General features: G+C 61.5%; 2 protein-coding genes across 3 annotated transcripts; both read left to right on the forward strand.

Moving 5' to 3' along the window:
• Positions 1 to 9,131: 9,131 nt before the first annotated feature.
• Positions 9,132 to 57,461, forward strand: FLT4 (fms related receptor tyrosine kinase 4; the record flags this gene model as incomplete). 2 transcript variants are annotated; one of them, XM_081093066.1, is made up of 30 exons in its annotated part: positions 9,132 to 9,198; positions 25,643 to 25,739; positions 26,293 to 26,537; positions 26,704 to 26,816; positions 26,935 to 27,097; positions 27,277 to 27,416; positions 27,692 to 27,860; positions 28,162 to 28,279; positions 30,852 to 31,006; positions 31,092 to 31,254; positions 33,059 to 33,185; positions 34,249 to 34,357; positions 35,304 to 35,666; positions 35,817 to 35,963; positions 36,062 to 36,193; positions 36,351 to 36,457; positions 36,730 to 36,865; positions 37,308 to 37,412; positions 37,703 to 37,816; positions 37,977 to 38,065; positions 38,187 to 38,340; positions 38,668 to 38,762; positions 39,142 to 39,264; positions 46,513 to 46,624; positions 48,088 to 48,187; positions 48,467 to 48,572; positions 49,594 to 49,736; positions 50,908 to 51,022; positions 53,920 to 54,005; positions 54,737 to 57,461. In XM_081093066.1, the coding sequence occupies 30 exons, from the start codon at positions 9,132 to 9,134 to the stop codon at positions 54,924 to 54,926; spliced, it is 4,083 nt and encodes a 1,360-aa protein (XP_080949192.1). In that variant the 3' UTR covers positions 54,927 to 57,461. The 2 variants fall into 2 exon arrangements, with proteins under 2 accessions (XP_080949192.1, XP_080949193.1); XM_081093067.1 differs by having other exon boundaries at positions 54,740 to 57,461.
• Positions 57,462 to 65,203: 7,742 nt separating this feature from the next.
• Positions 65,204 to 66,550, forward strand: SCGB3A1 (secretoglobin family 3A member 1). Its single transcript, XM_081093251.1, has 3 exons — positions 65,204 to 65,292; positions 65,815 to 66,179; positions 66,418 to 66,550. Exons 1-3 carry the CDS (start codon positions 65,238 to 65,240, stop codon positions 66,439 to 66,441), a joined length of 444 nt encoding a protein of 147 aa, XP_080949377.1. The 5' UTR covers positions 65,204 to 65,237; the 3' UTR covers positions 66,442 to 66,550.
• Positions 66,551 to 68,264: the final 1,714 nt, after the last annotated feature.

A 68,264-nucleotide genomic window follows, 5' to 3' on the forward strand; every position in this document is an offset into this window, starting at 1 on the left:
TGTCAGGATTGCGTGATGGCAAGAATTCTGGAGCTGAAAAAAAAAAAAAAAGAATTCTGGAGCTGGATGGCGGTGACGGCAGCACAACAATGTGAGTGTGCTCCATCCCACTGAACCGTGTTCTTAAAAATAGTTCAGATGGTAAAATTTCTGTTGCGTGCATATTATTACAGTTTTTTTTTTTAAAAAAAGATACGGCCCTAGCTGGTTTGGCTCAATGGATAGAGTGTTGGCCTGTGGACTGAAGGGTCCCAGGTTCAATTCCAGCCAAGGGCACATGCCTGGGTTGCAGGCTTGATCCCCAGGAGGGGGCACGTAGGAGGCAGCCAATCAATGATTCTCTCTCATCATTGATGTTTCTATCTCTCTCCCTCTCCCTTCCTCTCTAAAATCAATAAAATATATTTTTTTAAAAATAAAAAAGATACAAAGGTTAAAAATAATGAAGAGAGTCTCAGGAAACTCTGGGACAATATGGAGTGGTCTAATATTCTTGTAAACGGAGTCCCAGAAGGAGAGAGAAATAAAGACTTTCAGACACACAAAAGCTAAAAGAATTCATCACTAGCAGACCCACACTAAAAGAAATGTTAAAAGAAGTCATCCTCCAGCCCTGGCTGGTTTGGCTCAGTGGATAGAGCTTCGACTATGGACTGAAGGGTCCTAGATTCAATTCCGGTCAAGGGCACATGCCAGGGTTGCAGGCTTGATCCCTAGTAGGGGGCCTGCCGATCAATGATTCTCTCTGATCTTTGATGTTTCTTGCTCTATCTCCGTTTCCTTCCTCTCTGAAATCAATAAAAATATATTTTTAAAAAAGAAGTCCTCCAGGCTGCAGAAAAATGATATCTGATGAAAATATGAGATCATCTGCCCTAGCCGGTTTGGCTCAGTGGATAGAGCATCTGGCTGTGGACCGAGAGGTCCCAGGTTCGATTCCGGTCAAGGGCATGTACTTTGGTTGCGGGCACATCCCCAGTAGGGGGTGTCAGGAGGCAGCTGATTGATGTTTCTCTCTCATTGATGTTTCAAACTCTTTATTCCCGTGGTTGGCAAACTGCGGCTTGCGAGCCACACACGGCTCTTTGGCCCCTTGAGTGTGGCTCTTCCTAAGCCTTAGGAGTACCCTAATTAAGTTAATAACAATGTACCTTCCTATATAGTTTAAGTTTTAAAAATTTGGCTCTCACCGAAACCGGTTTGGCTCAGTGGATAGAGCGTCGGCCTGCGGACTGAAAGGTCCCAGGTTCGATTCCGGTCAAGGGCATGTACCTGGGTTGCGGGCACATCCCCAGTGGGGGATGTGCAGGAGGCGGCTGATCGATGTTTCTCTCTCATCGATGTTTCTGACTCTCTATCTCTCTCCCTTCCTCTCTGTAAAAAATCAATAAAATATATTTAAAAAAAAAATTTGGCTCTCAAAAGAAATTTCAATCATTGTACTGTTGATATTTGGCTCTGTTGACTAATGAGTTTGCCAACCACTGCTATATCCCCCTCCCTCTCCCTTTCTCTCTGTAAAAAATCAATAAAATATATTTTTTTAAAAAAGAAAATACGAGATCATCTATATAATGAAAGGGTAATATGCAAATTGACCCTAACAGCAGAACAGGTGGGAATGACTGGTCACTATGACACACACTGACCACCAGGGGGAAGATGCTCAATGCAGGAGCTGGCCCCTGGTGGTCAGTGAGCTCCCACAGGGGGAGCTCTGCTCAGCCACAAGCCAGGCTGCCAGCTGCCAGCACAGCGGTGGTGGCGGGAGCCTCTCCTGCTTCCTCAGCAGCACTAAGGATGTCTGACTGCAGCTTAGGCCTGCTCCCTGCTGGCAAGTGGACATCTCCTGAGGGCTGCCGGGCTGCCAGAGGGATGTCTGACTGCCAGCTTGGGCCGATCCCCCAGGGAGTATGCCTAAGCCAGCAGGTGGACATCCTCTGAGGGGTCCCAAACTGCAAGAGGGCATAGGCAGGGCTGAGGGACCCACCCCCCGAGTACACAAATTTTTGTGCACCGGGCCTCTAGTCTATATAATAAAAGCCTAAGCGACCATTATGGCAGAATGACCAGAATGACCAGTCACTATGATGCACACTGACCACCCAGTGGCAGATGCTCAATGCAGGAGCTGCCCCCTGGTGGTCATTGCGCTCCCACAGGGCGAGTGCTGCTTAGCCAGAAGCTGGGTTCATGGCTGGCGAGTGCAGCAATAGTGACAGGAGCCTCTCCTGCCTCCGCGGCAGCACTAAGGAGCAGTGAGCCGAGTGGTAAGGAGCCTGCCACTATGGAGCAGTGATCTGAGAGGTAAGGAGGGAGCAGGCAGGAGGTGAGGAGCAAGGGATCCTGGACTGTGAGAGGGATGTCTGACTTCCGGTTTAGGCCCGATCCAGAGATCGGGCCTAAGCTGTCAGTCGGATATCCCCTGAGGGGTCCCGGACTGTGAGGAGAAATGAAATTAATATCTGGGTGCATTAGAGGGAAACTACAGAAAAAAACAAAAGCAGAGAATATCTTAAAAGTAGAAGAAAAGTGGCAGTCAAACATTCCCTGAGGGGTCCCAGACTGCAAGAGGGCACAGGCCGGGCTGAGGGACCCCCCCCCTCCCAGTGCGCGAATTTCATGCACTGGGCCTCTAGTAAATGATAAATATACAATATTTTATTATTAAAAATGTAAATGACTGCTGAGACAAAAATAATGGCAATGTATTGTGTGGCTTATGATATGTACAAGTGAAATGAATGGCAACAATAATTTACAAGCTGAGAGGGGAGAATGGAGGTAAACTATTGTAAGAGTTTCATATTATGCATGAAGTGGTATATTATTACTTAAGGGTGGCTATTATGAGTTAAAGATGTATACCACAAATGATAAAGCAACCTCTAAAGTCAGAAAACAAAGAGTTTTAGCTAACAAGCCAACAAAGGAGATAAAATGAAGCCAATAAGAATACTAAAAAAAAAAAAGAAAGAAAGAAAAAAGAGGGAGAGGAAAAAGGGAACAAAAACAGGTGGGATGCCTGGCCTGTGTGGCTCAGTGGTTGAGCACCCACCTAGGAACCAAGAGGTCATGTTTGGATTCCTGGTCAGGGCAAATGCCCAGGCTGTGGGCTCCATCCCCAGCAGGGGGAGTGCAAGAGACAGTTCTCTCTCATCATTGATGTTTCTCTCTCTCCCTCTGAAATCAATAAAAATATATTTATAAAAAAGAACAGGTGGGATGTATATCCTAATTTAATGAACAAACTGAACTAACAAGCAAAACAGAGACAGCCTCATTGAGCAAAAAGGGAAAAAGAGAGAGAACCCATGGACGCGGACAACAGTGCAGTGATTGTGGGGGCGGAGGGGGAGGGGGGAAGGTTGGGTGGAGGTGGAAGAGGGCATAGGGAGGGTAAATGGCGATGAAAATAAATAAATAAATAGATTTTAAAAGACGGCAAATTTAAAACTGACCATGTCAATAATCACTTTGAGTGTAAGTGAATTAATCACCCAATTAAAAGGTAGAAATGGTCATGTTGAGTAAGCAAGCAAGACCCAACCAAATGCACACTTAAACACACTTAAAATATAAAAACACAAATAGGTTAAAAGTAAAAAGCTGTAAAAACTTTTTACGTCATGCTAACACTAATCTGTACTAATTCTGGACAAAGTACAATCCACAACTGAAAAGTTCATAAATTGGACTTCATTAAAATTAAGAATTTGCTGTTCAAAAGACTGCAAATGTGAAGAGAATGGAAAGACAACTCACAGCCTGGGAGAAAATACTGGCAAATATTTCTGATAAAATACGTGTATCTAACCCTAGCTGGTTTGGCTCAGTGGATAGAGCATCAGCCCAGGGACTGAAGGGTCCCGGGTTCGATTCCGGTCAAAGGAACACACCTTGGTTGCAGGCTCGATCCCCGGCTCTCGTTGGGCATGTGCAGGAGGCACCAACCCATGTGTCTCTCCCTGTCCCTTCCACTCTTTCTAAAAGCCCATGGAAAATAGTGAGGATTAACAACAAAAAATAATTTGTAAAAGAGGGAATGTTTCCAGCCCGGCCAGAGTAGTTCAGTGGTTGAGCATTGACCTATGAACCCAGCTGGAGGTCATGGTTCAATTCCTGGTCAGGGCACATGCCCGGATTGCAGCTTGATCCCCAGTGTGGGGCATGCAGGAGGCAGCTGATCAATGATTCTCTCTCATCATTGATGCTTCTATCTCTCTCTCCCTCCCTCTACCTTCCTCGCTGAAATCAATAAAAATATATTTTAAAAATAAATAAAGGAGCCGAAACCGGTTTGGCTCAGTGGATAGAGCATTGGCCTGCGGACTGAAAGGTCCCAGGTTCAATTCCGGTCAAGGGCATGTACCTGGATTGCGGGAATATCCCCAGTGGGAGATGTGCAGGAGGCAGCTGATCGATGATTCTCTCATCGATGTTTCTGACTCTCTATCTCTCTCCCTTCCTCTCTGTAAAAAATCAATAAAATATATTTAAAAAAAAAAAAAATAAATAAATAAAGGAACATTTTTTTAAAAAAAGACTGTATCTAGAATATATAAAGAATCCTAAAAACTCAGAATTAAGAAAACAAACTACCTCATTTTAAAAAATCAATTGTATTTTTATATACAAAGAGCAATCAATTAGAAAAACAAGGTGTCCGCACACAATTAATTTTACAGTAGCATAAGAATATTAAATACCTAGGAATTAATCTAACAAAAAAGGTCCAGGAACTCTACACAAAACACAATAAAACATTATAGATGGAGATTATAAGAATACCTAAAAATTGAGAGATATACCATGTCTATGGAAGGAAAGTCAGTTTTCCTCAAATTGGTCATATATTAATTATAACCCCAATCAAATCTCAGCATATCATGTGTGTATGGAAACTCATGAGGTGAGTTTAAAATTTAAATGGAAATGTCAGTTGTCAAGAATTGTAGTCACTTTTGCAGAATAAGTTGGAGAGACTTGAGCTTTAAGATAAGAAGATTTTTATAAAGCTAAAATTAAGACCTACATCAGTACAAAAAAAGACAATTAGCCCCATGGACAACTAAACAGGGCCCAGAAAATGACCCAAGCAATGTAGATTTATGGCCATAATTTATGACCAATGTGGAACTAGTGTGAAAGGTCTTTTCATAAAAAGTCATGGGACAATCAGATATCCTTATAGGAAAACACACACACACACACACACACACACACAACTACTCCGCTTCTTCACAGGACACCGAGAGCAATTACAGATGCCCGAGGATCTAAATGGGAGAGATGAAAGAACTAAATTTGTAAATGATAAAAAATATCTTCATGACATCAAGATAAAGATGTCTTTGAAAGGATACAAACAGCACCACCCACAAGGAAAATAACTCAGAAGGCTTCTGTATCGAAACTAAGATCTTCTGTCCACCCCTTCCCCCCCCAGAAAGGTTACTTTTAAGAGAATGGAAAGGAAGATTCTAAATTGGAGAGGCGATTTGTAGCACACGTGGTCAAGCGTGTCCTCCAAAGACGGCCTCAACAATACCTCCCATTTCACACGCTTTTCTGTGTGTGACTTTCCCTCTCCTGCTCCAAGAATTGGAGAGGATGCCCCCCAGGCAGGCTGTGACTACTATGAAATCATTTTCTACATGAGGCTTCCCTGGGGAAGCCAACTCAACTCCCTGAGATTGGCATCCTGGAAAGGCCATGGGTGGGCTTGCCCATTGACAGCCCCAGCTAAGCTCCATATAAGTTCAGCATCAACTGCTGGCCATGCCACCCAGCCCAGCCCTCCGAGGGCTGACAACTGTATAAGAGGCCCCAAGAGAGAATTACCCAGCCAAACTCGTCTCAAATTCCTGACTCTCACAAGTATAAGCAAAACCAAAAGCATTGCTGTTTTACACCACCACATTTTGGAGTAATTTGTTACACAGCAGTAATAATCAGAACTGGCAAGGACTCATATCTATACTAATAATAGAGGAATATGCAAATTGGCCGGGACACCATCATGTAATGACCAATCAGGACGGTGGCGGGACTGCTGTGGAGAGCTCTCAGCATGTCTGTGCCGGGGTTTGAAGGGCGCAGAGAGGAAGGGAGAGCAGATAGGCAGTTAAGGTGATCAGGCCAGGAGGGGAGAGCAGATAGGCAGTTAGGGCGATCAGGCTGGCAGGGGAGAGCAGTTGGGACCATCAGGCCGGCAGGGGAGCAGTTAGGGGCATCAGGCAAGCAGGCAGATGAGTGGTTAGGAGCCAGTGGTTCTGGATTGTGAGAGGGATCCCGGATTGGAGAGGGTGCAGGCTGGGCTGAAGGACCTCCCCTCCCCCATCCCCCTGCACAGAATTTCGTGCACCAGGTCTCTAGTCCAAAATATAAAACGAACTCCTACAAACCAATACAACAAAGACAATGGGTGGTAGTAAGAAGCAAAAGACTTGAAATCCAAATGGTCAATTATAAAAATGTGCTCAATCTCAGCAGTAATTAAGGAAAAACTAATGGAAACCACTAGAACGGCTAAATTTTAAAAATAAAAACGGACAGTGCTGTGTTAGTGACGATGGAGAGCACAGGGAACTAGTGGCTGCTATGGAGTGCAAAGTGGAACAATGAATGAAAAACAGTTGTCACCGCCTACGAAGTGGAAGGATTCTGTGACCTAGCAGTGTCACTCCTAGACACATACCCTGGAGCACAGGGCACAAGTGCACGAAGAAACCTATACAGGAGTGCTCGTGCCTGCCCGGGGCCGTCCGTGGTTAGAGCGTCCGCGTGTGCACCAAAGGGATCGCTTCCCGGTCAAGGGCACCACCTGGGCTGTGCAGGAGGCAACCAGTTGTGTCTCTCTCACATTGATGTTTCTCTCTCTCTCCCCTCCCCCCTCCCACTCTGAACAGCAATGGAAAAAATATCTTCAGGTGAGGTTAATGAAAAAAAAAAAAGGAGAAGAAGAAGAGTGTTCATAACAGTAAAAGTTGAAAACTGGTACAGCCCAAACTTCCATTACAGTTCAGTACATAGACAAATAGTTTTCACGCGGTGGAAAACTGCACCAATGAAAATGAGCAAAATAATGGCCAGCAGAGCAGTACACGTGAATTTCAGAAAAGAGGCTGAGCAAAAGAATATATATGAAAGGAACCCATTTAAATAAGATTTAAAAACAAACAAACGTGTACTTGGGTCATAAAATGACAAAGGAAAGCTGGGGGGTGGTAAAGTTAGGGTTTGAGGACTGGGGAGGGGTTTGTGGCCGCAAAGGGGGGCTTCTGATATTCTGGTGCCATTCTGTACCCCTTGATCTGGGGTGGGTGCATGGGTGTGTGCTTTAAATTGTATATTTGTAATACGTTAGTATGTACTTTCCATGTGTGTTACCTCTCACAAGAATATTTCTTAACTTGAAAACTAAAGAATATTGGGAGAAAATCAATATATGGGTGAAAAAAATCTAACTTCATTTACTATTTGATTGCCTAGTTTCCTCCACGTTGTTTATTAAATCAGCAAAACTAACCCCATGGATTTGCGATTCCAACTTCATAAAATATTCACTTCTTTTTAAAAATATATTTTTATTGATTTCAGAGAGGAAGGGAGAGGGAAAGAGAGATAGAAACATCAATGATCGTCCGCTGCTTCCTGCACGCCCCACACTGGGATTGAGCCTGCAACTGGGACAGCAAGTGCAGTGAGCTCTCCACCCTCCCGTGGGTGCGGCTGACCAGGATTCCAACCGTGACCTCCTGGTTCATGGGTCCATGCTCAACCACTGAGCCTATGCCGCAGGCAGGGCATGTATTCAATTCGTAGTTACACTTGTTATCAGCAGCCTGGTCTTGGTCTTTGGCTAGGATGAACAGATCAGGGGAGGGGTGGGGAAAGTGTGAATGAAGTAGAACAAAAGCACACGGAGATAGTCATCATCATTGGACATTTATTTATTTATGAGAGGCCCCGTGAACGGAATTTGTGCACAGTTCTGGCCAGCGATTAGGGATGATTTCTGGGGCAACCGGTGGGGTGATGGGGAGGTCCCTGCTGGCACCCACCTTGGCTGGCCTGGAGCCTGCAGGCTGGGGGCAGCCCCTGCATTGACCCCCTGTGGTCAGTGTGCGTCATAGCCACCAGTTGTTCTGCCAGTTCTGTCGATTTGCATATTAGCCTTTTATTATATACGATTTATTTATTGGTTAATCTTCACTGGAGGATATTTTTCCATTGATTTCCAGAGAGAGTGGGAGAGAAGTGGGGGGTGGGGGAAGAGAGAGAGAGAGAGAGAGAGAGAGAGAGAGAGAGAGAGAGAGAGAGATGAGAGACACATCGATTGGTTGCCTCCTGCTCATGCCAGCACCCAGGCGGGAATTGAGCCTGCAATGCGGGTACTACCCCTGACCAGGAATGGAACCCTCCACCCTTCTGTGTGCGGGCCAACGCTCTAACTAGTGAGCAACACCGGCCAGGGTGGGGCTTATTTTAAATAGGAAAATTCTAGAGACAACTGAAAAGAGAAAGGAAGTCATTGGGAGGGTTGCCAAGTCAGGGGGTTAAGTGTCACCTGATAAAAGGATGAGCTCAGAGCAAAACTATTTAGGGGAGACCTAGGAGCGGGCGGTGCCTGCAGGGTGGGGTGCACTACCCGGAACCGGCCGCGGTGCCCACAGCTGCCGTCCGCACCATGTAGGCGGCAAGATAAAGTCTGAGGAATTTTACATATAGCTATCTTTAAGTTATATTATTGCTTTTTTTCTTTCCTTAAATGTAGCATTTACTGATGGGAGAAAATTAAAGAAAAACGCCGCTGCCACATTTTGTCCTGCCCTGGCTGCTGGGCTCCATTCGGGCGGGAGCGCACAGCTCAGGCCGGTGGTACCTGCTCTCCGCCCGGGGCTGGGCCGCAGGGGCACCCGGCACCCGCCCGTCTCCCCTCGCGGCGCGAAGCGGGCACCCGCGGCCGAGGCGGGACCCCACCGGCCCGGGCGGCGCGGAGGTGCGGGGGGCGGTCCCGGGCGCCTGGCCCGCCCCGAGCCCCGCCCCGCCCCGCCCCGCCCGGCCAGGCCGCCTCACTCGCCGCTCGCCCCGCAGAGGCCGGCGGTCGGACCGCGCCGCAGCCGGAGATGCCGCGGGGCGCCGCGCTGTGCCTGCGCCTGTGGCTCTGCCTCGGACTCCTCGACGGCGAGCGCGGTGAGCTCTCCGCCGCCGCCCGCGTGCGCGCCCGGCCGCGCGGGGAGGCCCGCGAGGGGGACGCTCCTGGGGCGACTGGTGGGACCGCGCCGATGGGGGCGGGCGGGGAGCTGGGCACCCGCAGGCTCGGGCAGCAGGGGAGATGGGGCCGGGAGCCAGGGACACGGACACGGCCGGGGCGCTGCGGGGCGCGGGGGAGGAGAGGAAAGGGCGGGCCAGGGACCGGCTCCCGCGGCCCCGCAGCGCAGGGATGGTGCCGGGCTCCCGACCTCGCCCCGCCGTCCGCGGTCCGCTCCCCGCGGCCGGGCCCGCTCGCGCTGCGCTCTCACCTGCAGCCTTTGCGTTCCTCCCCGCTCCCCGAGGCTCCCCGGGCGCCTACCCGCGCGCCCAGCCCGTCCCAGGGCGACGAGGCGGCGGTGCCCGCCGGGCCGCCGACCGGGGTGCGCGCTTCCCGACCCCTCGGGTCCGCGCTCGAGGTCGGGCCCGCAGGGGGCGCCCCGGGCAGGCGCGCGCCTTCGCCAAAGGCAGGGTTTCGGGGGCGGCGGGGGTGACGGGGCTGCAGCCGCAGGGGCAGGGGTTCGGCGTCGCCGCGGCCCGGCGCCGTCGGGAAGACCGGGCTAGGTGCGCGCTGGAATTTGAGGCGAACCTGGAGGCTGCAACTTGTATGCAACGAGCGGGACGCGGGACGGAAGTGGCAGGAGGCTGGCCGCCCCGTCTGTGGAGGCGCAGGGCTTGACGGCCGAGCCTGGAGCGGGTCCCCAGCAAGGGGCCCGGGCGGGAGTCGGGCTTGTGATGGGAACGGGGCGGGAGGCTGCGCGTGGGGTCGGAGGGAAAGGGGAGCGGCGGCGAGGAGCGCAGAGGGTGGGCTTGGATAGAGTGTCAGGATCGGAGGAACTGGGATTCCACAGGAGACCTGGTGACCCTGGAAACCCGAGGGCACCCCTGGGTCCCAGAGGTTGGGGAGGAGTGCGGGAGGCCTGAAGGGAGAGACGGCGAGCTCACCTTTTTGGGAAACTGTGGGCAATAGATACTGGCTTGTATGCTTCGTCTCTTAAGCCTCACCAGGGAGTGTTAGACGCATTTCTTAGACGGGGGCGCTTAGACAAGGACATGTAACCTCTCTCCAGTCCCCAGGAAGCCATAGTAAAGGAGGGAGTCAGCCGGGCCTTTGGGAGCAGAGCCTGACGGGCTGAGGGTGGTGTGGGGGAGCCCCAGAGAGGCCGGAGGAGTGCGTCTGTCTGGGCCTCACGCTGCCCCAATCTGAGCTGGTCCCGCCTCGCCTGGGCTCTCCTCACCCCTGCACCCAGCCCAGGGCCAGGCTCTCACAGGGGCTCAGGTGTTTGTGGAGTGGCTGAGTGAGTGCAGGAGGAGAAGTGCACGGTCCCTGGTTCGACCGAGTGGGTGGGAGGCCGCCTTGAGGAGACATCTGGCAGGCAGCTGGGTGTGGTGAACGAGAGGCTGGGCTGGGAGCTAACGGGGAGCAGAGGAGAGGGCCCAGGATGGGCGCCCCCTCACAGGGGGCCCGAGAGGGAGAGGCATCCTGGGAGATGGGACGCTGAAGGGCGTGAGCACCAGGAGAGGCTGGTGTCCCGGCGCTGGCTCCGGAGGGAGGAGGGAGAGCGGTGAGGCTTGCCCTGCGGGGAGGACAGCCAGGCAGTTGTGCAGTGACTGGGAGGAGAGTGATGGTAGCTGCTGGAGGGGGTGCCCAGGCTGGATCGGGGCTTGGCTGGTGGGAAGACGCCCACGGAGAGTGGAGGGGACCATTGCTGGCTCCTGAGCCCGGCTGCTGCCCCAGCCGCTGCTGTGGGGAGGACTGGGCCTGATGGGGGGTGGAGAGTGGGGGCGCTGGAGCAGAAGCACAGACACTTGAGTTAGTGTCCGCCCAGCTGGCAGGTGAGAAGCCTCGGGACCCTGAAGCTGACCCCTCCAAGGTGTGCTCTGATCCTAGTGCCAAGCCCTGCCCTGCTCTCCCCCAAGCCAGTCGCTTATGGCCTGGGCGCCTCTCTCCCTCTCCCTGGGCCAGTGCGGCAGCGCAACAGGCTGGCGAGGCCTGTGGGCAGTGCGACGGGCTGGCGAGGCCTGTGGGCAGTGTGACGGGCTGGCGAGGCCTGTGGACAGTGTGACGGGCTGGCGAGGCCTGTGGGCAGCGCAACAGGCTGGCGAGGCCTGTGGGCAGTGTGACGGGCTGGTGAGGCCTGTGGACAGTGTGATGGGCTGGCGAGGCCTGTGGGCAGTGTGACGGGCTGGTGAGGCCTGTGGGCAGTGTGATGGGCTGGTGAGGCCTGTGGGCAGTGTGATGGGCTGGTGAGGCCTGTGGGCAGTGTGACGGGCTGGTGAGGCCTGTGGGCAGTGTGATGGGCTGGCGAGGCCTGTGGGCAGCGCAACAGGCTGGTGAGGCCTGTGGGCAGTGTGACGGGCAGGTGAGGCCTGTGGGCAGTGCGACGGGCTGGCGAGGCCTGTGGGCAGTGTGATGGGCTGGCGAGGCCTGTGGGCAGTGTGACGGGCTGGCGAGGCCTGTGGGCAGTGTGACGGGCTGGCGAGGCCTGTGGGCAGTGTGACGGGCTGGCGAGGCCTGTGGGCAGTGCGACGGGCTGGCGAGGCCTGTGGGCAGTGCGACGGGCTGGCGAGGCCTGTGGGCAGTGTGACGGGCTGGCGAGGCCTGTGGGCAGTGTGACGGGCTGGCGAGGCCTGTGGGCAGTGTGACGGGCTGGTGAGGCCTGTGGGCAGTGTGACGGGCTGGTGAGGCCTGTGGGCAGTGCGACGGGCTGGCGAGGCCTGTGGGCAGTGTGATGGGCTGGCGAGGCCTGTGGGCAGCGCAACAGGCTGGCGAGGCCTGTGGGCAGTGTGACGGGCTGGCGAGGCCTGTGGGCAGTGTGACGGGCTGGCGAGGCCTGTGGGCAGTGTGACGGGCTGGCGAGGCCTGTGGGCAGCGCAACAGGCTGGCGAGGCCTGTGGGCAGTGTGACGGGCTGGCGAGGCCTGTGGGCAGCGCAACAGGCTGGTGAGGCCTGTGGGCAGTGTGACGGGCTGGCGAGGCCTGTGGACAGTGTGATGGGCTGGCGAGGCCTGTGGGCAGTGTGATGGGCTGGTGAGGCCTGTGGGCAGTGCGATGGGCTGGTGAGGCCTGTGGGCAGTGTGATGGGCTGGTGAGGCCTGTGGGCAGTGTGACGGGCTGGCGAGGCCTGTGGGCAGTGTGACGGGCTGGCGAGGCCTGTGGGCAGTGTGACGGGCTGGCGAGGCCTGTGGGCAGTGTGACGGGCTGGTGAGGCCTGTGGGCAGTGTGACGGGCTGGCGAGGCCTGTGGGCAGTGTGATGGGCTGGCGAGGCCTGTGGGCAGTGTGACGGGCTGGTGAGGCCTGTGGGCAGTGTGACGGGCTGGCGAGGCCTGTGGGCAGTGTGACGGGCTGGTGAGGCCTGTGGGCAGTGTGACGGGCTGGCGAGGCCTGTGGACAGTGTGACGGGCTGGTGAGGCCCGAGGGCAGTGCGAAGGGCTGGATTTCACAGCCTGGCATCTCGGTCCAGTTTCCAAAACATTGCTCTGGCAGGGTCCCTGTTGGGGGGCAGGTGGCAGAGGTCGGCCCAAGAGGCTTGTCTCGGGGGCTCAGTCTAGAGAGGCTGTCTGCCCCTCTGGACAGTGGGCAGTCAGCTCGGGGACATGCAGAGGAAGCAGGTGACAACCGGGCAGCTGTGGTGGCCCCTGCTGTGAGCTGAGTGGCACTGGGCATCCCAGCTCTCCTCCGTCCCAGCTCCTCAGCCTGAGCCGGACCCATGTACTCGGGACAGAGGGTGGGATGGGGCAGGGGTGCACGCTGGTGCAGGCGGGGTGTGGCCTGGCCCCCTGGCCCCGCTCAGTGCTCCGGGACATGGATGTAGGATATAGGTGCTCCCGCTCAGGGACATGGATGTAGGATGTAGGTGCTCCCGCTCAGGGACATGGATGTAGGATGTAGGTGCTCCCGCTCAGGGACATGGATGTAGGATGTAGGTGCTCCCGCTCAGGGACATGGATGTAGGATGTAGGTGCTCCCGCTCAGGGACATGGATGTGGGGTGTAGGTGCGGCTCCCCAGCCTGGGGTCAGTGTGGCTGAAGGGTCCTGGCACCCAGAGCACAGTGGCCGTGAGGTGTCACAGGAGAGGGGCCAGCTCCTGGCTGTGCCGCCCACACCCCAGCCCCAGGCTGTGCCTTCCCGACCAGAGAAGGCAACTGTGGTTCTGTGTCACCAGCTGTGGCGCTCACGGGGACCCGGGGGGCCTTGGGCCTGGACCCGTCCTGCAGGGATTTCCTGGGAGCCAGACCGGCAGGATCACAGAGGTGGCATCAGACGTCTGGCACGGGGACCGAGGTGCTCAGTGGACCCACGGAGGCCCTGCTGGCAGCTGTGGCTACACAGGAAGGCAGCAGCACGTGCAGCCCAGAGCTTCCGGGAGGGTCTCCAAACTCAGGACGGGATTCCAGGCAGCGCAATGGAACCCCCTCAACCCAGAGCCGGGAAAGCCCAGCCGGTGTATGGGGTTGCATGGGTGGTTCGATGTGTCTGGGGTCTGGGGTTGGAGGGGAACAGGCCAGGTCGGGGTGACAGGAGCCAGCAGCACCTGTGGAGGGGGTGGTTCTGAGCAGGGAGCCACCTGGCCGGGGCCCATGGAGGCATCGCCAGAGGCACGGACCAGATGGAGCCCTAGCGAGGGGCTGCGTGAGAACCCAGGGGCGCCCCGGGAGCAGCCGCAGTGGCTGGGAGGGTGGGACGTGGGGCGAGGGCCAGTCTCTGGCTTCAGCAGCAGATGGGGGCCCCGGGAGGAGGATCGATGTGGGGAGAGGTGAGGTGCCCCCCTGGAGGCAGGTCCTCTGGGTGGAGGTGGCCAGCAGGACTTCCCGGGTCTGGGCAGGTGAGGAGAGAGGAAAGTTGGGAGCGCTTGAGGAGATGGGGCTGAGGGCAGTCAGGGGACCCAGGGTCCTGGCTCCCACCCCTCCTGCGTGTCTGGGTGTTTCCTCCACGTGGCGGATTCCTGTGCCCGCAGCCCTCTGAGATGCCCCTTGCAGAGGGGTGAGCAGGGCGAGGGTCTGGAAAGCCGCTCACACTCCCTGCACCGACCTCTGAGCAGGACCCTGCCAACGTGTCGGGGCTGGAGCCAGGGATTCCTGAGCTTCGATCCTTTTCAGACACTGGCTTCCTCTGGGATCTGGGTTTTCCGGTCAGGCCCGAGGCGGGCGTCTGGGAGAGGAAGGTGCGGGTCTACATCGCGTTGTGTCTGAGGCTGGGCGGCCGGACCACAGGCGCTCCCCGCCCAGGCCAGGCCGGGTGTGGGGGCCCCTCCGGCAGGCGCAGGTCGGGGTGGTGAGTGGGGGACCCGCCACGTGGCCAGCGAGGTCAGCAGGGGTTCATGGGAAAGGACTTGTCGGCCGCAGGAGAGGACATCCTGCCTGCATTTCCCTCTTCCTGCGGCAGAGCCCACAGCCCGATTTAGCAGGGCCACCTCGGAGGCAGCTGGGCAGCCTGATAACACCGCATGCCCTGACCCCAGGCAGGGCCACTGCCCGGCACAGCTGGCTGCACCCACAGCTGTGCTGAGCTGGGAGCCAGCATGTGCCAGGCCCCTCCTCCCTACACCCCTCTCCTGGGGTTCTCAGGCCGCCCCCACTCCCACTCGGCCTCACCGCCACTCCCTGCTTCCCGAACTTGCCTCCGCGCTGCCCCAGAGCTGCCTCTCCATTGATCGGAGCATCCTCCCCACACACCAGGGCTGTGAGTGGGATCCTCAGGCCACATACAAGAATCAACCAATGAATGCGCAAGCAAGCGGAACAGCAAAACCTCTCTCTCTCTCTCTCTCTCTCTCTCTCTCTCTCTCTCTCTCTCTCTCTCTCTCTCTCTCATCAGTAAATTTAAAAATTAATTTAAAGCAGAGCCCTGAGGCTTCAGTGGCCCCCAGTCCAGCTTCCGGGCGGGGGGGGGGGGCAGAGGTCCCCATGCTGGGTCCCCAGGGCGAACCTAGCCCCAGGCCCACCTAGCAGCGCGCTGCCCTTCACCCCGCCTTCCAGAGGCTTCGGAGGGAGAACTCCAGGCCTGCCCTGCCCGGGTGCTGCTTCGAGTGGGAGGGGCCTATGGAGGGGGGTGCTTCATCCCCACTGCTGGGCCCTGAGAGCCCAGAGCCCAGGCGCTCAGGCAGGCCTGGGGAAGCTCTTATTATCACTCAACCTAAAGCTCTATCCTCAGAGCCACCACTTAACCCGATGGAGATAGTTCGTATTAAGCAGGAGCGCAAGGGCGCTGGGCGCACCTTCACACTTGAACTCAGGTTAATCAGTTTGCTCTACACCAGTGGTTCTCCACCTTCTGGCCCTTTAAACACAGCTCCTCATGTTGTGACCCAACCATAAAATTATTTTCGTTGCTGCTTCATAACTGTAATGTTGCTACTGTGATGAATCGTCATGTAAATATCTGATCTGCAGGATGGTCTTAGGCGACCCCTGGGAAAGGGTCGTTCGACTGCCAGAGGGGTCGCGACCCACAGGTTGAGAACCGCTGCTCTACACGGTGGTGTGCGAAGGTTGTAACCTGTGACGTAGGCTTCTGTGCCCATTTTGGAGGTTGGAAATGAAGGCGGGAGGGTGACGTAGCCACTAGATGCTCGAGCAGCTTCAGGGAGGTGACAGGTGTCTGGCCCAGGTGGCAAGGGGGCCAAGGGGATAGAAGGGGCGGGTGGGCAGGCGGGCAGGCGGGTGCCCCGTTCCCCAGGGAAGGCTCCAGAGAGGAGCGTGTGTGGATCCTAAATGTCTGACCACCTTGGGGACATTTTCACCTCCTACCCCAGAGACCTCTCAAAAGGCCGCTCCGCACAGACACGTCTTCTCCCAGGTCCACGCCTGGCTGATGGGCCCACCTCAGAGCAGGACACCTCACCCCCACCCCTCAGCTCTACACCTGCCACTGTGCTGTCCCTTTGTCCCCGAGAGCCTCCAGCCGGTCAGGGCCATCACTGCTGGGCTGACACCATGGAAAGGCCCTCCTGGGAAGTGAGTGCAGTGAGCCGGTCCGGGGCTGGGGCTGGGGCTGGGGCTGTGGAGCTGTGCAGAGGGCCCCTGGGAGGCATCTCAGCTTGTGATTCTGGGGCTGGAGTGGGCACCAGGCAGCTGGCAGGTATCAGCGCTCGATGGAGGGTCACGGGAGGAGCTCAGATTCTGCCCCCAACACTGGGGAAGCAGGGAAAGGTCTTAGGCAGGAGAGGGACTTGTGTTCTAGAAAGATGCTCTGACCACTTAGGTCTCAAGCAGTGGGGCGACACTGGTGTGTTGAGTCAGGGGAGGGGCAGGGAGGCTGGCCAGAGGCGGGGGCTGGGGAGGGGCAGCCTGGAATGTCCTGAGCGGCTGGAAGGCGTCCCTCGTCCCTCGCAAGGCGTCAGCGCTGAGTGCAAAGCACTTTGCCAGGGTGGCAGGGAGGAGAGGGGAAGCCTGGTGTTCCCAGCCTCCGCCTTTGATGCTGGACCTGAGAATGGACGTGACTTGGCAACCAATGGCTGTGGGGGCGAATAGCGTCCGAGCGCCTGGCGGGTCACAGGAGGGAGCGCAGCGTTTCCCGGTGAGGACGAAGGCTGAGGACGAAGGATGAGCCCGTTGGGTGTCGGGTGAAGGCCTTTGCATTTCGGGTGAAGGCCTTTGCATTTCGGGTGAAGGCCAACTGCAGAAATGCAGACAGTGCAGCCCCGTGTGGAGGAAATAGTAGCTTCCGTTATCCTGTCCCCAAAGGTAATCTCTGACTAGCAACTTAACTAAGTTGGTGCCTTAGTTCTCTCATCTGCAACATGACGAGAATAGAATGCGCGCGGGGCGGGGCGGGGGGGGGGGGGGGTCGGGACGGGGGACGCGGGAGTAGAGATTAGAGGGCCGGGTGCTTGGCAGGCCAGCCCGCGGAAAGTGCTAACACGCGTTTGCTGTTATTGTCGTAACAGGATGTATTGGGGGTAAGCAGAATTAGGGGTCAGAGTGTGGAGCATTTTAAAGTTACTGTGAGGCCTGTTGGCTCACATCCTTGCCAGTGCTGGGAGTTCTCCGTCCTTTTAACACTTGCTCATGGTGGGCGGGGGGACGACGACGCGGGGAGCGAGGCGTGCACAGCGTGTGATCTGGTCAGCGTCTGAGGGCTGAGGGGCAACCAGCAGAAGACCTGTGAGGAGCAGGGGCCCCCAGGACTGGAGCTCAGCAGAGCTGCGGGGATAGTGGGGAGCTCAGAGGTGGCCTCGAAGCCCCGGGGGTGGGCTACCTCTAGAAGGAGGGAGCACAGGAGGGAGCACAGGGGGGAGCACATGAGTGAGAAGAGCAGAGCCCCGGGCGAAAGGATTGGCCCAGAGCCTGAGGCCGGCCCTGTGACCTGGGCCGCGTCTCTCCACTGTACGGCCCAGGCTCCTGCCCTCTGGCCTTCGCACTGGTCCCTCTGTCCTGTGTGTCCTTTTCCTGCGCCAGCAAACTCCTACTCAGTCTACAAAGCCCATTTAAGCCCTTTGAACACGCCTCCCACCAGCAAGGTGTTCTATGGCGCCCCCTCCCCAGATGCTGTGACCATGGCACAGGGTCCCAGTGCGATGCAAAGCTGTGACGGGCAAAGCGTTCAGCAGGCAGCAACGAAGAAGGGCTCCGTGTGCATGCGCCAGTGACTGTCCTTCCGATGGCTCTTACTGTGTATCATGTTATTGGTGGTCGGTGGTTCCCAATAATTCGATGAACCATTCGCATTTCACAAGTGAGAAGACTGGGGCTTGGAGGAAGTGACCTGTCCACGTCCACACAGCCAGAGAGTGGCTTTGTGGTGCACGCAGCCAGGTTCACGGGGTCCCTCCTAACCCAGCCATCGGCCCTGCAGGGTCAGGGGTAGAGGGACTAGTGGCCTCTTGGCCCTCACCCTTCATCTCCGAAGGCACAGAGGCTTCCAGCCAGGTGGGGGGACTCCAGACAGAACACCCCGCACCTTCCCCAGGTCCATACGCAGGCTCTGGAGCAGGTCTCCCCCACCTGCCCAGCCCTAGGGCCAAAGCATGGAGACCCCAAGCCCAGCCCCACATGGCCAGCTGTCCCCCAGTGCTTCTCGCTCAGCTCAGCTCCAGGCTGCAGTCGCTGGCCTGACCCTGCTGCCTCTGTCCTCCTGGGCACAGGTGCTGCGACTGGTGACGGCCACACAGCCCGTCACCCCCAGGGGACAAGGCCTGCAATAAGTGCTACCTCTACACTCTGCCAGGGCTGGAGAGGTACCTCTGAGGTCCCAGGCCATCCTGACCCCCAGGAGCAGCCCAGTGACACAGGTGCCCCCTGTGGCCGGGTCAGGGCCCAGTGGGGTGGTCTCGCAGCCTCGTCTCAGGCACCGCCGCCCCCATGGCCCTGAGCAGCAGTAGCAGTTCTGCAGGCACGGGGAGCAGGGAAGGACAGACACACAGCCGCAGCCCGCTGGGCAGTGGGCCGGGGCCTGGTGCGCTCTGCAGGTGGACAGTGGGTATGGCTGGTGGGTTGGGAGGTGAAACTGGCCAGGAGGGAGGGGCCTTTTGGGATCGGCCTCACCCTGGAGGCCAGGCCAAGGTCAAGGACAGCTCCAGAGGACCAGGAAGGGCCAGCGAAGGTGGTTAAGAGTCGCTCCTCTGGGCTGAGGAACAGATTGGAGGCCGGGAAGGAGGCTGCTGGCGCTCCGGTGGTGGTAGGAGAGAAGCAGGTGGAGAAGTGTGAGGGGGCCTGGGCGGGGAGAGGCCTGGATCAGCTCAGGCTCCACCACAGCGGCTGGCCGTCACTACTGGGGGCTTGGAGCGTCTGTTTCCTTGCTGTTGACTGGACCAGAGACCCCACCCTCCCTCCCAGGCTCAAATGTGTGAGGATCAAATGAGGCAGTGAATGCTGGGCCACGGTCAGCGCTAACTCACAGGACTTCCTGCCCCTCCTGCCCACCCCCCACCAGGACCCCGGTGTGCTGCTCCCAGTCAGCCTCCCTGCCCAAGGCTGCTGACAGCACGGAGAAGAGGTGTGCACTCTGGCCTCCCTGACCTCGGCGCGGTGCCGCCCCGATGCTCTGCGCCTGGGGGGCCAGGGCCACTGGCCAGGGGAAGGAAGGAGCCAGTTCCTGGGCCAGGAAGAGGAAGGCAGGGGGAGTGCGGCAGAGGCCAGGATGACAGTGCTTCCTGCTGCGGGAAGGGAAGGACAGCGGGACAGACAACAGCCCGGCAGGAAGGATGCTCCCTCTTCAGGGCTGCAGGTGGGGGCTGGGCAGCAGGGCGCCTCTGGGCCTGGCAGCCCTCAGGCCTGATCTGTCCAGCTGCTGAGCAACCTGGAGTACACGCGGTCCCCAGGGATCCTGGTCATTAAAACTGGAACATCTTTTCCAGAGGAACCACAGGGTCTGACACAGTTCTAACCCAAAGGAAGACTCAGAAGTTTATTTAACCAGCCAGCCATCCCTCTATCCTTCCATCCACCATCCACCCATTCATCCTGTGCATCTGTTGGTCCATGCATCCTTCTATCCATCTATCTGTCCTTCCATCTATCCATCCTTCCTTCCACCCATCCATCCATCCATCCATCCACCCCCCCATCCATCCACCTATCCATCCATCCATCCACTCATCCATCCATCCATCCACCCATCCATCCATCCACCCACCCATCCACTCATCCATCCATCCACTCATCCATCCATCCATCCATCCATCCATCCACCCATCCATCCATCCATCCACTCATCCATCCATCCATCCACCCATCCATCCATCCGCTCATCCATCCATCTGCCCATCCATCCATCTACTTATCCATCCATCCACTCATCCACTCAGCCATCCACTCATCCATCCATCCATCCATCCATCCATCCATCCATCCATTAAACAAGTATTTATGGAACCTTGACTCTGTGCCAGGTGCTGTGCTAGGCACAGGGTGTTGTAGAAAAGAGGCCCGTCCTTGTTCTTACCCCATTGAAACCTAACTGTCTAGTAGAGGAATTGGAAAAACACAACTTAGACAAATTGTGATAAGAAGGATGAAGTAAACAACCAGGAGGCTGAGATGAGGAGGTCATGTCTAAGCGGAAGGTGAGAAGCCGGCGGTGCAGGTCATGTGAGGAGGCAAACAGGAGAAGAGGTGTGTGCAATGGGCGGGGGTTTGCAAGGAGCACAACATATTGTGGAAGAGCCTCAGGCCGTGGTGGCTGGAGGGCATGAGCAGGAGAGGAAGTGGACCAGAAGGCATGGGGGGGGGGCGGGGGGGGGTGCCAGCCCAAGGTCAGGAGTTTGGATTTTCCTGAGTGCTTAGTGGGAAGGCACTGGCAGGAAAGCACAAACATGCCTTTAAACTATCACTGATGACTATGTGAGGAGTGGAGGACAGGAATGGCCGAGGAGCCATGAGGGCCGAGCGCAGCGGGCAGGCCCCAGGCCCCAGGAGAGCGGACCTGGCTCAGACGTGCTTGGTGGTGGACAGAAGGGCGGGCAGGAGAGATGGCCATCCACTCTGTCTGGGGCGACGGACGCTATCAAAGAGGAGCGTTTGGCCCTGGCTGGTTTGGCTCAGTGGATAGAGCATCAGCCTGTGGACTGAAGGGTCCCGGGTTCGATTCCAGTCAAGGGCACATGCCTGGGTTGTGGGCTCGATCCCCAGTGTGGAGTGTGCAGGAGGCAGCCGATCACTGATTCTCTCTCATCATTGATGTTTCTTTCTCCCTCTCCTTTCCTCTCTGAAATCAATAAAAATATATTTAAAAACTAACTAATCCATTAATTATTATTATTATTATTATTTTTTTTTTTTTTAAAGAGGAGCCTTTGGCAGGGTGGAGAGGTGTGAGTCTGGAGTTCAGCCTCAGACATGTGGAACTCGGGGGTCTGTGGGGCGGCCAAGCACAGTGGTAGCTGGATCCTTCAAGCTGGAGTTGAGAGAAGGGGTCTGGGCAGGAGATGGAGAACTGGAGGTATCTGGGCATTTAGGAGAGAGGACGGTGGAGAACAGAGAGTGAGGCGACAGCCTTTGGTGCTAGGCAGAGGGGAAGGGGAGGATGAGGGGAGAGTGGGATCACAGAAGGCAGCAGAGAAGGGACAGCTCTGCTCCCTGCCCACGAGGGCCCACTGTCCTGCAGCCTGGGGGTCCTGGGAGCCGTGAAGCAGGGGATGGGGCTGCACCCAGTGGGAGGATGAGCACTGTGAGAGGAGGGGAACAGGGAGAGAGCTTTGTATGGAGGGGAATGGAGGAGGACCAGTGGCTGGAAGGGCGTGTAGGACCAAGGAATTGGGGTTTTATTTTTTTTTATAAGACAGGAGATGATTCCACAGATAAATATTGGTGATCAGAAGAGAAAGAAGTAATCTGCAGGAGTCAGGTCCAGGGAGTTGGAGTGTCAGAGGGTTTCAGGGCCCCAGGCTGGGGGTGTGGGGTTTGAATGTGGAAACATGGGGTGTCTCCATCTAATGGCTTCACTTCATTAAGGCTGAGAGGGCAGGGACGGGGAGGAAAACCCTGGCCTGCAGCCCCAGGCCCGGTTAAGGTCGGCCACTGGGAAAGAAAGAGCGGAGGCCGCAGTGTGGGCTCCGTCTTTGCCGAAGCTCAGAGCCACTGAGGGGCACGTGCTGTCCCAGGGCTGGCGTGGAGGGTGAGAGGCAGTGATGGAACATGAGCCATGCTGTTCCAGGACAAGGGTGAGGCCGGAGGGTGGTGACAGTGGCGAGGGGTCCCTGGCCTGGAAGTGCGCATACGGGCACCCAGCAGGAGGCAGAGGAGAGAAACTCAGGAAGAGAGGTGCTTGGTGATGGCGCACTTTCTGGGGAGGACCGGGAACAGGGTGTACCCGGGAAGTGAGGGGCCTCGGGGGCCGGGGGAGGCGTAGAGATGATGACTGAAAAGGCACTGACTGGTGAGTCATCCGTGTGGATGTTGAAGTCATGGGGAATGGCCTGAGTTGAGGTGGAGGGGGCTGGAGAGCCGGGAGCAGAGAATGAGGGGAAGTGACCAAGACAACAGCTGATGACAGCTTTAGTGGGGAGTGGGTGGGCGTTGCCCTCGGAGAAGGGGAGGTGGCCACAAGGAGTTCTGCACGGAGAGCAGTCACCACCACAGGGCCGGTGGTGTCCTCAGAAAGCCAGGTTTCAGTGAAGGCCGGAAGGATGGAGGACAGTGATGTCCACAGCAAAGTCTGCTGATGGCACAGGCCCCCGTGGAAGTGAGGGAAGACAGAGTGGCACTGGGCAAGTCAGGGCCTAGGGCAGTGGTTCTCAACCTCTGGCCCTTTAAATACAGTTCCTCATGTTGTGACCCAACCATAACATTATTTTCGTTGCGCCCTGACCGGTTTGGCTCAGTGGATAGAGCGTCGGCCTGAGGACTCAAGGGTCCCAGGTTCGATTCCGGTCAAAGGCATGTGCCTTGGTTTTGGGCACATCCCCAGTAGGGGGTGTGCAGGAGGCAGCTGATCGATGTTTCTAGCTCTCTATCCCTCTCCCTTCCTCTCTGTAGAAATATCAATAAAATATTAAAAAAATTATTTTCGTTGCTACTTCATAACTGTAATGTTTCTACTGTTATGAATCGTAATGTAAATATCTGATATGCAGGATGGTTTTAGGCAACCCCTGTGAAAGGGTCATTCGACCACCAAAGGGGTCGCGACCCACAGGTTGAGAACCACTGGCCTATGGCAACAGAGAAGAAACTCACTTGGATGGGTAAAATGGTTGACAAGCACAATGGATGCTTCTCCTTTGATACAGCATTAGTACAGGAGGAAGATGCTTCCTTTGGTGGTATGGTGGCCTCTAGGGAGGAAGCTCCTACAAGCTCTATTCCCCTTTCCATGTATTCACCCCCATTCACTTGTCTATCCAGTGACCTACACATCTATCCATCCATTCACCCACACATCCAACCACCTCTCACCCATCCATCCACCCACCCACCCATCCACCCATCCATCCATCCATCCACTCACCATCCACCCACCCATCCATCCATCCATCCATCCACCCATCCACTCATCATCCATCCATCCATCCATCCACCCATCCACTCACCATCCATCCATCCACCCACCCACCCATCCACCCATCCATCCATCCATCCACTCACCATCCACCCACCCATCCATCCATCCATCCATCCATTCATCATCCATCCATCCATCCATCCATCCACTCATCATCCATCCATCCATCCATCCACCCATCCACTCATCATCCATCCATCCATCCATCCACCCATCCACCCATCCATCCATCCATCCATCCATCCACCCATCCACTCATCATCCACCCACCCATCCATCCATCCACCCACCCACCCATCCTCCTGTCCATCGAGCAGGAGCACCAAGGATGCTGACACTGTCTGAGTAGCTGTCTGCTCCATCGGAAGGGAAGCATGAGCCAGACCCGAACAAGTCAGCTTCTCGGGAAGGAGGAGCACAAATGTTCTGGGCGAAAGACTTCAGATATGAGAAGCCTGGCACCTGGGGATGATGGTGGGAGGTCCATGCTGCTCAGAGATGTGTCGGGAGATGAGGCTGGAGAGAAGGGCAGTGGGCAGAAGGGAATGGCTTGCTTTATCTTGGAAGCAAAGGGAAGCCTTTGACATCTGTGACATCTGCCACAGCTTCGTAGGTAGGGGTACCATGTGTGCCCTGGATGTGCACCCCAAAGAGGGGACCCTCAGCCTTTCTGGGGTCCCCAGGGCAACACTGCAGGCATCACTGGGGGATTCCTGTTCCCAGGCAGGGGGGTGCTGGCTGCTGAGGCTCTCCTCTGGTGACCACGTGCCAGCCATCGGGAGGCCAGGGCCTTCATTCCCCTGTGGTCCAAGCCTAAGCCCATCACGCCCCCCTCTCTGCAGCTCAGAGGCCGGCTGTCTGCCTGCTGTGGCTTTGTTCACTCTCCGCTGCCTGGGAAATCCTATTTGTCCTTTGAGGCGCAGGTCAGAGCCGCCTTCCCGATTCCTTCCCAGCCCCTCACAACGGCAGGAGGGCCTCCTCATGTGGGGTACCCTCTCCAGCAGCCCAGGGATGCAGTGGGGGGCTGGTGTGCATGGGAGGCCAGGCACCACCTGATGGCAGAGCCCACATGGAGAAGCCCCTGGGAGCGGAGCCCAGGCCACTTTTCCCCGTTGGGGCCTGAGGGCAGGAGGGAGCGTCCTGGCTTCAGGCTAAGGAGGGACTTCGCAGCGGTCACGGTGCTCTGAGGGGCCAGTGTGCTCCTGCTGGCGGGTCTCAGTTTCCCAGTCTGTACAGTGGGACTAGATGCCTGGGGAGGGCTTTCCAGCCCTGGCCATCCTGTCCGTTGGTGCTACACCAAGATCTTGGTGTATGGAGGGTGCCACCCAGGGCTCTTCCCAGGGAGGTTAGTGGTGTGCGGGGTCAGGGTGGTATAGAACCAACCAGGGGGGCCCTGGCCTCAGGGAGCTGGGTTGGGAGGGCAGAGGAGCTGGACCCATTGGGAGGGAAGGGGCAGGGGCAGGTAGTGGGCCCTGCCCCCCGGGAGGACAGGGACTTGCGGGGAGGGACAGGACACAGCCCTGGGCCTCCAGCCATGCAGTCCTCTCTTCCTGTTGTCCCAGGATGGTCCTGGCAGGATACATCTGCCAGAGTTCCAGACCCAGACCTCCCGGGGTCTGCCAGATCACACGCGTGCGCACACACACACTAACATGTCAGAGTCCATGTGTGCACATGCACTGACATGTCAAAGACATGTCACATATACACCCACCCCATAAAAACACAGATCCATGCCCACAGATAGACACATATTTACACACACACACACACACACACACATGCTCGCTCGCTCGCTCGCACGCACACGCAGGCCATCACGCTGGTAGGAGGGTGATGGGTGAGGAGCTGAGGGTCCATGCCAGGGTCCTGGGGGGCTGGGCGTGTGCTCAGCTGGGCCAGGCGAGTTATGTGTGTTTGGGGACAAGCCCTGTGGGAAGCATGCGGGGCTGAAGCAGGCAGAGTCGGAGGAGCTAGGGCAGCCAGTGGGGCCTGGAGGCTGGACAGAAGTTGGGGCTAAGGACACATGAGGTGGACTCCATGGGACCTGGCGGAGCACGAGGTCCTGGGAAGCCGAGGCTCAGTTCTGGGCATGCTCGGGGACAGTCTGCACTGCGAGGACCCCTCACAGGCAGAAGGGAGGGGCCTTCGGGCAGATATGTGGGGTGCACAAGGCCCAGGTGACCGGCAGGCCTCCCCAATGCAGGATGAGGTCTGAGTATCCCCCCAACCTCCTGCTGGCAGCTCAGCCCCGTGGGGCCAGGGGTCTGGGCTGGATCCCGGCCTCGGCCAGGGCTCACTTGGGTGGGTCCCGGGCAGGAGCCGTGGGCAGGGAGCGCCTAGTCCTGTTTCCCGGGGCCCCTGCCCTAGGGGGTCTGCGCCTGGTTGACATTGTCGCGTGAACTCGTGACTCGGCGCCACACTAACCCTGTCCCCTACCCCAGGCCTGGTGAGTGGCTACTCCATGAGCCCCCCGACCCTGAACATCACGGAGGAGACGCACGTCATTGACGCCAGCGACAGCCTGTCCATCTCCTGCAGGTACTCAGCCCCCAGCCAGCGGAGCAGGGGCCTGGGGCCCTCGTGTCCGTCAGGCAGAGGAGACTAAGAACTGAGGCTGGAGATGGTGGTGGGGAGCCCAGGAGGCAGCCCCTCCGGGCAGAGAGGCCTTGAGGCTTAGTGGGCCTCCCTGGGGGCCCGGGAGCTGGCAGACCCTGCAGACCCAGGCACCCTGCACCCACCTCCCCCACAGCCACCCCTGGTCATTTCACACGGACCACAGACCATCACCCTGCACCCACCCTTGGGTCACCCTGCACCCACGTCAGCAGCCGCTGTTCAGCCCAGGCCAGTTGCCAATTTCAAAGGCCAAGACATGTTAGCCCCCTGCAGCCCAGCTGTGACCGAGGCCGGACCCCTCGGAGGCCAGCCTGCCGCACAGAGGCCCGAGCCGGGCAGAGCCCGGGACTCAGTGCCCGCTGTGGGCTGGGTCCGTGGTGTGTGCCCCGGCACCCGCTGGCCTGACCTCCGGGTGGGCGAGCCTTGGCCCTGGGGCTGCAGGGGAGCCCCTCTTGACCTCTGCCTCCTCTGCCAGGGGGCAGCACCCCCTCCAGTGGGCCTGGCCAGGGGCTCAGGAAGCGCCAACCACGGGGGAAAAGGACAGTGAAGACCTGGGGTTCGTTCGCGACTGCGAAGGCTCGGATGCCCGGCCCTACTGCAAGGTGCTGCTGCTTCCCGAGGCCCACGCCAACGACACGGGCAGCTATGGCTGCTACTACAAGTACATTAAGGCCCGCATCGAGGGCACCACCGCGGCCAGCACCTATGTGTTCGTAAGAGGTGAGGGGCCCAGCCCCACGCGCTCCTGCAGCCCACGAGGTGACAGGCAGGGTCCTGGAGGCGCAGCAGGCCTCCAGACCTTGAGGGACTGCTCTGGAGCCCCCACCTGGGCAGAGACCTCCCCAAGCTCCACCTGCCCTTCCCACAAACTGCGCTCTCTCTGCAGACTCAGAGCAGCCGTTCATCAACAAGCCAGGCACACTCCTGGTCGACAGGAAGGACTCCGTGTGGGTGCCCTGCCTGGTGTCCATCCCCGGCCTCAACGTCACCCTGCGCCTGGTACAGCCCCCTCACTCCCCACGACCTAGCCCTCCTGTCCTCTCCCTGGGAAAGGCAGCCATTGACCTGGCCAGGAGGAAGGGGGCAGCGGGAGCTGATGGCCACCATATCCCAGCAGCCAAGCTCAGTGCTGCAGCCCGACGGGCAGGACGTGGTGTGGGATGACCGCCGGGGCATGCGGGTGCCCACGCCGCTGCTGCGGGAGACCCTGTATCTGCAGTGCGAGACCACCTGGGGCGGCCAGGCCTTCCTGTCCAACCCTTTCATCGTGCACATCACAGGTAGGGGCTGTCCTGGGCCACGGGGTCCCGGGAGGAAGACCGCAGGGGGAGATGGAGACCCCAGATTCTCAGTGATGGGGCTGTAGGTGCCACAGCGGGTCTTGGTGGGTGCCCTGCGCCCTGCACTCCGGGTGCTGTGCTGGTGAGGGGCTTGGGGGTCACTGCTCCTGTGTCGCCAGGCAACGAGCTCTACGACATCCAGCTCTTCCCCAAGAAGTCCATGGAGCTGCTCGTCGGGGAAAAGCTGGTCCTGAACTGCACCGTGTGGGCCGAGTTCAACTCGGGGGTCACCTTCGACTGGGACTACCCGGGGAAGCAGGTAAGGCCGCCGGCTCTGCCAGGGCTGTGCCCGAGCCACCTCCAGGCGTCCCATCCCTGCCTGGCCCACCCTGTGCCGCTCCTGCCTGGCCCGGCACTCTGCCTGCGTGTGGCGGAGGTGCAGACTGCTGGGTCTGATGGGACATTTTCCTCCCCCGGGGACACCTCTGGGTGCGTCCGGCTCCGCCGTCACTGCTGGCTGGGCTGGGGGTGCGCCTTTGGTGTCAGCTCTCCGGGCTGCCTGTTCTGACCCTGCCCTTCCCTGGGCACGGGCAGGCCGAGCGGGGCAAGTGGGTGCCCGAGCGGCGCTCCCAGCAGACCCACACAGAGCTCTCCAGCATCCTGACCGTCCACAACGTCAGCCAGCGCGACCTCGGCCCGTACACGTGCGAGGCCAACAATGGCATCCAGCGGTTCCGGGAGAGCACGGAGGTCATCGTACACGGTGCGTCTGAGTGGGGTCCGCGTGCCCGAGGGCCTAGGCGGTCACCGGGCCTGTGAACAGGCTCCTTGTGCAGCTTGGGCCAGGGTCAGAGGTCACAGTGCACCAAGCCGGATGAAGTCCAGCCCAGGGCAAGGGAGGGCTGAGGGTGGATGGCCTGTCTGGCCCCACACCCTGCTGGGCAGAGTGAGCCCCAGTCTGCAAGGGTCTGTCCTCGGGGCGCAGGGCCATGGCTGGGGCCCTGGGCAGTGGTGGGTGAGCGATGCCAGCCCCTGGATTTACACCGATGCCTCCCGTCTGGCAGAAAAACCCTTCATCAGCGTCGAGTGGCTCAAGGGCCCCGTCCTGGAAGCCACAGCAGGAGACAAGCTGGTGAAGCTGCCCGTGAAGCTAGCTGCGTACCCCCCACCGGAGTTCCAATGGTACAGTCCCGGCTCCTGCCCCTCATTACCTGCAGGCCTGGCTGACCTTGGGTGAGGAGGGCAGCATCCTCCCAGGCTGGGCCTGTGCGAGGGCCCCCTCTGAAGGTGCTAAGGAGCATGTGTAGAACGAGATAATCCAGCCTGGGTTGCTGCTAAACTGTGGAAACTGGTAAATGCCAGCCTCCAGGTGTGTGCGGGTGTGGTGGGCGCAGCAAGGGGCTCCCACTGCCTCCTGCACCTGGAGCGCATCACAGAGCCCTGCCTGCCCGCAGCAGCGGCTTCAGGTTTCCTAGGCCTCGTCCGACAGCGTGCCACCTCAGGGCCCTCCCATCTAGAACTCGGGGATGCCACAGGGGTTCACAGGCTGTCGGGGGGCCAGGCCTCTGCCAGGCCTGAGCTGCGTGGCAGTGAGCGAGGGCTTCGTGGACGCCCGCAGGCTGCTGGAGCCCCTAAAGCAAAGTCATGGGGTCAGGGAGGGGTCCCTCGGTGGTGGCTCTGCCCTGGCCAGCACTCCTGCGAGCTCCCCCAGAACTCGGGGATCCACAGTGCCCCCCAGCACCCTCAGGTTGCCTGAGCAGCCCACGTGGCCCAACCCTGGGGTGTCACACTCTCACCTGACCTCCATCACAGCGATGAGAAGAGGCCAGGAAAGGGAAGAGCATTCCTGCCTGAGCCCAGAGCCCCCGGGAGCCCATTCTGTGCTTTCCCAGCTGCCAGAGGAGCCGTGCCCTCCAGCCTGGGCACCTCCCTGCAGGCAGAGCCTCTCTGAAAGCGCGGACCTGCACTCGGCAGGAGCCCGGCCGTGGGGAGCAGGCTTCTCTTGGAGGGCCCAGCATCCCCTGGTCCTGGGCCCGGGGTGACCCTGCCTCTGAGGCCACAGACTTTGGGGTCCACTGGGGACACCTGGTGCAAGACCAGGGCCCATAAGGCAGGGTCTGAAGAGCAGGGATGCAGCCTGGAGGCTCCCTCACAGGCGTGGCCTCCTGAGCACCTGGGCCTGACCTGTCCTCCAAGGCCCTCAGGACTGGCCCAGCCCTGGCTGGACGGCTGGCTGTGCAGCACCTGGGATCTGGCCCAGGGCCGACCCTCACACAGCCGGCTGCGTAGCACCGTTCCCACCACAGCTGGTCTTTCTCTTCTCACTTGGCCAACATCTTCCTCCAACAAGTGCTCAGCTGTCAGCTGGCCCCCTTGTTGGCGGAGACATTTCCCAGGACACTAGTGGTCACCGTGGCCACCACAGCCCACGGGGGCCCACTGCTGGGTATGTGATGACTGAGTGAGTGAGTGGGTGGGTGGGAACCTAGTGGACATCCAGGCTGGTCCTCAGCTTCCGAAGCGCCAGACCTCAGCTAGCCCTCACGACCTCGCCAGAAGGGGCACTTCATTTCTTTTTAAAAATATATATTTTATTGATTTCAGAGAGGAAAGGAGAGGGAGGGAGAGAGAGAAACATCAATGAGAGAGAATCATTGATCTGCTGCCTCCTGCTCACCACCTACTGGGGATCGAGCCTGCAACCCAGGCATGTGCGCTTGACAGGAATCTAACCCAGGGCCCTTTAGTCCGCAGGCTGACGCTCTATCCACTGAGCCAAACCGGCCAGGGCCATTTCCCCAGTTTTCAGATGAGGACACGGGCTTGAGGCAGTGAAGGGTTTTGCTAGGATCGCAGAGGTGGCAGGTGGCAGACTCAGGACAGCACCAGAGCTGCCCACCCTGCCCTGTGGCCCCAGTCAGTCCCGTCCCTCCCGGTGGGGCTGTGGTGCCACAGTTGAGAAGGGCTCCTGCATCCCCCTCGCTGCTGGCTCTGCCCGAGGGCGGTGCCCCTCCTGGGCCTCCCGGGAAGGCGCCCGCCTGGCGAGGACCATGTGTTTCCAGGCAGAGTCCAGAACGGGGGTGCAGCTCAGGACCGGGGGTGCCCCTCCCAGTTCACACGTACAGCAACATGCCCTGGGCACCTCCTGGTGCCCGGCACCGCTTCTGTGCAGGGGCCGCAGCGGTGAGGGGACAGCCCAGCTCGGGGGGAGCATGGGAAGCAGAGTGTAGGAGAGCAGGCAGCAGAGCAGGGCGAGGGCCCGCTGGTTCCCAGGCTTGTCTGACCAGCGGGTGCTTGGTTACATGGAGGAGGGAGGGGGACGGTGAATTCGAGCTCCAGAGGGAGGCAGGGCCCAACAGGGCCAGGGTCCAGGCGGCACCGGGGACTGCACCTCCCTCCTTCACTGAAACCCGTGGGGAAGGGACAGGGCCTGTGGGGAAGGTGTCAGGACACTCCCGCGGGGCCTCGGAGCCTGGCGGCCGGAGAGGAGGCGCCTGTGGGAAGCCCTGTCCCGACCTAGGCGCTCCTGAGCCTGGGGGGCGTGCTCCTGCCTGGCGGCCACCCCCACAGCTTAGGCCATCTGCTCTCTGTGCAGGGTCCACTGCGCTCCCCTGCACCCAGCAGCCTCCTGGCCTGCAGGGGTCCTGCTCCCAACAGTGCATTCCAGTTGCAGGGGCTGGGGTGTGGCAGGGAAGGAGGGCAGGGGGGTGGAGGTGGGAGCCACGGAGCGCCCTGAACTCCCTTCCCGGGCCAGGTACAAGGACAGAAAGGCGGTGTCGGGGCGCCACAGTCCACATGCCCTGGTGCTCAAGGAGGTGACCGAGGCCAGCGCAGGCGTCTACACCCTCGCCCTGTGGAACTCCGTGGCCGGCCTGAAGCGCAACATCAGCCTGGAGCTGGTGGTGAACGGTAGGGGCCGGTGGGAGGGGAGGGGTGGGAGGGCGGGCGGGTGTGCCAGGGGGCCGGCTGACCAGCTGCCTGCCTGTGCCCCTAGTGCCCCCCAACATCCACGAGAAGGAGGCCTCCTCCCCCAGCATCTACTCCCGCCACAGTCGCCAGGCCCTCACCTGCACCGCCTACGGCGTGCCCCCTCCTCTCAGCGTCCAGTGGTACTGGCGGCCGTGGACGCCCTGCAAGACCTTCGCCCAGCGCAGCCTGTGAGTGTGGCTCCAGCCCTGCGCTCACCCTCAGCCCTGACCCCCACTCACTGCCCGCACCCCTCCCGAGAGCCCTGCTCTAAACGCAAACCCTGTCACCATGCACCGCAGCCAACCCCTGGCATCATCCCATCTGAGCCAGGCTCAGACGCCCCTGCAGCCGTCCGGCCCACCCCCCTGCCTGGAGAGCAAAGCCCCCAGAGCCGTATCATCAGAGACCCAAGGCTGTGCCTGTGGCGTCCAGGGGGACACTTCTGCCCGGCGGGCAGAGCTGGGCCGCTTTCAGGAGACTTGTGCCGAGCCCCATGGCACGCCACCATGCCCTCGCTCCTGAGCTCCTCTGTGCAGCGCTTACAGTCACCCTAAGAGGAGGAGCGGGATCTGAGAAGGGACGTGGCTTTGCCAAGGCCACAGCTGTAAGCAGCGAGCCTGCCCCTCTGCTGGCCATGCCCGCTTACTTGGGCGCCAACAGGGCAGACAGCTGGGGAGAACTCTCGGGGCAGAGACAACTTGGCCAAGCAGGGGACCGGAGGGGAGGGTGCAGAGGTGGCAGAGGTCTGGAAGGCACTAGAGCAGCCGTGGGCAAACTACGGCCCGCGGGCTGGATCCGGCCCGTTCGGCTGTTCTATCCGGCCCGCGGAGCCGAAAGAGCGAAGGGTTCTCTTGCTCTCCCCTCTGCTCCTTCACCAGCAGCAGTGTTAACATGTATTAGTTCACACAAACACTCTATCCATGCTTTTGTTCCGGCCCTCTGGTCCAGTTTAAGAACCCATTGTGGCCCTCGAGTCAAAAAGTTTGCCCACCCCTGCACTAGAACCAGGGAAGGGTGCTGAGCAGGGGTGTCAGGTCAGATTGGCCATTTAGCAGGAGATCCTTGTGAGGTGGGAGGGTCCAGGCTGGGGAGGGACAGGCACTGGGGGCCAAGGAGGAGACAGGGCAGCAGCCCCCGTAGGGGCTGTGAGCTCAGCGGGTCAGTGTGGGAGGCTCAAGGGGTGGCCTTTGGGCCTGAGCCACCCACAGCGTCCAAGGCTCATAGATTCTTCTAGAACACAGGCCGAGGGTCACTGCTGGCACCTCCAGATTTGCTTCCCTCTGATGCTTCACCATTTTGTTCTGTACCGACTGACAGGGCCCCAGGGCCACTCTGCTCTGCCAGGGCAGACAAGAGCCTCCCTTGGGGCCCAGGTCCTAGTGGGAGACCCAGTCCCACCTGGCCCCAGGAGGGGCTGCAGCTCTGAAAGAGGGGGTGAGGGGGGGTGCCTGGAGCAGGAGTGCTGACTGCCGCCCTTGGGGATCTGGGTGGGCTTTGCAGGAGGGGTGCGTGTGAGTGGGGGGCGGTGGGCACAGCATGCTGGAGGGCGAGCAGAGAGCTGCCAAAGGCTGTGTGGCAGTCCCCGCAGGGCCCTGAACATAGAGAGTGGGAGACAGCCCTGGCTGGTGTGCTCAGTGGATAGAGCGTCGGCCTGCAGACTGAAGGGTCCCAGGTTCGATTCTGGTCAAGGGCACAAGCCTGGTTGTGAGTTCGATCCCCAGTGGGGGGCGTGCAGGACAGGCAATCAGTGATTCTCATCATTGATGTTTCTATCTCTCCTCCCTTCCTCTGTGAAATCAATAAAAATAAAAGAGAGTGGGAGACAGTGTTCCAGCAGCAAACGCTCTTGCCCTCTTGCTCACCCAGCCAAAGGCCAGCCTCGCCCACGCAGTGTAGAAGGTGACCCTGAATATGACAGAGGCTCAACCTTACCCCCTTGGGGACCCTCCCCGCCCAGACCTCTGACTGGCCCTTGTCAACCCTCGTCCCCAGCAGCCGGCGGCAACAGCGGGACCGCATGCCACAGTGCCGGGACTGGAGGGAGGTGACCACGCAGGACGCTGTGAATCCCATCGAGAGCCTGGACACCTGGACGGAGTGTGTGGAGGGGAGGAATAAGGTAGGGGCCAGCCGCGCCACGGACTGGCCGAGAGGAGGAGGGAGGGGAGGCCCTCTCTGGCCTCTGGGTGCCCACCAGGCCTGCAGGGCTCTGGGGGCAGCGGCTGAGGGGTGACCTCTCTGCAGTGTCTGCGCCTCAGCTCCCTTGCCTGCATGTGGGGGGCGGGGAAAGGACCTCCGGCCACTTCCCGAACGAGAAAGATAAGATTCAGGCTGCCCGGCCAGGCCATGGGTCCAGCTGCCCACTGGCTCCAGGCTGGGGGCTGGCCTGGTCCCACCAAAGGCGGCTGAGCTGCTGGCCAGCCTGGGGGCAATGCTGAGAAACGGCCAGGCAGGGGAGGGGACTGAACAAAGGCACCCACTTCCTACGGTCACTTCCTGTTTTCCTACACACCTCCAGAGCCTCTTCCTGTTCCAGGCCTGGCCAGGAAGTGCCCAGCTTAAAGTAGGGGGGGTCTTTGGATGGTAGGCAGGGCTTGTGGCCTACCCTGCCTCCCAGCTTCCTACTCCCCAAGGCCAGCACCCTTCTGGGTGTCTAGGACCAGCCCCTCCCCTTGCCACTACCCCAGGGCGCTGGGAGAGGTGTGTGGGCAGCCCTGGGCAACGGTGCACTTGTCACGAGGATCTCACACCGTGACCTGCTGCTCATCTTAGGCCACAGCCTGACCCTTGACGTGACCCCAGTCTGAATCCTGGCCCTGGCCTGGCTTGGCCTGGCAGCACTAGGCCCCCATCCCCTCCTGAAATGGCACATCCACCGCCAGAAGCCTTTCTGGTCCTGCCTATGCCGCCCTCTGACCCCAACCACTGCTGATGCCAGCTTCCACAGCCCGGTCCCCTGACTTTCCCGAGGAGCCCCCCCCCTCCCCCTCCCCGCTGCTGCCTGAAGGCCTTACTTTCACTCGGGTGCCTCCCATCCCTGGTCTTGTCTCTGAGCTCTGTCACCTCAGCCCAGAGCCTCAGTTGCCCCCATTACTCTGGTGGCACAGCGGCCTCCTTGCAGAAAGGGAAGGTCGGTGGGGAACTCAGGCAGGAAACGGATCCTCTGCCTGTGCTTTGCGCAGACGGTGAGCAAGCTGGTGATCCAGGACGCCAGCGTGTCTGCCATGTACAAGTGCACGGTCTTCAACAAGGTGGGCCGGGACGAGCGGCTCATCTACTTCTACGTGACCAGTGAGTGACCTGGGTGGGCCTGGTGGTCAGGGACCAGGTGGGCAGGAGAGGAGAACAAGCCGGGAGAGGACGAGGGGACCAGGTTGGGGTCCCCTGAGGTCCTGGTGGAGCACCCCGGGGAGCTATCCAGGGCCCCAGGGCCCTGGGCCTGGGCAACAGGGCTAGATTTGGAGGACCATGCTGGTCCGCTGGACGGAGTAGCACCCTCTGCCCTCTGCCCCGGAGGCACCCCGACCAGGGGGCTCTCCTGCTCCCCGAAGCCCCACCTAACTGCCTCCCTCCAACCCCCTTCCCAAGCCCTGGATCTGAAGAGGTGGCTCAGGGGTGTGTTCCTCTCTGGGGAGAAGCTCCATAGCTCCCTCGGATTCTCAAACGTGTCAGTGACCTCAGGAACGCTGAGGACCCGTGAAAGGAAGTCCCTGGGCCCAGGGGTGTGTGTATGTGGGGGGACCTGGGAGAGAGATGGAGCCAGAGATAACACTTTGGGTGGCGGAGCCCTCAGGAGCCTGACAACGAGTGGCCAGAAGCAGTCGGAGCAAGAAAGCTACTGCTGACAGAGGTGGGGTGTGGCCAACAGCGAGGCAGGATGGGACTCCGGTCCCCACTGAGTCTGGGGACAAAGAACTCACTGATGATGGGGCTACGGGAGAGGGGGGACAGCAGCCAGGTTGGGGCACGACCAGGAGAGAGCTGGAAGGAGGCAGGAGGAGAGCCCGTGGGGCTGACTTCTGTGGATTGGCCCCAGGGGTCAGTGGTCAGTGGTCAGTGAGGGGGAGTGAAGTGGTGAAGAAGACTCCGGGGGTGTCCCTGGCCCAGACCTACCTGATGCATAACGTTGGCTGAGAGCTGAGTGAGTCCAGCGGCCAGTGGGCAAGGAAGAGCAAGCACCTGGCAGGTGAGTCAGTGTCACTGTGCAATGTCACAGCGGCTCTTGCTTCCGCTGCAGCCATCCCCGACGGCTTCAGCATTGAGTCCGAGCCCTCGGAGGAGCCCCTGGAGGGCCAGGCCGTGCGCCTGAGCTGCCAGGCTGACAACTACACTTACGAGCATCTGCGCTGGTACCGCCTCAACCTGTCCACGCTGCACGATGCCCACGGGAACCCGCTGCTGCTCGACTGCAAGAACGTGCACCTGTTCGCCACGCCGCTGGCCGCCACCTTGGAAGAGGCAGCGCCGGGGGCTCGCCACACCACGCTCAGCCTGACCATCCCCCACGTGACACCTGAGCACGAGGGCGACTACGTGTGCGAGGTGCAGGACCGGCACAGCCAGGACAAGCACTGCCACAAGAAGTACCTGTCAGTGCAAGGTGAGCGACAGGGCCTGAGTCTGCGGGCGTGCCCCCTCCCCGCCCGCCCCTCCTTCCAGCTTCCCGCCACCCTCTCCTCTCTGGAGAGCCCCTTCCCCATGCCCTGGGCTCCTGCCCTCCACTGTGCCCCTTCCTGACTCCTGCCCGCAGCCCTGGAAGCCCCCCGGCTTACGCAGAACTTGACCGACCTCCTGGTGAACGTGAGCGACTCCCTGGAGATGCGGTGCCCGGTGGCCGGGACGCACGTGCCCAGCATCATGTGGTACAAGGACGAGCGGCCGCTGGAGGAAAAATCCGGTAGGGAAGGGCCCGGGCGGGCGCAGAGCGGGTGTGGAGGCCCGGGAGGCCCAGGCCCCAGGCCCGTCTAGACCCGAACCTGCACCCGCCTCCTGCAGGGATCGATCTGGCCGACTCGAACCAGAAGCTGAGCATCCAGCGCGTGCGCGAGGAGGACGCTGGCCGCTACCTGTGCAGCGTGTGCAACGCCAAGGGCTGCGTCAACTCCTCGGCCAGCGTGGCCGTGGAAGGTCCGCCTCGTCTCACACCCTCCCACCCCCGCCCCCCACCCCCCCCGCCCCCCCGCCAGCCCCTGCCCCGCACCTGGCGGCTTCTCGCGGCCACCAGAAGGGGCGCTCTCGGGGCGCACCCTCTGCGCGCACGCACACAGCTGTTTCTGCTACGCAGGCTCCGAGGACCGGGGCAGCATGGAGATCGTGATCCTTGTTGGCACGGGGGTCATCGCCGTCTTCTTCTGGGTCCTCCTCATCATCATTTTCTGTAACATGAGGAGGGTGAGCGCTCCTCTCCCAGCTCCCGTGGGGTTCTCTCCACGTGGCCAGCCCCAACCATAAGGAATAGGGTCCCTGTCCAGCTGCATGGGAGCCTCGCCTCCCTGGAAATCTCCCCGACCCCTCCCGGCGGGCTCTGAGCGACCAGAGACTGCCCCACGCCCTCTCCTTAGCGGAGCCTCGAGGGAGACCCCGAACGTCTGGGCAGTTTTCCCGAGTCACATGCGCCCTGACCAACGCTGTCCACCCCCCCACCCCCACCCCGGTCCCCCCAGCCAGCCCACGCAGACATCAAGACCGGCTACCTGTCCATCATCATGGACCCCGGGGAGGTGCCCCTGGAGGAGCAGTGCGAATACCTGTCCTACGATGCCAGCCAGTGGGAGTTCCCCCGGGACCGGCTGCACCTCGGTGAGGCCAGCCCCCGGCCTGCCCCCTCCCGGTCGGACCTGGCAGAGGCGGCTTGGCGGCTGCAGAGCAGCAGGCTGGAGCCCCGAACCCATCCACTCTCAGAACCCATGCCAGGAAGTCCCGCCTGGCCCCCACCTGGCTGACCCGTGCATCTGGGGGCATCCCCAGGAGCCCGCCAGGCCTCCCCGTTCCCAGGCCCCGGGGTCACGGGCCGCCGCTCTGAGCAGGGTGGGCCCAGCACACCTGCTGGGAGAGGATGCAGGCCTTCCTGTCTGCCGCTCCTCTCCCTCTGCCCCTGCGCTCCGCTCTTCCTGTTTGGCAGGGGGCTCCCGACCTTCCTCCCGCTCCTGGGCCTGCCTTCCTGCCCTCCGCACGGGCTGCCCGGCGGCCGTCCCCTCCCCCTCACCTTCGCCAGCTCACCTGGAAGCCTGCTGCCCCACAGGGAGAGTCCTGGGCCACGGCGCCTTCGGGAAGGTGGTGGAAGCCTCGGCGTTCGGGATCCACAAGGGCAGCAGCTGTGACACGGTGGCCGTGAAGATGCTGAAAGGTGTGGGGTCGGCGGTGACGAGCGGCGGCTCTGGGCGGGCGGGTGGAGGTGGCGCAGGAGGAAGACACAGGCTCAGAGCCAGGGACTCACAAGGTTCCACAGGAGCCCGCGGGCGGCAGAGCCGGGCCTGGGCTCGGGGCCGAGGAACCCTCCTGCCCCAGAGGGCGGCTGGGCGGTGCCGGGGACCCTGCGCCCCGCGGGCCGGAGGCTGGAGGTGACTTCGCTAACGCAGGGGCTGGGGCCCTGGCGGGAGGACCCGGCACCGGGCCAAGACTCTGTGTCGCCTCCAGAGGGCGCCACAGCCAGCGAGCACCGCGCCCTGATGTCGGAGCTCAAGATCCTGATCCACATCGGTAACCATCTCAACGTGGTCAACCTCCTGGGGGCGTGCACCAAGCCTAACGGTACGCGCCCGGGAGCCCGGGGAGCGGGGGGCGGGCGCCGGGGTCTGGGGTGCGAGGGGCCAGCAGGTCGGGTGGGCGGAACCCTGCTGCAATGCTGGCTCTTCCGCGCGCTCTCGGCCCCCAACCCCCCGCCTCTGCCCTGCCCGCCCCCCCAACCCAGGTCCCCTCATGGTGATCGTGGAGTTCTGCAAATACGGCAACCTCTCCAACTTCCTGCGCGCCAAGCGGGAGGCCTTCAGCCCCTACGCAGTAAGTGGGCGCCCTGCCTGGGCCAGAGCTCGCGGTGAGCCCGCGGGGTGCCGAGGTGGGCCGGGCGTGATGCCTCTGCCTGGGGGGCCGGGGGCTTCGGACCTGCTTTGTGCATCCGCAGGAGAAGTCCCCGGAGCAGCGAAGGCGCTTCCAGGCCATGGTGGAGGGTGCCAGGGCCGACAGGAGGCGGAGGCCGGGGAGCAGTGACAGAGCCCTCCTGACAAGGCTCCTGATGGGCAAGGGCGAGGCGGCCCGGGCCACTCGGACCCAGGAAGGTACGGGCCTGGCTTCCTCGTGCCCAAAATGTGGCGGCACCAAAACACCTCATGACCCGGGGGCTGTGAGACAGGCCGGCCGGGGCCTCCTCCAGGAGCTGGTGGAAGAGGGCACATACACGGGAGAGCATGTGTGGGTTGTGCCTTAGGAAGGGAAGGGGGGCAGAGGGCTTCTTAGCTAATGCCAGGGGCCTCAGCACTAGACATGAGCCCGCGGGGTGCCGATGCAGCAAGGATTAGGCGAACAAACATGCCCCTTGGGGTGGCGTGGAAGACGGGGATCATGGAGGGGACCCCCTCTCAAGCCCGCCTTGCTCCTCTGTGCAGCCGAGGACCTGTGGCTGAGCCCGCTGACCATGGAAGACCTCCTCTGCTACAGCTTCCAGGTGGCCCGGGGGATGGAGTTCCTGGCCTCCCGAAAGGTGACTGCCTGCAGGCCCTTCAGAGGGGAGGGGCCGGGCCCACCGGCGCGCCCCGATGTGAGCAGCCCCGCTCACCCACAGCGACCCGAGGCCCAGGCCTCTCCCACTGGGCAGAGGACAAAACGGAGCCCCGAGTGTGGGACTAGCTTCCCAAGGTTCCCGCTGGTCAGTGGCAGAGCTGGATGTGGCGTCAGACTCTGTCCCACATCTTCACGAGCCCTCGCCATGGCCAGTCCAGGGTGCACAGGATCTGTGGCCGTGGCCATGGCCAGTCCGGGGTGCACAGGATTTGTGGCCGTGGCCATGGCCAGTCCGGGGTGCACAGGATCTGTGGCCGGGCTGGGCCGGGCGCCTTTGCTGACCCTCCTTGTGCCCCCAGTGCATCCACAGAGACCTGGCTGCGCGGAACATCCTGCTGTCGGAGAGCGACGTGGTGAAGATCTGCGACTTCGGCCTGGCCCGGGACGTCTACAAGGACCCCGACTACGTGCGCAAGGGCAGCGTGAGTGCGGCCTGGCCTCCTGCCCGCGGGGGCGGGACACTGCTGTGCACGCGGAAGGTCTGAGGGCTGCAGAGACCCGAGGGACCGCCTAGGCATACGGGGCAGGGAGTGCGGACAGGAGCTGAGATCAGGGGGCAGGGAGTGCGGACGGGAGCTGAGGTCAGGGGGCAGGGAATGTGGACGGGAGCTGAGGTCAGGGGGCAGGGAGTGCGGACCGGAGCTGAGGTCAGGGGGCAGGGAATGTGGACGGGAGCTGAGATCAGGGGGCAGGGAGTGCGGACGGGAGCTGAGGTCAGGGGGCAGGGAATGTGGACGGGAGCTGAGGTCAGGGGGCAGGGAGTGCGGACGGGAGCTGAGGTCAGGGGGCAGGGAGTGTGGACAGGAGCTGAGGGGGGGGGCAGGGAGTGCGGACGGGAGCTGAGGTCAGGGACCACGCTGCTCCAGTCGGGCTTGGGCCACGGGTTGGACGCTGACCCCTCTGCCCGCCGGGGGCTGCTCATGCAGAGGCGCACCCAGCCCGGGTCCGTCCTGGAGCTGGACAGCCAGCGCAGGGCAGCCACAGGCCCGTGGGTGACAGGTGCGTCCTGGTTGGTGGCACGCAGGTGGGCAGGCAGGCACCTGAAGGAGGGCCCACGGCTGATTAAAGGTTTGCTCCAGAGGAAGGAAGAGGGCTGGAGGGAGGCAGGGCCAGTGGGGGTCCCGTCTGTGACAGGCCACTGTGCAGAGGCTTTGTCTCGCACACTGACTCACAGGCAGAATGTAGGGCATGTGGCGGTGAGGGCAGGTGTGTGGAGGTGAGGGGAGGTGTGAGTGTGGAGGTGAGGGGAGGTGTGAGTGTGGAGGTGAGGGCAGGTGTGTGTGTGGAGGTGAGGGGCAGGTGTGTGTGTGGAGGTGAGGGGCAGGTGTGTGTGTGGAGGTGAGGGGCAGGTGTGTGTGTGGAGGTGAGGGCAGGTGTGTGTGTGGAGGTGAGGGCAGGTGTGTGTGTGGAGGTGAGGGGCAGGTGTGTGTGTGGAGGTGAGGGGCAGGTGTGTGTGTGGAGGTGAGGGGCAGGTGTGTGTGTGGAGGTGAGGGGCAGGTGTGTGTGTGGAGGTGAGGGGCAGGTGTGTGTGTGGAGGTGAGGGGCAGGTGTGTGTGTGGAGGTGAGGGGCAGGTGTGTGTGTGGAGGTGAGGGGCAGGTGTGTGTGTGGAGGTGAGGGGCAGGTGTGTGTGTGGAGGTGAGGGCAGGTGTGTGTGTGGAGGTGAGGGCAGGTGTGTGTGTGGAGGTGAGGGGCAGGTGTGTGTGTGGAGGTGAGGGGCAGGTGTGTGTGTGGAGGTGAGGGGCAGGTGTGTGTGTGGAGGTGAGGGGCAGGTGTGTGTGTGGAGGTGAGGGGCAGGTGTGTGTGTGGAGGTGAGGGGCAGGTGTGTGTGTGGAGGTGAGGGGCAGGTGTGTGGGTGAGGTGAGGGGCAGGTGTGAGTGTGGAGGTGAGGGGCAGGTGTGTGTGTGGAGGTGAGGGGCAGGTGTGTGGGTGAGGTGAGGGGAGGTGTGTGTGTGTGGAGGTAAGGGGAGGTGTGTGGAGGTGAGGGGCAGGTGTGTGTGTGGAGGTGAGGGGCAGGTGTGTGGGTGAGGTGAGGGCAGGTGTGTGGGTGAGGTGAGGGCAGGTGTGTGGGTGAGGTGAGGGGCAGGTGTGTGGGTGGAGGTGAGGGGCAGGTGTGTGTGTGGAGGTGAGGGGCAGGTGTGTGGGTGAGGTGAGGGCAGGTGTGTGGGTGAGGGGCAGGTGTGTGGGTGGAGGTGAGGGGCAGGTGTGTGGAGGTGAGGGGCAGGTGTGTGTGGAGGTGAGGGGCAGGTGTGTGGGTGAGGTGAGGGGCAGGTGTGTGGGTGGAGGCGAAGGGCAGGTGTGTGGGTGGAGGTGAAGGGCAGGTGTGTGGAGGTGAGGGGCAGGTGTGTGGGTGAGGTGAGGGGCAGGTGTGTGGGTGGAGGCGAAGGGCAGGTGTGTGGGTGAGGTGAGGGGCAGGTGTGTGGGTGGAGGTGAGGGTCAGGTGTGTGGGTGGAGGTGAGTGCAGGTGTGTGGGTGGAGGTGAGGGCAGGTGTGTGGGTGGAGGTGAGGGGCAGGTGTGTGGGGGTGAGGGCAGGTGTGTGGGTGGAGGTGAGGGCAGGTGTGTGGGTGGAGGTGAGAGCAGGTGTGTGGGTGGAGGTGAGGGGCAGGTGTGTGGGGGTGAGGGCAGGTGTGTGGGTGGGGTGAGAGCAGGTGTGTGGGTGGAGGCGAAGGGCAGGTGTGTGGGTGGAGGTGAAGGGCAGGTGTGTGGGTGAGGTGAGGGCAGGTGTGTGGGTGAGGTGAGTGCAGGTGTGTGGGTGGAGGTGAGGGCAGGTGTGTGGGTGGAGGTGAGGGGCAGGTGTGTGGGGGTGAGGGCAGGTGTGTGGGTGGAGGTGAGGGCAGGTGTGTGGGTGGAGGTGAGGGCAGGTGTGTGGGTGGAGGTGAGGGGCAGGTGTGTGGGGGTGAGGGCAGGTGTGTGGGTGAGGTGAGAGCAGGTGTGTGGGTGGAGGTGAGGGCAGGTGTGTGGGTGGAGGCGAAGGGCAGGTGTGTGGGTGGAGGTGAAGGGCAGGTGTGTGGGTGAGGTGAGGGCAGGTGTGTGGGTGAGGTGAGGGCAGGTGTGTGGGTGGAGGTGAGGGGCAGGTGTGTGGGTGGAGGTGAGGGGCAGGTGTGTGGGTGGAGGTGAGGGTCAGGTGTGTGGGTGGAGGTGAGGGCAGGTGTGTGGGTGAGGTGAGGGGCAGGTGTGTGGGTGGAGGTGAGGGGCAGGTGTGTGGGTGGAGGTGAGGGGCAGGTGTGTGGGTGGAGGTGAGGGTCAGGTGGGTGAGGTGAGGGGCAGGTGTGTGGGTGGAGGTGAGGGGCAGGTGTGTGGGTGGAGGTGAGGGCAGGTGTGTGTGTGGAGGTGAGGGGAGGTGTGTGGGTGGAGGTGAGGGCAGGTGTGTGGGTGAGGTGAGGGCAGGTGTGTGGGTGGAGGTGAGGGTCAGGTGGGTGAGGTGAGGGGCAGGTGTGTGGGTGGAGGTGAGGGTCAGGTGGGTGAGGTGAGGGGCAGGTGTGTGGGTGGAGGTGAGGGTCAGGTGGGTGAGGTGAGGGCAGGTGTGTGGGTGGAGGTGAGGGGCAGGTGTGTGGGTGAGGTGAGGGGCAGGTGTGAGTGTGGAGGTGAGGGGCAGGTGTGTGGGTGGAGGTGAGGGCAGGTGTGTGGGTGGAGGTGAGGGTCAGGTGGGTGAGGTGAGGGGCAGGTGTGTGGGTGGAGGTGAGGGCAGGTGTGTGTGTGGAGGTGAGGGCAGGTGTGTGGGTGAGGTGAGGGCAGGTGTGTGGGTGGAGGTGAGGGCAGGTGTGGGTGAGGTGAGTGCAGGTGTGTGGGTGGAGGTGAGGGTCAGGTGGGTGAGGTGAGAGGCAGGTGTGTGGGTGGAGGTGAGGGGCAGGTGTGTGGGTGAGGTGAGGGCAGGTGTGTGGGTGGAGGTGAGGGGCAGGTGTGTGGGTGAGGTGAGGGGCAGGTGTGTGGGTGAGGTGAGGGCAGGTGTGTGGGTGGAGGTGAGGGGCAGGTGTGTGGGTGAGGTGAGGGCAGGTGTGTGGGTGGAGGTGAGGGCAGGTGTGTGGGTGAGGTGAGGGGCAGGTGTGTGGGTGAGGTGAGGGCAGGTGTGTGGGTGGAGGTGAGGGCAGGTGTGTGGGTGGAGGTGAGGGCAGGTGTGTGGGTGGAGGTGAGGGCAGGTGTGTGTGTGGAGGTGAGGACAGGTGTGTGGGTGAGGTGAGGGGCAGGTGTGTGGGTGAGGTGAGGGGCAGGTGTGTGTGTGGAGGTGAGGGGCAGGTGTGTGTGTGGAGGTGAGGGGCAGGTGTGTGTGTGGAGGTGAGGGGCAGGTGTGTGTGTGGAGGTGAGGGGCAGGTGTGTGGGTGAGGTGAGGGCAGGTGTGTGGGTGGATGTGAGGGTCAGGTGTGTGTGTGGAGGTGAGGGCAGGTGTGTGGGTGAGGTGAGGGCAGGTGTGTGTGTGGAGGTGAGGGTCAGGTGTGTGGGTGAGGTGAGGACAGGTGTGTGGGTGAGGTGAGGGGCAGGTGTGTGGGTGTGGTGAGGACAGGTGTGTGGGTGAGGTGAAGGGCAGGTGTGTGGGTGAGGTGAGGGGCAGGTGTGTGTGTGGAGGTGAGGGGCAGGTGTGTGTGTGGAGGTGAGGGGCAGGTGTGTGGGTGAGGTGAGGGCAGGTGTGTGGGTGGATGTGAGGGTCAGGTGTGTGTGTGGAGGTGAGGGCAGGTGTGTGGGTGAGGTGAGGGCAGGTGTGTGTGTGGAGGTGAGGGTCAGGTGTGTGGGTGAGGTGAGGACAGGTGTGTGGGTGAGGTGAGGGTCAGGTGTGTGTGTGGAGGTGAGGGCAGGTGTGTGGGTGAGGTGAGGGCAGGTGTGTGTGTGGAGGTGAGGGGAGGTGTGTGGGTGGAGGTGAGGGCAGGTGTGTGGGTGGAGGTGAGGGCAGGTGTGTGTGTGGAGGTGAGGACAGGTGTGTGGGTGAGGTGAGGGGCAGGTGTGTGGGTGAGGTGAGGGGCAGGTGTGTGTGTGGAGGTGAGGGCAGGTGTGTGGGTGAGGTGAGGACAGGTGTGTGGGTGAGGTGAGGGCAGGTGTGTGTGTGGATGTGAGGGTCAGGTGTGTGTGTGGAGGTGAGGGTCAGGTGTGTGGGTGAGGTGAGGGCAGGTGTGTGTGTGGAGGTGAGGGGAGGTGTGTGGGTGGAGGTGAGGGCAGGTGTGTGGGTGGAGGTGAGGGCAGGTGTGTGTGTGGAGGTGAGGACAGGTGTGTGGGTGAGGTGAGGGGCAGGTGTGTGGGTGAGGTGAGGGGCAGGTGTGTGTGTGGAGGTGAGGGCAGGTGTGTGGGTGAGGTGAGGGCAGGTGTGTGGGTGAGGTGAGGGCAGGTGTGTGTGTGGATGTGAGGGTCAGGTGTGTGTGTGGAGGTGAGGGTCAGGTGTGTGGGTGAGGTGAGGGCAGGTGTGTGTGTGGAGGTGAGGGGAGGTGTGTGGGTGGAGGTGAGGGCAGGTGTGTGGGTGGAGGTGAGGGCAGGTGTGTGTGTGGAGGTGAGGACAGGTGTGTGGGTGAGGTGAGGGGCAGGTGTGTGGGTGAGGTGAGGGGCAGGTGTGTGTGTGGAGGTGAGGGGCAGGTGTGTGGGTGAGGTGAGGACAGGTGTGTGGGTGAGGTGAGGGTCAGGTGTGTGTGTGGAGGTGAGGGCAGGTGTGTGGGTGAGGTGAGGGCAGGTGTGTGTGTGGAGGTGAGGGTCAGGAGTGTGGGTGAGGTGAGGACAGGTGTGTGGGTGAGGTGAGGGTCAGGTGTGTGTGTGGAGGTGAGGGCAGGTGTGTGGGTGAGGTGAGGGCAGGTGTGTGTGTGGAGGTGAGGGTCAGGTGTGTGGGTGAGGTGAGGACAGGTGTGTGGGTGAGGTGAGGGGCAGGTGTGTGTGTGGAGGTGAGGGGCAGGTGTGTGTGTGGAGGTGAGGGTCAGGTGTGTGTGTGGAGGTGAGGGTCAGGTGTGTGGGTGAGGTGAGGGGCAGGTGTGTGGGTGAGGTGAGGGGCAGGTGTGTGTGTGGAGGTGAGGGCAGGTGTGTGTGTGGATGTGAGGGTCAGGTGTGTGTGTGGAGGTGAGGGTCAGGTGTGTGGGTGAGGTGAGGGCAGGTGTGTGTGTGGAGGTGAGGGGAGGTGTGTGGGTGGAGGTGAGGGCAGGTGTGTGTGTGGAGGTGAGGGGAGGTGTGTGGGTGAGGTGAGGGCAGGTGTGTGGGTGAGGTGAGGGCAGGTGTGTGGGTGAGGTGAGGGCAGGTGTGTGTGTGGAGGTGAGGGTCAGGTGTGTGGGTGAGGTGAGGACAGGTGTGTGGGTGAGGTGAGGGGCAGGTGTGTGTGTGGAGGTGAGGGGCAGGTGTGTGTGTGGAGGTGAGGGTCAGGTGTGTGTGTGGAGGTGAGGGTCAGGTGTGTGGGTGAGGTGAGGGCAGGTGTGTGTGTGGAGGTGAGGGGAGGTGTGTGGGTGGAGGTGAGGGCAGGTGTGTGTGTGGAGGTGAGGGGAGGTGTGTGGGTGGAGGTGAGGGCAGGTGTGTGTGTGGAGGTGAGGGCAGGTGTGTGGGTGAGGTGAGGGCAGGTGTGTGTGTGGAGGTGAGGGTCAGGTGTGTGGGTGAGGTGAGGACAGGTGTGTGGGTGAGGTGAGGGGCAGGTGTGTGTGTGGAGGTGAGGGGCAGGTGTGTGTGTGGAGGTGAGGGTCAGGTGTGTGTGTGGAGGTGAGGGTCAGGTGTGTGGGTGAGGTGAGGGCAGGTGTGTGTGTGGAGGTGAGGGGAGGTGTGTGGGTGAGGTGAGGGCAGGTGTGTGGGTGAGGTGAGGGGCAGGTGTGGGTGAGGTGAGGGGCAGGTGTGTGGGTGAGGTGAGGGGCAGGTGTGTGGGTGAGGTGAGGGCAGGTGTGTGGGTGAGGTGAGGGGCAGGTGTGTGGGTGGAGGTGAGGGTCAGGTGGGTGAGGTGAGGGCAGGTGTGTGGGTGGATGTGAGGGGCAGGTGTGTGGGTGAGGTGAGGGCAGGTGTGTGTGGAGGTGAGGGCAGGTGTGTGGGTGAGGTGAGGGCAGGTGTGTGGGTGGAGGTGAGAGGCAGGTGTGTGGGTGGAGGTGAGGGGCAGGTGTGTGTGTGGAGGTGAGGGTCAGGTGTGTGGGTGAGGTGAGGGCAGGTGTGTGTGGAGGTGAGGGCAGGTGTGTGGGTGAGGTGAGGGCAGGTGTGTGGGTGAGGTGAGGGGCAGGTGTGTGGGTGAGGTGAGGGGCAGGTGTGTGTGTGGAGGTGAGGGTCAGGTGTGTGGGTGAGGTGAGGACAGGTGTGTGGGTGAGGTGAGGGGCAGGTGTGTGAGGCCATGGCCGCAGGGATCCCCGCTAGAGGTCATCAATGGGAGAGACAGGGTGGGACGCACTTGCGGAGCCACAGGAGGAAGCGTCAGTGCCTCCGGGCTTCGGGGTGGGACCAGGTGAGTGATGAGGTGGGAGAAGAGGCCTGTGGGTCCCTAGTTCCTCCAGGGGCTGGACTGAGGGCTGGCGCGGAGGAGGGTGAAGAGCTCCTGGGTGCGTGCGGGGCCACAGGGACCCGGACAGCGCAGAGGTGCCTTGGGAGGTGCCAGCACCTCGGGGCGTGCAGGGGAGCAGGGCGAGGCTGAGCAAACACAGGGCTGGCCCCAGAGTGCGGGAGAGGCCAGGGACGGAGGTGGCTGCCTGGGGGGCGGCCTCTCCTCTCCTCGCCTCCCTGTGGGCTCACGCCCTCTGCCTCCCGCAGGCCCGGCTGCCCCTGAAGTGGATGGCGCCCGAGAGCATCTTCGACAAGGTGTACACCACGCAGAGCGACGTGTGGTCCTTCGGGGTGCTGCTCTGGGAGATCTTCTCCCTGGGTGAGTGCAGGGCGGGGTGCGGGGAGGGGCAGGTGGGACCACAGGCTCCAGGCCCACCAGCCTGGTGCAGGCAGCGCCGCCCTGGAGCCTGGAGCGCCCTGGAGCCTGGAGCGGGCAGCCAGGTTACTCTGAGGCAGGAGTTTTGAGAAGCCCCTCCTCCCCCGCATGGGCCGGGACAGAGCCCGTGCTCACTGCAGTCCCTGATTCACACCATCCCAGAGGGAGGGGCATAGGGGGTCCCCCCAGTCTCCTCCCTGCCCCAGCCCTTCCCCACCTGCTGTGGGGGTGCTGCTCTTGCTTCAAGGGCTGGGAAAGGATGGCAGTCACTCTGGGACACCCCTACTTATGAAGCCCCACAGGGGAGCCTGGGCCCCGCTGGGACCCAGACCGCCCTGGCTGGGGTGGGGCAGGGCATGGCAGTGGGGAAGGGAGAGCACTGGCCGGCCACTGTGAGTGCTGTGGCTAAGTAAGAGCACGGCGGGCCCTGGAAGCTTGCGTGGTGTGAGCTGGAGGGCCCGGGAGGGGCTGGCCTGGGGAAGGGGCGGGTGAGGCGGGTCGGCCTGGGAGGACAGCAGCCAGGGCCAGGGTCCTGAATGTGGGAGGGGGCAGGGTGGTCAATGGGTGCAGCAGGAGAAGGAGAGGTGACCCTTGCAGCTCCTTTGGGCCATCCGGGCTGGGCGAGGGCCTGGAGGGTCAGTCTGATGGGAGTGCGGGGCTTGAGCGAGGGGAGGAGGCTGACTCCCGGCGCTGTGGCTTCCCTGGGGGCAGAGGGCGGCCAAGAGGCCCCTAGGACCCTGATGATGTTGGAACTCTGTCTCTAAAGCAGTGGTTCTCAACTTTCCTAACGCCACGACCCTTTAATACAATTCCTCATGCTGTGGTGACCCCAATTTCATTGTTACGAATGGAACATAATTAAAGCATAGTGATTCATCACAAAAACAATATGCAATTATATATGTGTCCTCTGATGGTCTTAGGCGACCCCTGTGAAAGGGTCGTTCCCACAGGTTGAGAACCGCTGCTCTAAAGCTCGATGCTTGCTGCAGCCCTAGCGGGCAGTGCACCCCATATATATACACACTAATTAATTAAGTTCCGAGAGGAAGGGAGAGGGAAGAGATAGAAACATCAGTGATGAGAGAGGATCATGGATCGGCTGCCTCCTGCACACCCCACACTGGGGATCGAGCCAGCAACCCGGGCATGTGCCTGACCGAGAATCGAACCATGACCTCAAGGTTCATAGGTCAATGCTCAACCACTGAGCCACGCCGGGTGCCACCCCCTATTTTAACCAGATGAAGAACTGGCCCTGGGGGAGGGGAGCGCCTTGCCTAGGCCCCTGCCAGGAGCTACAGGACAAGCACCCCAACATGGGGGTCAGGGCGGAGGCGACTTGGGAGGCTGGGCTGAGCAGCAGTGGCCTGCGCCCCACCCACCCCTCTCCATTCCGCTGCCAGGGGCCTCCCCATACCCTGGGGTGCAGATCAACGAGGAATTCTGCCAGCGGCTGAAAGAGGGCACCCGGATGAGGGCGCCGGAGCTGGCCACTCCTGCCATGTGAGTCCGCTGGCCAAGCACGCTTTGGGGGTCAGGAGAGGTGGGCAGGTAGGGGGCATGCAGGCCGCGGCAGGAGGAGGGGGGTGCAGGCAGGGTGGGGGGGGAGACCTGCAGACACAGTATCTCACTCCACCCCTCTCCATCCTGAAGGCGGAGGGGGAGGGGATGCCTGAGCCCTGGGGGAGGGGCCGGGCCGGTGGGCGTGAGGGCCGAGGCGGGGCTGGGGGCGGGCACAGGGTGCGGGCCCTCACACCCCGGGCCAGCAGCGCTTTCCCGCAGACGCCGCATCATGCTGAGCTGCTGGTCTGGAGACCCCAGAGAGAGGCCGGCGTTCTCAGAGCTGGTGGAGATGCTGGGGGACCTGCTCCAGGGCGGGGGCCGGCAGGTGAGCCTGCTGCAGGGCCTTCAGTGAGGGCAGAGCCTGCACTGGCCTGGAGGAGCCCCTGCTCCAGGAGGAGAGTGACGTGCCTCCTCCCCCTCCCCGTCCCCACTCCCCCCCCCCCGCCTCCCTCCCCCTTTCCTCACACCCCTGGCCTGCTGCCACCCTGCCCTGCCCTGCCCTGGCCTGTGTGTCGCTCCCCTGGGTGCTCTGGGGCCTGGAGCCCTGAGCAGGGAGGCCTGCTGCCCAGGCCCCAGGCTCTTGGCATCCAGTTCTGCCTCCGGAAAAGGGTGGGAAAGGCGGGTGCCGCTCCTGAGGCGCAGAGCAGGGGCGCCCTGGGGTGCTCCTGCTGCGCCTGCACCTCTGGCTCCTTTAACCTTCAGCCCAGAGCAAAGCCCTTCTCTGGGGAACCCGCAGGCCTGAGTGCAGGGGCTGAGGGCACAGTGGTCTGACCCCTGCCACCTCTCCCATCCCTGCCACCTCCCCATCCCTGCCACCTCTCCCATGCCTGCCACCTCCCCATGCCTGCCACCTCCCCATCCCTGCCACCTCCCCATCCCTGCCACCTCCCCACCCCTGCCACCTCCCCCATCTCTGCCACCTCCCCATCCCTGCCACCTCTCCCATCCCTGCCACCTCCCCCATCCCTGCCACCTCCCCCACCCCTGCCACCTCTCCCATCCCTGCCACCTCCCCCATCCCTGCCACCTCCCCCATCCCTGCCACCTCCCCATCCCTGCCACCTCCCCATCCCTGCCACCTCTCCCATCCCTGCCACCTCCCCATTCCTGCCACCTCCCCTATCCCTGCCACCTCCCCCATCCCTGCCACCTCCCCATCCCTGCCACCTCCCCATCCCTGCCACCTCCCCTATCCCTGCCACCTCCCCCATCCCTGCCACCTCCCCATCCCTGCCACCTCCCCTATCCCTGCCACCTCCCCCATCCCTGCCACCTCCCCATCCCTGCCACCTCCCCTATCCCTGCCACCTCCCCCTTTCCTGCCACCTCCCCCTCTCTGCCACCAGGAGGAGGAGGAGGACTGCCTGGCGTCCTGCGGCTTGAGCTTGGAGGAGGGCAGCTCCCAGGCGTCCACCACAGCCCTGCACGTCGCCGAGGCCACCGAGGAGGACAGCCGGCCAAGCCTGCGCCCACACAGCCTGGCCGCCAGGTCAGCGCCCCCCCCTCCCCGCCCCGGTCCAGGGGCCCCCCAGCAGGAAGGCAGTTAGACGTGTGTGTTTTATCCTCATCAGTCAGCAAGGACACACCAAGCGACAAGGGCTGGGAGACCACTATGCCCGCTGAACCGCAGGGATCGTAGGTGGCAGAGCTGGTGCTGGTGGTGACGCCTCCTGGTCCGCGGGGAGGAGGGCGCAGGGCACGTGGCCTTGCGGCTTTGCTCCTCGCTGTGCCTCCTCGTCCTCCTGCCCTCGTCTCCCCTGCAGTCCTAGCCGCCGGGAGGCTCAGTTAGAGGGAGTGCCCATCGGGGAGCGGTAGCCAGGCCAGCTGCGCCTCGCAGGACGAGGGGGGAGGGGGGGGCGGGGGAGTGAGGCCAGGGGCCACTGAAGGGGCCCTGGGAGCCGGGTAGGCCACCCACTAACCAGAATCCCGGAGTGAGAACGGAGCCTGGGTCCCAGAATTCCCGTTGAGGGCTGTTTACGCCCCACATTCCCACTGGCCTGGCCGGGAGGAGGCACTGACTCCTGCCCACCTGCCCCAGTGCAGATCACAGCCCCACAGCCAGCGGGGGGCAGGAGCAGCCAGCTGGTTCTTGCCAGCTCCTTCCACCCACCCCTGCACACCAGGACCGCCTCCAGGGCCAAGGCCTCCCCAGCCTCCCCACACCCCCCCCACAGCCTCCCCACACACCCCCCAGCCTCCCCACACCCCCCCAGCCTCCCACACCCCCCCAGCCTCCCCACACCCCCCCAGCCTCCCACCCCCCCAGCCTCCCCACACCCCCCCAGCCTCCCCACACCCCCCCAGCCTCCCACACCCCCCCCAGCCTCCCACACCCCCCCAGCCTCCCCACAACCCCCAGCCTCCCACACCCCCCCCCAGCCTCCCCACACACCCCCAGCCTCCCCACACCCCCCAGCCTCCCCACACACACCCCCCCCCAGCCTCCCCACACCCGCTGGGTGCGCTCCACGCCCCTTCCCGCCTCCCAGCAGTGTCCTCAGGAGGTTAAGCCTCTCGCAGGGGGCGTGTGAGTGCCCAGGGGGAGCCCGGGCAGCACTCCAGGCCCAGGGTCCTTCCGGCAGGAGCGGAGTGGGGGGCGGGCCAGAGCTCCAGGAGGGCTGTGGGGTGCTTCCTCAGCACCGGCTGTGTTCTCCCCACAGATACTACAACTGTGTGTCCTTCCCGGGGAGCCTGGCCAGAGGGACCCAGGGAACCTCCAGGATGAAAACCTTCGAAGAATTTCCCATGACCCCAACGACCTACAAGGCCTCGGCGGTAAGCGGGAGGGGCTGTGCACCCCCGCCCAGGGCCTCCTGGCTCTGCAGGCGGCAGGCGGCAGCCAGCTCAGGAGAGAGCCCCCTGCCCCCTGCAATGCCCAGGCTGCTCAGCGCCTTGGGGGCCAGGGGGCCGGGGGGTGGGGGGGCCGCTGCAGAGCCGGCTCAGCTGTTCCCTCCGCACTCGCAGCCCTGCCCTCTCTCCCAGCAGCGGCTGGTCCCATTCTCAGCCCTCAGCTTTGGGGGCCAAGCGACAGGGGACTGAGCAGGCCTCGCAGGCTTGGCTTGCCGCCCTGCCCCGGGCGGCTGAGCGGGAGGACAGGCCCAGGACGCCTGCTGGTCGCGTGGCTCACATGCTGCAGTTCAGCCCAATCCGCTAAAAGGCGCTGTGGCTCCAGCACCTTCTCCTCCAGCTCACACCCAGTGTCCGCTCCTCCCCGGCCGCCTGCAGACGCGTGGCCGGGGCCCAGTGACTTACTCCTCGGCCCCGAGCCCCACTCCCTCCGCACCACGCGGCTCGGAGCCCACCCTGTTGGCTCGGTTCCTCGAGGTGCACACCTGTGGCCGAGCCGTCCTGCTGCAGCTGCTCGGCCAGCAGGCGGCTCAGCTACATTTTCCATCGCAGCAGCTTTTTTCCCTCTGCCGGGCCCAGTCCAATCAGATCACCTTAGGGGGCTTTTTGGTGTTCGTTTGTTGGTTTGTTGTTTTCAGAATTCCTAGGGAGTTTGGCCCGTGTTATCGCACCTCTGGTAAAAGTTCTGCGATCGCGCCGGCTGATAGGACATCTTTGCATGAGAGGCTGTGAAGAGCAGGGGCACGAGGCCTTTTTCATTAGCCGCAGGCTGGCCCCCGCGTCCCCACAGCCAAACCTCTGCCTCTTGTCTCGCTTGTCTTCTGTCTCAGCGCCCCTCCCCCAAAACCGCGGGCTCCCTGTGTGTCCCGGTGGGGGTGGCGCGGCCCGTCTGCCTGTGGCTGCAGGGAACCGCTGGGCGCCGTTCCCATTTCCCACTGAGTCCCCTGGCGCGGTGCCCCCGAAAGTGCACTCCTTGGACGGGGGGTGAGGGGGCTGCCAGGGTGAGGCTGATGTGCGTAGTAAATGCTGGAACCCGAGGAGGCAGAGGCGGCACCTGGAAAGCAGTGCCTCCCAAGTCCGAGTGGACTCCCGGCGGGAGCAAGGCTGCCTTGGACGCACAGGCTGCTTCCCACCATCGAGCCAATCGTCGTATTTCTTCATTCATATACACGCTTAATTTCGTGTGTGTGTGTGTGTGTGAATCCTCCCCAAGGATCCTTTCTCCATTGACTTTTAGAGAGAGTGGAAGGGAAGGGAATGGGTAAGACAGAGAGAGAGAGAGACATGGATGTGAGAGACACATCAATTGGCTGCTTCCCGCACATGCGCCACCGGGGGGCCGAGGATCGAGCCTGCCACCGAGGTATGTGCCCTTGACTGGAATCGAACCTGCAACCCTTCAGTCCATGGACCGACGCTCTAACCACTGAGCTCCCGGCCAGGGCTGTGCTTAATTTCTTTAAGTCAAACCATCAGGGCTCTTTTTATTCAGTTCTGAACCATGCACCCCAAGAGGCTGCATCGGGGATCGAATTTGAGTTTCCTATCGCGACACATTTACTGTAAGACAGACCAGGCACAAACACAGAACCCACCATCTGCAGGGCACCCGGCCGACAAGCAGGCCAGGATGCCTGGGCTCCCACAGGCGTTCCTCGGCCCTCAGCGTTAGGGCCAGGTCAGCCCGGAACCTGTGCCAGACGCAGCTCCTGCCTGGCCAGCCGAAGTCCAGCTCGCACCGGACGGCACCTACCTTCCCAACAACCTGAGACCCAGACAGGAATGGAAACGCTAATGGAAGTGACCAGGGCTCACCCACCCACCTCCCTGCTGAAGCGCTGAAGGAGCCAGGGTCAGGCAGCCACCCCTTCACTGTCCGGGGGCCAGGCAGCCATTCTGGTGGTAGCACCAAGCGGGGGTCTCCTGGAGGGCAGGTCCCCGTCCACTGGGGATGCTGCCCCTGCTTCCCCAGGTCCTCCGGGCAAAAGGGGGGCTGTTAGGAGAGCTCCATGGGCGTTGCCGTGTTTGTTACCGAACTGCGGGGTTCACTGCTTGGGTTGCTCTGGTCAAGAGACTGTGGTTGTCACAGGTGGTTTCATCTACTTGCCGCCAGGAGACGGGGGTCTGTAGCCAAGCGGTGCCCCATGTGCCCCGAGGGAAGCCTGGCGATTGCCTAGGCACACGCCTTGGTCATTGCTTGTTGACGTCTTCTTTGCCGTTGGCGACAGTTATCTGTTGAGTTCCTGTCAAGGTCATCCTGTTTACAGCTGGTCTGTAAAATACGGTGCTGCGTTGTGAAATTTAGCAAGAATAGCGTTTAAGCCCTGGCTGGTTTGGCTCAGTGGACAGAGCGTCGGCCTGCGGACTGAAAGGTCATGGGTTCGATTCCGGTCAAGGGCGGAGGCCTGGGTTGTGGGCTCGATCCCCAGTCGGAGGCGTGCAGGAGGCAGCCGATGGATGATTCTCATCATTGACGTTTCTATCTCTCTCCCTTCCTCTCTCTGAAATCAATGAAACATACTTTTTAAAAAAGAATAGCTTTTAATAAGAACTGTCCAGGCCCGAGACCTTCGTCCTATCGAACAGCCTGGAAACGTGCCTGGCTGCCTTCTAGGTCCCCAGCATGGGGCGCTGTAGCTTCGCTGCCTCCTGGGCACAAGCCTCAGTCTCCCCCTTTATGGCGGGCGGGCGTACGGCCCTCGCCTGCGCGCTTCAGGGGGCGTCGGATGCCTGCTTCCTGCTCAGGAGACGGGTGTCCGGTTGGCAGCGGTGCAGGTCCATGCGGGGGGCCGCGGGGGGCCACAGCCTCGCTGTTCTCTGCACAGGATAACCAGACGGACAGCGGGATGGTGCTGGCCTCCGAGGAGTTTGAGCAGCTGGAGAGCAGGCACCGGCCGGAGGGCGGGCTCAGGTAGGCCTTCCTGAGCCTCCCGCTAGGGGTCCGGGAGGTGGGCTGGGCCTGCGTGTGCGTCGCCCTCTTCCCTGAACCTTCGGGCTCCCGTTGCCTTTCCGTGTGCTCAGGGCCATCCGCTCTGGGACTCCAGGCCTTTGTCACCGGCTTTCCCAAAGGAGCGCCTTCCCCTCACCGTCCTGACCCAGCACACCCGGTTCTGGTCCCCACGTGTCCTCCCTTCCTTTTGACACCCCCTCTTTGTAAAGCCGAGTATGATCACCGTGCCCAGTGCTCAGACAGCGCAGCAGCCAGGCCCCGCTGGGACTCAGCCCGCGCAATGGTGGCCGCCTGCTCCAGAGTACGGGCCGGACGGACATGGAGACGGGCAGGGGTGTATTTCCAATTAGAACAGACGGGGCTTCCGGATGGTTGGATGAGGGCGAGAGGAGGGGAGGAAGCAGGATGACGGCCGGCTGTGTGAGCGCGGGGGTCAGGGCTGGTGCCATTTGCGGAGATGGCGGGGCTGGCGAGAAGCAGGTTTGCGGGACCGAAGCTGGCATTCTCGTTGTCCCACACCCAGGCCTGGGGCGGGGAGAACCCTGGTGTTGGCCCGGTTTGCTATTTAAGTGGAGCCGGTGTGTCCTTCCATCGGCCTGGCACGCACTTAAGTTGACTCAGGTGTGTCTTTGCTGATTCCGGTCAGCCAGGCCCAGGTCCAGTCCCTCCTACTGACGCCCTTCCCTGTGCAGCAGCTGGAAAGGACCCGGCTGGAGCGTGGAGGTGCCCGGGGCGCCCCCGGACCCCCAGGGGCGGCGGCGGCGGCCCGACCGGGGCCAGGTGTTCTACAACAGCGAGTACGGGGAGCTGGCCCGGCCCCGCGGCGGGGGCGACCGCACCCCCCTGGCCCGCGCGCCCTTCTTCGCAGACAGCAGCTACTGAGGAGGCTCAGCAAGGCCCGCCCGGGGCGCCCGCAGCTGGCGGCCGTGCCTGGCAGGGCGGGCAGAGGGTCGGAGCTCCAGGCTGGGAACTCATCTCCTTTGGTTCGGCCAGGAGGCCTTCCCTCCACCCTGTCAGCCCCCCTCCCCAGCCATGAAGAGCAAAACCCAGGCTCCAGGGCTCCCCGACCTCCATCACCACCCCTGCCCAGGACTTCCCCCGGGCCCCCTGAGGCCCTTCTCCCTTCAGATCAGATTCCGTGTAGCTAACATCCCCAGGGCCCAGCCTGGACCCCGCACTCCCAGGGGAATGCCCCTTTGCTGGCCTCGCCCCATGACGGTGGGTGGTAGCGTGACCCCCATTTTCTGAGGAGGAACTCGAGGGTCTGACAGTCTCAGGGGCTGCAGGTGAAGCCAGGCCTGAGCTGCAGCCTCCCGGCCCCGCCTCACTCACTGCTCCTCCACGCAGCCCCTCCCCGGGGAAGGCCTTCCTTCCCTTGTCGCCCCCGGGCCGAGGGGAGGGTGCCAGACCCCATCCCGAAGCACAAAGAGGAACTGTGGGGGAGCTCCTCCCTGAGCCCCACCAGCCACCCCCTCAGGCAGCAGGGCCATCACAACGCACCCTCCCCCGATTCTGCGGATCTTTTTCATTAGAATTTCAGAAACAGAGCTGCTATGAAGAATTTACTTTTCAAAACGTCAGTCTGAAGGGCGCAAGTTCTCTCTGAATCTAGAGGATCCTTGCCCCTGGCCCCCGTGGGCGCCGTCACAGCAGACGCAGCCACAGCCTCTCCTGGAGAAGGTGCGCCCGCTGCCTGGCCCAGGCGGCCTCGAGCAGCCCCACCTGAGAAGACTCCGGGTCCTCCCCTCTGGGACCCGATCTGCCGCCCGCGAGGCCCCTGCCCAGCCGGAAGGTCCTTCCGAGCGGGGACTCCACAGGAAGGCGCCCAGGCTGGCCCGGGGGACCGCCCAGCGCGCTCCAGGCCCCCAGGCATCGGGATGTTCTGTGGCCTCTGTGGCTGTCTCCTACCACGCTCCAGGCCCCCAGGCATCGGGATGTTCTGTGGCCTCAGGGGCCGTCTCCTACCGCCTGGTCTCTGCCTGATGTGGGCGCCCTGGCAGTTCAAGCCTCTGTCGTCACCGGGGAGCAGCCAGGACCTCTGCAGGCTGCAGCCAGTCTGCTCAGACCCCCACCCCAGCTCACACTGCCCAGCCACCCACCCTCAGAGGAGATACACCTCCTCCCAGTTAGCACCAGAGACCCCCCTCCCCCCCCCGACACACACACACACACACACACACACACACACACACACGAGACGCTTGCAGGACAGGCGCCGTGCAGCGAGCGGGGCCTTGCCCACAGACGCCCCCCCCCCCCCCCCACTGTGTATCGTTTCTGTAGGGCACCGACATGGGTGACATCTCCGCTGTCCCCGCGGGCCTGCTTCTTGGATGTCACCTGACTGTGAGACCTGGGTCTCAGGGGAACCTGGTAGCAGGGCCCAGAGGCTGTTAGCGGAGCCACGTGTGCTGCAGGTGCACAGCCTGGCCCCGGGCCACCCTCCTCCTGTCACCGCCGCGCACGCAGACATGTACCAGGAAGAACACCTGCCATGCCCTGTACACCGCGTGCTCCGAAAAGATCTGAAATATTTAACAAAGGATAATAATAAATGTGATGCCAGTCTTTGAGTTACGATGAATGGGTGCTCTGTGAAGTGGCAGCTCTCTCTGACGGTTTGATTCAAGCCTCGAGGCCGCTGGACAGGCCACCAAAGGGAAGGGCGGCAGAGGCAGCTGAGCCTGGACACCCTCTCCCCAAAGCTCCCAGCAGAGGGCGCCAGGGAGGCAGCAGGGCCCCGGGGATCACCCCGCCTGGGTTGGGCGGGCCATAAAGGCGCTCCCCTTTCTACTTTATATCTAAAGTGACAGGGAACTTGGTGGCCAGTGGGTGTGGGGGCGTGGCCCAGAGTGGGCACTCGCCTCCCCGTCTGAGTGCCCGCCAGCCTCCGAGGTCGGCGTCTGAGCTGGGACCCCGGTCTCAGCCCCCACCAGGAGGTGAGCGCCAGCCAGCACAGGGCGGCAGGGCTGCCAGTGGCCCTGCAGGGGGTGTCCATGCAACATCCCTTCACCAGTGAGCGGCTGCATCGTGGTGGCCGCAGACCGGGGCGTGACCCTCGCCCTCTGGACTCGGCCTTAGCAGGCTTCCTGGGAAGGGCTCACCCAGCAGCGCCCCGGAGGCTCAGGAGGGAAAGCCAACAATGCCCCCTCCACGTGGGGGCCACGCAGGAGGGCTGTCAGCGCAGGCCTGTGGGCACCTAACCGGGAGAGCAGAAGAGCCCAGCAAAGATCTCCCTGCCGGCCAGGCCCTGTGCCTGCCCCACCCAGGCCTCTTCCTCCGGGCCCAGGGCCCACTGGGTGCCTGCTCCCCACCCACTACCAGCCGGGTGGTGTCCGCTGTTCAAGCCTCATTTTCAGCTCCAGTGGGAAGAGGTGGTGGGTTTGTTGTTCTTACTTTTATAATAAATCTAAACGTGAACACAGAAAAGAGCGCCCTCCCTTTGGGTTTGGACGGCTTAACTCTACAATATTATTGGCCGAGTTCAGCGCTTTCCCTGAATGAGGCCCCAGCCTTGGTGTTGCACACCCGCGCGTGGCGGACAGCCCACTCCGTGTGCCTGGGTCAGGGGGAGCTTCGCTCACACTTGTCCTCTGGTCCTTGGGCCGATGCGCGGGGCTGCCGTCAGTGCGCCCAGGCCCCAGCCCTGCCTCCCTCCCTCTGCCCCGGGACTCGGCGGGAAAGAGAACCCAGCTGGCAGGAGCAGGGCCACGGGGGACACACCACGGAGCATCTGTGTGTTCTCATCTTGAGGCCCCTCGGCCCTGCCGCCTGCTAGGAATCTTCTCCTTTCATCTCCTCCTCGCAGGCCTCAGCTCTTCAGGGGGCCCCACCTTCCTCCGCTCCCTCTTTTGACAGAGAGCCGTGAATCAAGTCCTTTAGAAGAGGCCAAGGCACACGTGGTGTCCCTGGGTGCTGTTTATTCCATCCTGACCTTGCACTGCCCTGGGCCCTGCTCTGAGCTGCACGTGGTGCCGGGGGACGTCCTCCACGGAGCCACAGGCACAGTCCCTGCCGTAAGGAGGGGCACGTGATGGAGCCCTGCCCAGGAAGAAGGTTAGCTGCAAAGGCCTCTCAGAAGGATGGAGGGGCCGGGGGGGGGGGGGGGGGGGGAGAGGAGACGTTGGCAGGGGACCGTCCTTCAGGGCCTGGAAGCCCAAAATTAGGAGTTGGATTTTACTTTAAGACCAGAGGGAAGTTTCGGGAAAGGGTGCTCTGCTTGGACTTACATTTATGCTCAGAGAAGCACGAATCTTGAAGGAACAGAGCGGGGCCTGATGAGGCCTGGGTGGGAGAGCCGGCACACCAGGCTGCTCTGAGGAGCAGCGGAGGCGGCTGAGGGTGACGTGCGAGAGGAGGAAGGGCTCTGCTGTTAGCTGGGCCCTTATCCAGGTTGGATATCCGGAAAAAAGCCTTTTCCTCAGTGGCTACTGTGATGGTCCCCCGGCACAAACACTGCACCCCTCCAGGCCACTCCTCAGCAGGTCCAGGCCATCTCTCCAGGCTGAGTACTCAGCCCCTATAATGGGCCACAGGGAGTGTCCAAGGTCCTGGCCGGTGCCCACGTCACAGGGCCTCTCCCCCAGATGTCGATATGCAGGTTCAGAGGGGGCTGCAGCATCACCGACAAGGCGGTCTCCCTCCGGACCACTGGCCAGGCCCCTGTGCTGAGCTCAGGACAGAGAGCATGGGCCTGCTGGGCTCTGGGGCTGCTCAGGGCTGCGAGAAGGATGTGGCACCTGCGGCTGGGTCACCCTGGGCTAGGCAAGCCCCCCGAAGCCTAATTTTCTTGTCTGTGAGTTGCCATCTTGAAGAGCTTTGGTGATGACATAGGAGTTGAAATGTCCCTACGAGTGACCACACTGAGGAAGAAGCCATGACCCCACTGTCAGGTCCTTCAAATGCAACATTTAAGTCAACTGGGAAAGACACTCTCCACAGTGGCATCTGACAAGACCCCTCTCTTCCATCAACTCACCTATCATCTCTGGCATCCACTCATCCATCCACTCACCCATCCACCCACCCATTCATCCATCCATCCATATATTTAACCACTCATCCATCGTCCATCCATCCATCCATCCATCCACCCACTCATCCACTCATCCATCCACTCATCCATCCATCCATCCATCCATGCATTCATCCATGCATTCATCCATCCATCTACTCATCCATCCATCCATCCATCCATCCATCCATCCATCCATCCGTCCATCCACTCATCCATCCATCCATCCATCCATCCATCCATCCATCCATCCATGCATTCATCCATCCATACACTCATCCACCCATCCATCCATCCATCTATCCATCCATCCATCCATCCACTCATCTATTCATCCAGCCATCCATCCACCCACTCATCCACTCATCCATCCATCCACTCATCCATCCATCCATCCATCCATCCATCCATCCATCCATCCACTCATCCATCCATCCACTCATCCATCCATCCACTCATCCATCCATCCATCCATCCATCCATCCATCCATCCATCCATCCATTCATCCATCCATCCACTCATCCATCCATCCATCCATCCATCCATCCATCCGCTCATCCATCCATCCATCCATCCATCCACTCATCCATCCGTCCATCCATCCATCCATCCATCCATCCATCCATCCACTCAGCCATCCATCCACAGACACCCACCCACACAAATGCCCTGCAACCATTGAATATAGGGACAGAGGCATTCTCTGCTAATGCAGGGCCTTCAGTGAAGACAACAGGTGGAGGAGGTGGGAAGCATGTTTTTAGGATTCAAATCAAAGTGATGGTAGTAGGGAAAATGCTTTCCTTATATGAGACCCAACTGGGGAGTTCTGGAAGTCAGTGGGTACACCCTGTGCTCTCCATTCACCTAGGACTACTGGCTACAGCATCGCTACAGGGTGAGAGAGTCATCCCGTCCCGGACCTCGTGGGGCACCTGTGCCTCAGAGCCAGCATGTGCAGACAGAAACCCCTTCACTTTCCCGCAAGAGCTGGAAGTGACAAAGTTTGAGGGAGTGGGGTTTACTGAGGGGCCACTCCAAGGGCTGAGCGAGGAATTCAGCGCCCGGGAAGCGAGAGCTGAGGGATTTGGAAGGCGATGGGGCAGCATCTGTGAAGGTCAGTTAGCCAGGCGCTGCTCTGGGACCCTGCCGCTGGGTAGGCAAGCGTGGTCCCCTTAGGAGGAGGCAGCTCTTCCTCCCAAGAATAGAGGCCCCAGCCCTCTTGGGCACAGCCAGCTGTCACAGTCCCTTCCATGGGCTCTGGATGATGGAAGTAACAGAGGGACTGCTGTGAAATCCTTGGGTTCATTGTGTTGAATCAGCTTTGAACAGGGCTCGCTCTGGGGTGGCAAGGGGTACATCTGTGTGGGTGGGCCATGGTCTGGAGTCTGGGACCTCCTCACCTGGCAGGGGTTGCTCCCAGCCCCTGTGTCTTCCGAGGGCACCAGGCCTGAGGAGAAACCCAGAGGACTCGGGCAGGTCACTGATGTTCTCTGAGCTGTTTTTTCTGACTGGGAATCCCACTCTATGTAGGGAGCCACGACTGAAGGTGGTGGGGCCCCACTCTAGCCCAGGCTGACACACGTAAACTGGACCTAACTATACAGGGCATGGCTTGGCCATGGCTGTGTGGTCAGCACAGCCACTTAGAGCTGCGGGACCCGGTGAAACCTCCTGGAGGTCCGGGGGACAGCAGCCTGTTCCCCTGAGCCCGAATCCGTTGTCTGAGGTTTGGTACCGCCAGCTGCCAGCTTGTAACCCTGGGGAAGACAGCTCTCTGAAAATGTCAGTCTTTGTTGAATTTAATCCACGCAGGCCAGCTCTTCTATCACTTTCCCGGAGCCCACACAGCTGCCCCTGCCCCCTCCCACCCTCACCCCCCCAGGTAGGGCCCTGCACAGGGAAGGGGCAGAAGGAAGTGCTCAATGAAACCAGATCAATATTGACCCAAGTGAAGGTGCCCACAGAGGCAGGAAGAGGACACGCTGGTGACACTGCCCAGAGCCCCAGGGCCCAGGGGACCGAGCTATGAGGAAGAGGAAGGAGCTGAGGTGGGTGCTGGCAGATTCCTGGAGTGACCCCTGGGCAGGACACCCAGCCCTGCACCTGGCCGGCGAGCCCAACAGCCCTCCTGCTGTGCCCACTGCCCCCCCTTCCCCCGCCAGCCTGTTCCTCTTAAAGCCACTTCAAGGCTCCACTGAGGCGGCTCCATCTCCGCTCCCACAAGAGCCCTGGATGCGCCTACCTGCCCACCTGCCCTCATGGTGACCACTCACAGCAGGAGAGAAGGGATCTCCTGTGGCTGGCGTGGTCTGAGCCCAGAAGGGCTTCCTGGAGGGTGGCCATGTGGCCGGGGGTCTCCAAGACCAGGCTATTGGAGGGACTCCCTTAAGGCTGCCCACCGTCCATGGGACCAGGGTGCGGTTTCCAGGCCTGTGTGTGCGCCAGCCCCAGAAATTGAACTCGGAGCAGTTCATACTTGGACACCAGAGACAATCTAAGCCCAAGGGCAGCACACTGCCCCACACTCAGTGAGCATAGGAGGCTGCACGCCCGTGGGTGCGCACAGAAAAGCTAACGGTGGACACCCAGGGCCCCCCAGAGGACTTTGATGATGGGCAGGAACCAAGGTGATAGTGGGGAAGGGGCTCCCACCGCCCACAGGCGGCCACGTCCTCACCACGAGGCGGGTCCACAGGCTGCTCCGCTTCACCTAATAGCTCCCTTAGCTCACCGGACTCGGGAGCCCTGATCTGGCCTGATAAAAGGAGAACGAGAAGAGACGAAGGGAGCCCCGGACCTCCACCATGTGAGGTGGCCTGGCAGGCATGAAGGGTCTGCTGGCCTTGCGGCCTGTGTCACCCTCTGCAGGCATTTGTTGACGTCAGAGCCACGCGGGATGCCCAGGCAGAGGCAGCTGACCGGGCCCTCGGCTCCTGGTCCCCTCCCACCTCTGTCGGCCTGAGGGCCTGGCTCCGGGGCCTGGTGAGCCCGTGGTCCTTCCCAGCCCTGGGGCCGCCAACGTCCTTGTCTGCCTCCAGCACCTCATTCCCGGAGGAGCAGGCCTGGAGCCAATGTTTGTTTTGGCACAAAGGATGCCCTGCAAACATTGCTCAGGACAGGCTGAGCTGAGTCTGAGGGAGGGTGCCTCAGTGTCACGCAGCCCTCTCCCAGCAGGAGGAGGTGTGCAGGAGCCGGCTCGGATGCCCAGGCGGGTGCCGGTGGCGGGTGCCCATCTCGGTACCTTCCTCTCGTGTCAGCTGCATCCTGACATCCGTCCGCTGGCCCGGAAGGGGAGGAAGCTGCACAGAGCTTGGAGGTGTGATGGGCTTAGAAGCACCCACAGCCTCCCAGGATTTAATCCCTGAACCTTTGAATGTCACTTTATAAGGAAGGAGTCTTGGCAGACGTAATGAAGTTGGTTATTTTGAGATGAGGAGATTATATCCTTGATTATCCAGTGAGTCCTGAATGCAATCACATGTAATCATAGAGAGAGGCTGAGAGAGATTTCAGAGAGAGACAGACAGAGAGAGAGAGAGAGAGAGAGAGAGAGAGAGAGAGAAGGCCATGTGACCAGAGGCAGAAGTTGGAGTGATGTAGCCACAAGCCAAAGAATGCTGGCCATCACCAGAAGCTGAGAGGCCATAGAGCCTCTAGGGCAGTGGTTCCCAACCTTCTGGCCCTTTAAATACAGTTCCTCATGTGACCCAACCATAACATTATTTTCGTTGCTACTTCATAACTGTAATGTTGCTACTGTTATGAATCGTCATGTAAATATCTGATCTGCAGGCGACCCCTGTGAAAGGGTCGTTCGACTGCCAAAGGGGTCGCGACCCACAGGTTGAGAACCGCTGCTCTAGCGGGGACACAATTCCGACACCGCCTTGGTTCTGGCTCAGTGATACCAGTTTTGAGGCCGCCAGGACTGTGAGCAAATAAATGAGTGTTCTTTTCAGCCATCAAGTATGTGGTGAGTTGTTAATCGCCCCAGGAAACTAATACACAGATGGCCCCTGGCCCACCAGGCCGCAGGGCTCAGGCTGGACCCTCAGCTGCCCCCACCGCCCTGCTGCGGGCGGTTCCCAAGGGCCAGCACGGGGATCCGTGTGGGTGACCGGTGGGGCCAGCCCGAGTGAGTCCTGCTTGACCATTACGCTCAGGAACCAGAGGCGAGTCCCTTGGCCTCCTTGGTGGGGAAATGGAGACACAATGAGACACACTGTGCTGGGTAACTGGGGGTGTACCTCTGAATTAGAAATCTTGGGGTGCATGTGAAGAGGCTACCACCACTGTGTAGGCTCATGGGAAGCCAGGGACAGGTCCCCCCCAACCACTGTAGGCCAGAGCGGGGGTGGGGTGTTTTCAGATGAAGAGGGCCAGGAAGGGGCAGGGGGACCACTGAGCGCCTGTGCCCAGCCCGCAGCGCTGCCTCCGCCTCCTCTGGCCTTGGGCTCCCCTCTGGCCTGCCTGAAGCCAGCCTGTCTGCGTGGTGGACGGTGCCCGGGGTGGCTCCCAACACCCCCCTACGTGGGCCACCTGGGCCAAGGACCCAGTGACCCGTTTGGAGGGGTTCACGCCGGGCTGTGCTTGCTCAGGAGGAGAGCAGTGCCCACACCAAATGTTCACTGAAGAAAGTGCGACTCCGGTCCCCACAGGGAATGGCAGCCTGACCTCGGGCCTCCTGGGAGCCCTGGACGCGCAGGCCCCGTGGTCCGAGCGGTAGGGCCGCCCTGAGAACCGCCCGGCTTCTCCCACCTCCCCCTGGCATAGCCACGCCAGCTCTTGCGAGACCCCTGTCCCCAAGTTTCAAAGGGACAAGACGACCAACGAGAACATCCTGGCTCCAGCCCCCCCACCCCCCGCCCCCGGTCCCTCAAACACACACACACTCAGGAAGCTTGATGACAGTTCTCGGCTGCCGCGGAGCCTCTCCCCAGGGCGCCCGTCCCCACAGGCAGAGGCGGCTTTCTGTGCCGGAGGGGACAGCGCAGCGGCCACCACAGCCACGTGTGGGCCGAGGACACATGGGAGGGAGACTGCTGACTCAGGCCGGGGACGGGGCAGACACGGTCTCCTGGGGTTTAATCTGGGAGGAGCTGCTCACTGTGTCCATGTTCTCCTCGCCCACCTGTGCTCTGTCCCCTCCCCAGGAACCTGCCGCCACTGTAAGGAGCCCCCAGGCCCCCGTGGGCCCTGGAGAGCCCCCTGCCCGGGGAGAGGCAGCACGGCCCTGACGCGGAGGGGAGCCGCCTGCGGCCCAGGCTTTCAGGAGGGGCCTGGCCGGAGCGGCTTCCTTCAGCCAGCGCCCCCCCAGAGGGTGAGGCTCGGGCATCAGGGGTGCGGCCACCGGGCAGCCACCTCTGAATAAGCTCACACTTATAATGCACGCCCCCTCCCCACACCGCCAAGGGGAAATGCACAAGGCGAGCGGAGAGCACGCGCACGCACACGTGTTGCACAGCTGCTAACAGCCGCACGCACCTGCAGGCGGGAGAGCAGGGAGCCCCGCAGCCCAGCTGGGGGATCCAGGGCTCCCTGAAAAGCCGCATCCCCGGCGAGCCTGTGTCACGGGCGGCGTGTGTTTGGCGTGTCCTGCAGATGAGACGTGTAAGCCTGTGTCACGGGTGGCGTGTGTTTGGCGTGTCCTGCAGATGAGACGTGTGAAATTCTCATGTCAAGACTGATTTCAAAGATGGAGACTGTCCCAGGCCTTCCTGTTGGCCTCGATAGCTGCCCGTGGCCTCTCCATCAATAGCTGCCCGACATCTCCAGGCTCTGGAACAGGGAAGCCGGGGTCACAGCCTGGCCCTTCCTCACCCCTGGCCCTCAGCACGGCGGGGCCAGCTGGGGTCCGGCCAGACACCTCCCTGGAGGGGCAGAGGCCGGGGGCCCGGTGCACACGGCCCAGCCGCATTCCTGCCCTCACCCGGGCCAGCCAAGAGGAAGTCCCGACACCCGGGCAGGGGTGGGGGCACGGGTTTCCCAGGGCCCACCAGCCTGAGCAGGAAGTTGGCCGGGCTCGGCCCATTAGTTGAGCAAACAGCATGTTCTCAGGAGGACAGGGCGGGGGAGGCCCGGCCCCGGGGAGGGGCGAGGATGGGGTATATGAAGCCCCAGGGCCAGACTCCGGGCAGCGTGTCAGGTCCAGGAGCATCCTCGGAGCCCAGCCGCCATGAAGCTCGCCGCTGCCTTCCTGGTGCTCAGCGTGGCCCTGCTCAGCCAACCCAGTGAGTGCCCCAGGCCTGGGCCCACCCCCCTGAGCGGCTCTGCCTGGCCCAGCCCCTCTCCAGCAGGTCCCGGCACTGCTGCCTCTGCACCCACCCGGGCACCAGGCTCTGCTGCCTCTGCACCCACCCGGGAACCAGGCTCTGCGGGCCCGTCCTGTGGGCCCCTCCCGCCCTGGTTCTCCTCTTCGCCCACCGACCACAGGCTCTCCCAGCCGCAGGCGGTGTGAGTGCTGGCCTGGTCTGGAAACATCCTGGCTCTGTCACCCTCCCACTCCAGCCCAGGGGTCCCGTCCTCTGGGAACGTGCCCAGGGGTCCCGTCCTCTGGGAACCTGCCCAGGCCCCCACAGAGCTCACCTCCCGCCCTCCCCCGCAGCCAGCTCCCTGCAGCCACAGCTCTGCGGTCGGTCAAGTGGGTGGCTGGGTGCTGGCCGGTTTCAAAGGCCCTGTCACCTCCCGGAGGCGATGGGCCCTCAGCAGCTCTCCTGGGGATGGCCGGGTGGGTGACGCTCCTCCATCTGCAGCTGCAGCCTTCTTCATGAACATGGCGGCCAAGCCCACGGTCCCGAGCGCGGCTGCCCTTGCGCCCGCGGCTGCCCTTGCACCTGCGGCTGCCCTTGCGCCTGTGGCTGCCCTTGCGCCTGCGGCTGCCCTTGCGCCTGCGGCTGCCCTTGCGCCTGCCCTTGCACCTGTGGCTGCCCTGGAGGCTGGGGTCGAGAGCGTGGCCGGGGCTGTGGCCCCCTCCTACTTCAAGGGCTTCAACCCCCTGAGGTTCATCCTGACCAGCATGGGCATCAACGTGGAGCGCCTGGTGGAGGGCTCCAGGAAGTGTGTGACCGAGGTGGGCCCGGACGCCATGGGGGCCATGGGGGCCGTGAAGGCGCTACTGGTGAGTGAGGCGCCGCCCTCCCTCGGTGAGCACCCCGTCCGCCCTCTAATCCCTGACAGGGCCACCTCGTTGTCCGCCCCCGTGGGCACTGGGAGGACCGGCCATATCTGAGCGAGGTGGGGCTGCGAGGCCCGGGGAAGGGGCAGGCACGCACAAGGGTCGCCACCTGTGCCTGTCCCCGCAGAGCAGGGGCGTGGTCACCTGCGCAGGGAAACACTCAACCGTGGCTTCTTTCCAGAGAGCCCTGACCTTCTTCGGCTGAGCGGCAGCTGGCGCATCCCTGCCCGCCCGGCGACCAGACGCTGCCGCCTTCAGGCTGGCACCTGCACCAGCCCCACCCGCTCCTTCCCCCTCAATAAACAGTTAAGAGCAGCTCTGGCTGATGTCTTCTCGCCTCAATGCCCGTCCCTCCCCTGCTGTGAGCCTGTGCTGAAGGGAGAGGGGCTGGGCTGGGAGGGGCACATGGCCGACGGAGGGAGAGACTACTGACATTTGGGGGGCGGGGGCACACAGCCAGCAATGGAAGGTGACAAGACTGGGCAAGTGGCAATTTAGACTGCGTTTGAAAACTCGGTTGGGAATTTTTCCTCGTCTGGTCTGTAAATGTCCATGAGGCACGGGAATTATCTAACCCTCCACGATTAGCAAGAACTCTCCAAACAGCCCTGGCAGGTTTGGCTCAGTGGTTAGAGTGCCGGCCCATGGACCGAAGGGTCTCGGGTTTGATTCCCGGTCAAGAGCACAAGAACACGTACCTCCGTTTCAGGTCCGATCCCTGGCTCAGGTTGTGGCCTGTGCTGGAGGCAACCAACCAATGTGTCTCTCTCACATGGATCTTTCTCTCTCCCACCCGCCTCCCTCTAAAAATCAATGGAAAAACATCCTCGCGTGACGATTAAAAACAAAAAATCTCTTCAGACAACGCCATTTCTTGCTAATATTTGGAAGTTTTGTTTTCCTCCCTTAGTCTCAATTTCTCTCCTGGGAGGGGCAGGATTGAGGGCCATGAAAGGCTACAGACTTTTTGCTTTCCTTGTGGTTTCAGTGAAGTAACCTCATGGCCGAGGTTCCTTCTGTCTCCTGGAGGACTGTCCTCGAGGTGGGGAGGCCCCCTGGTGGGGAGGACCCCCTGGTGGGGAGGGCCCCTGGTGGGGAGGACCCCCTGGTGGGGAGGGAGGCCCCCTGGTGGGGAGGGCCCGGGGCAGAGCTCCTGTCCTCCGGGAGAGCTGCCAGGGAGGCGGGCTGCTCATTAGGCACAGCCTCTAGCACACCCCACTTCCAGTTTCCTGGGAAGGGCTCTCTGGGTCTTGCCTACCAACACACAGTGGACGAACCAAGGTCATTTTCACCTTTTATGTTAGAGCCTGGGTCTGACTTCTTCTGGTCCTCTCCTGTCTTGACAAGGAAAGTCGGGGATTTAATTTTCAGCCACTTGGACACATTCATAGTCAAACCACAACAGGAGGCCACTTGCATCCAGATTACATCCACATCGTGGTCAGAGGGCGCCGGAGTGTCCCAGGGTCCTGAGCGAGTAAAGCTCTGCTCTGGACACCGAAGCGGTGAGAGAGGACGCCCTGCGCAGCGCGGGTGCAGAAGGCGGTGGGGACGGGACCTCGCTGGCCAGTCGCTCCGACATCACACACCCAGGCTCTCGGCGGCCGGTCCGGTAACAGTCCCTGTTATGCTACAGGAATTGCTGGGTCTGCCGTGGGCTTGACAGAGTTCCCATCCCCAGTGGCCCGGCTGCCTCCCACCTGGAGAACCTCCCCCGGGAACCGGGGTGCGCGAGGGGGGGGGGATCGCAGTGCTGGCAGGCGAAGGAGACCCTGAGAATCATGGGAAGCCCCAAGGCCACCTGCCAGGTCTAGCTTCCCGCCTTCTGCAGGTTCCTGGGAAAAGAGACCAACCATAATCCTGGGAAAGAGAAAGCTATTTAAATATCTTATTTTGCTAGTTTCCCTTTGTAACCATGTAAAGATCTTCCTTGATATAAAATACAAAAATTTAAAGCAACTTAAAAAAAAAGTGAAATTATAAAAAGAAACCAATAAACCTAATTTTGTTTCCAGTGGTGGTATAAGC

This window comes from Myotis nattereri (genome assembly GCF_964212035.1).
Source record: "Myotis nattereri genome assembly, chromosome: 5".
Classification (NCBI taxonomy): domain Eukaryota; kingdom Metazoa; phylum Chordata; class Mammalia; order Chiroptera; family Vespertilionidae; genus Myotis; species Myotis nattereri.

Coding starts and splice junctions, on each gene's coding strand:
- SCGB3A1 (XM_081093251.1), top strand. CDS start 65,238: ATGAAGCTCGCCGCTGCCTTCCTGGTGCTCAGCGTGGCCCTGCTCAGC. Junction 65,293..65,814: donor GGCCCTGCTCAGCCAACCCA/GTGAGTGCCCCA, acceptor CTCCATCTGCAG/CTGCAGCCTTCTTCATGAAC. Junction 66,180..66,417: donor GGGCCGTGAAGGCGCTACTG/GTGAGTGAGGCG, acceptor GCTTCTTTCCAG/AGAGCCCTGACCTTCTTCGG.